At 45.5% G+C, this 72089-nt stretch overlaps 3 long non-coding RNA genes across 3 annotated transcripts; 1 reads left to right on the top strand and 2 right to left on the bottom strand.

Annotated features, from left to right (window-relative positions):
- The first annotated feature begins 31884 nt into the window (after positions 1-31884).
- Positions 31885-46479, top strand: LOC131924288 (uncharacterized). The gene is made up of 2 exons (XR_009382839.1): positions 31885-31983; positions 46195-46479. It is a non-coding gene; the product is annotated as an uncharacterized LOC131924288 (long non-coding RNA).
- On the bottom strand, positions 45840-50084 carry LOC131924289 (uncharacterized). Its single transcript, XR_009382840.1, has 2 exons — positions 49743-50084; positions 45840-46339 (listed from the first exon to the last, which is right to left on the bottom strand). It is a non-coding gene; the product is annotated as an uncharacterized LOC131924289 (long non-coding RNA).
- Positions 50085-51665: 1581 nt separating this feature from the next.
- LOC131924287 (uncharacterized) lies at positions 51666-52462 on the bottom strand. The gene is made up of 2 exons (XR_009382838.1): positions 52260-52462; positions 51666-51816 (listed from the first exon to the last, which is right to left on the bottom strand). It is a non-coding gene; the product is annotated as an uncharacterized LOC131924287 (long non-coding RNA).
- Between the last annotated feature and the right edge of the window lie 19627 nt (positions 52463-72089).

The raw sequence follows: 72089 nt of genomic DNA on the forward strand, positions 1-72089 counted from the left end.
ATATCTTGACATACCTCACATCACAGACTTCCAGAAGTTTCATGGAATGAACGACATTTGTAACGAATCTACTTCAGTAATGAAACTGCATCTGGTATGGAAGCTGCAATTAGAGTCACCACCTGGGTAAGCTTATAATAACCCACTATCATTCTCCAAGATCCACCTGTCTTCTGTAGAAGCCATATAGGGGTGTGGGATGGGAGTGTGGTGGGGATTACTACCTCTGCATCCTTTCCTTCCTCCCCCCTCACGTCCTTCCCCCATTCTCTCACTTTCATTTAAATATTTAAATTTATTATTATTGTTCATGTATATATGATGTATGTGTGTGGGTGCACATACCGCCATGCATATGTAAAGATCAGAGGGCAACTTTGTGGTGGAGTCGGTTCTCTCCACCCACTTTACCTGCATCCTGGGGATCAAACTCAGGTTACCAGACTTGCACTTTTATCTGCTAAGCTATCTAGCAAGCTCTCTCTCTCTCTCTCTCTCTCTCTCTCTCTCTCTCTCTCTCTCTCTCTCTCTCTCCCCTCTTCTCTTTCTTGCTAAAAGTTGAACTCACGACGACCTCACACATTCTACTCAAGTACTCTACCACGGAGGCGTACCTTGACTTTCTTCCTCAAAGGAAGCGGTTGTGGGCCATTTCCTTTAAGTCTTGATGTCGACAGGAATCTCTGTAATCCTTCTAGAAACTCACTGTTGCCTTTGCCTTACTATTGAGGCAGTAGCAGTGGCTTCTGCCTCACCATCTTCAGCCCAATAGCCACCTATTCCTCTCGGTCTTTCTGTTGTTGTAATGAAGTCCCCGAGGCTACGGTGCTTTATGAAGAAAAGAGCTTATGTGGCTCACAGCTCTGAAGACTCAAAGGCATGCCACTGTCATCATCTTGAATCTGCTGAAGACCTCCTGGTGGATGGTACCACAATGACTGGCATGCAAGTGACAGTGTGGGACTGAATCACTAGACAGGAAGCCAGAGAAGCTGCAGTGTGATCAACTTCATTTGGTTTGGTTTCTATGATCATTCTCTTGTGAGAATTACTTCAGGGTCCCATAAGAACTACCTTAACCTCTTTTAAGAGCAACGCTCCTGGCAAGCACTAGCCTACTTTTTATTAGAACTCACCCCTTAAAGGTTTCTCTGTCTCCCTTTCCTCACACTGAGGACCAAGGCCCATTTTGAGATACCATGATAATGAAAGATTAACTAGAATGTGGAATTGGAAGGTGGGGGGGGGGGCACGGGCATATGATCAAGGCTGTGGTAGTTTGAGTGAGAATAGTCCTCACAGGTTCATAGGTTTGAATGCAGTTGGTGGAACTGTTTGGGAAGGATTAGGAAATGTGGCCTTGTTAGAGGAAGCGTGTCACTGGGTGTGGGCTTTGAGGTTTCAAAAGACTCATGTCATTACCAGCTTGCTTTTTTAGACTTTAACTTGTAGATCAAGATGTGAACTCTCAGATGTTCCTGCTATTGTGCCTTCGTTCCATAAGGCCGATTAAATACCTTCTTGTTTAAGTTGCCGTGGTCAGGGTGTTTGGTCACAGTACTAGAAAAGTAACTAAGACAACATCTTTAACCCAAGGGGACTGTTGCTTTAAAAGAAGAGAGAGTTCAACAGTGCGGCACTTACCTACCATGTCTATGGCTTTGCTCTCTGCAATACCCATACCTGCACTGAAACACAGTGGGGTAGGAGAGAGAGAGAGAGAGAGAGAGAGAGAGAGAGAGAGAGAGAGAGAGAGAGAGAGAGTTCATTGAGTGAACCAGTGAACTAGTTCACCTTGAGGCTTTACTCAGCAGCAGAGCTCATCAGACACAGATACTCCATCTTGAACTTCCCAGCCGTTGAACCATAAGCCAAACAAACCAGTTTTCTTGTAAGTGATATTTGTATCACTCTACAGACTGGGGAACTGATGTAGGGATTCTACCAGCTGCTGAGTACACTTCTAATACCTATGCATTCCAGAACTAAGGAAATGGCCAGCTAATGGGGCTTGGGGAGGCAGTCCCCTGGATGCATTGTAGGGTAGGTCTGGGGACAAAATTTTGCATTACATTTGCAGTAAATCATAGACTGGTAGGAGAGCCTAAAAAATGGGTGTGAGTGTCCACAAGATAGAATTCAACATATAAGAAGAAGAGAATCAAACTGAGCCGTGGGGGAAGATGGATTTATTTACAGCTTGGTCAAACTCTCAGCCCCCAATCTGTCAGCTACTCTCTGAATAGATGGAATGTCTGTCTGGGTCTTGGTGACAATTTATAGTTTTTTTTTTCTCAAGTGGATAATCTTTCCTGGTATTTAATGAGATTCCTAAGGAGAGAGATTTAACGAAACTTTATTTCATTTTTAAGTCAGAGAAGGGAAACTTCAGGGAAAGCGGATCAAAGACCTGGGAAGGAAGGTCAGGGAGACCTTGGCTTGGATTGCTTTTTCAGATCGGCGCTGCCAAAGCAAGGCTCTTCACAACACTGTTTTCTAAGCATCTCCAGTCATTGGTTTCACACCCGGACCTACCACTTCTGGACTTCCTACTTAGGAGATAACACATGCCTGACTGTGTTTGAGCCTGAACTTCTGGATACGTATGACTAAAGCATCCTAATCAACAGAGTTGGAGACTGGATTTCCAGAGCCAGCTGGTAGGAGCTTAGTGCTAATATGATTTGAGAATTAAGGAGATATACCTGGCGTCTTTATAAGCTGCTGTGGCCAAGACAATGGGGTTATTCATTTTTCTACACACGTCAGGGGTGACTCACACCCAGAAATCCCTAGAAACCAGTGAATTTAAAAAATTGTTTTATTGTTATAATTTTTTTTGAGACAGGGTCACATGCTGTAGCCCAGGCTGGACTGGCACTCACTATGAAACCCAGGCTGACCTAGAGATAAGGGTGATTAGTCCGGCTCAGGCTTCTCAGTGCTAGAATTATAAGCATGGGCTAACGTGACCAGCTTTGAGTCACCAATACTGAATTTCTGTATTTTTATTTGAACCTTTTTGTTCTTATTTCTTTTAAAAATCAAAGTAAAACTCTGAGCCTTAATCTTGTTGGCGTGTTTATACTTTATTTACTTGTGTTGGGGGGGGGGGGGGCTGGGGCAGGGTCTCATGTTTCCCAGGGTGAGCTCAAAGCTGCTATAGAGCCAAGAACGATATTGAACTTCTGATCCTCCTGCCTCTACCTCCTAAGTGATGGGGTTGTAAGCATCCACTAGGATACTTGGTTCTATGCTGGAGATCAAATCTAAGGCTTTGTGCATGCTAAACAAGACCTTTACCAGCTGAGCTGCACCCCCAGTTCACACCAGCAGCCCTGTTTAGTGGACAGATTATTTAATCTACCACCCCACAGGCTCAGTCTCCCTGGAAAGACTGGGCCCAACTAGTGAAAAGCCTGGGGGTATCCCACGAAGTCATCAGTCAAGGGCCACGATAAATCTGCCTCTGCTGACTCAGATCCTTTCCAGTTTGGTGATCTCGCTCTTTCTGAGCCCAAGGTCTTCAGTGAGGGGGGAAAAGCCCAATGGCAAACACTTCATGCCTTCTGGGGCCTGATTCTTACCAGAGCTGGTGTCTCTTTCTAATGTTCTGGCCCCTGAGAGTTCTTCTCTGCCGCCTTTCCTTCATCCCTCTCTCCATCGCCTGCCCCCTTCTTCCTCCGTGTCTGTTGCTACCAAAGACAGGAAGCCCCATTATCTTTAAGCAGCTTCTGCTTCCTGTCTTGAAAGAATTCCTAGGGGTAGGGGGAACCCGACGAGAAGCACTTCTTGGAGAGAGGAGGCAGTGGAAAAATACAGAAAAAAAAAAAATGTAATATGTTGTCTTGTCGCAGGCTCCTCAGAGATGATTGATGAGAACCCAGTCCCATAAGAGGGCTGGCTCGGTGCTGGGCAGCAGCCAGTGAACCAATAACCACGTGACAAAGAGAGAGAAGATGTCATTCCATAGAACTTTCCAGGAAGCCTATGTGGCTGCTCAAAGCTTTGGGATATGGCTGGCTCTTTTCCTGACTTCAGCCCTGGGTGTTGTTAAAAAATGTCTTTCTTTTTTCTTAAGCATTGTCTTGGTTGTCTCTCGGGGTCATGTCTTGGTTGTCTCTCGGGGTCATGTCTTGGTTGTCTCTCGGGGTCATGTCTTGGTTGTCTCTCGGGGTCATGTCTTGGTTGTCTTTGGGGCCATGTCTTGGTTGTCTCTTGGGGTCATGTCTTGGTTGTCTCTTGAGGTCACGTCTTGGTTGTCTCTTGGGGTCATGTCTTGGTTGTCTCTTGGGGCCATGTCTTGGTTGTCTCTTGGCGTCATGTCTTGGTTGTCTCTTGAGGTCACGTCTTGGTTGTCTCTTGAGGTCACGTCTTGGTTGTCTCTTGGGGTCACGTCTTGGTTGTCTCTTGGGGCCATGTCTTGGTTGTCTCTTGGGGTCATGTCTTGGTTGTCTCTCGGGGTCATGTGGTCTCTGTACATACTTCACAAGTGGTGGGAATGATGAAATGAAATCACTTCTGTGAAAGGTTTTTGTTCTGACGGAGGAAGACCCTGGCTGCCACCCAGGGCTGGAGCAGCCCTTGCCCTCTCATTCTCCTTCTCTGTGGGTCGCCCTTGTTACAGCTGCAGCCTGAATCTGTCACCATCTCCACATGACACTGGATTTTCTGGCCTTTCCTCTCAGTGAAATCAGCGCAGCAGATGTCCATACAGTTTGGATTTCTATGGTTTCCCACCTGGAACTGAAAGGACCTTTGAGATAGTTACAGCTGACTTCCGACCTATAGATACAGCCAGGCTCCGAGGAGCCAAGGAAACTGGCTAAGGTCACGTGTGTGGACCGGGTTCGGTACACTTCTTACTCTCAGCCTTACATTAACACCCTGATGCTCTGGTCTTTCCCTTAATTCTTATTGTTCCCTGGATCCTTGGGGATGATTTACCTGCATTATCTTGCTGCTGCAGCCTCTGAGGCCAGCATTCGGGACCCATCCTGCTGACTCCTGCTCTTTCCAGCCTGTTGGGCTGTGAGATTATTAACCCAAGGACAATGAACGCTTGTAGAGCTCATGGGACTCAGATATTGGCCTGGGCTTTGCTCACATCCATCATCCATCATCTGTAGAGCATTTTTTGAAGGGGATTGGCACCATGAGTCGCTCAGAAGACACCCTCCATTATTTCTCACACATGCACTCTCAGATGGTCGGGGTGGGGGAGGATCTCCTACATTAACCTCCTTTGTAGCTGGAATTAAAAACTTGCACCACTATACCTATTACAGGTATGTTTTGGACATGTTCACATGTGACTTTCTGGTTTGAATCATTTCAGCTTAGGGATGACTTTAAGTCAAATCACATAGCAAGCAATTCTGAGGCCTTTTGTTTCCCATGGTTTTGAACAGCTTAATTAATGACTAAAATGGCTATATTATAAAGTTGTCCTTAAATCTTCAACTATGCTGAGTGGTGGTACATACCTGAGACCCCAGTTCCCAGGATGCCGTGTCAGAAGAATCTCCAGTTCGAGGCCAACCTGGGCTATATCGTGAGCCCCCCGTCTGTCTCACACAACAAAACCCCTCAACTGTGTTCCAGGCCACTCTCCACATACAGCATTCTGTAATTCAAATTACAAGGTCTAAGTGCCTCCTTGAACACTATTTTCCCCCTTTCTCAGACCTGGAAACTGAGTGGGCCGGTTAGATGACCTGCCGTAGTCAGCCACTTTTAGAAGTGGGGGTCACAACCAAAATACTCTCTGGATTGTAACACAGTGATTTTTGTCTCTTCCTATCTATGGAACACAGACTGGTCACATGATCTGCAGAGTAGCTATGGTGTCGAGATGGGGCGGAGCCTGTCCAGGGAGCTGCCTATCTTGGTAAAAATCTGATGAAGTATTTGTAGCTTTAAAGGAGGCAGACCAGGAAGTGTTCTGGTAGAATGGAACCAAGGTTTCCAGGGCAGACTCTGTTTACCCTGGGCTCCTTCCTCACCTCTGACTTCTCACGTTCACCTCCATCCTGGTTATGCTTTTGATTATGTTAGCCACAGCACAGCAGGAGACCTGTTATGGACTTCAACTCAGGTAAAGCCAGATCCTTGGCTTCACCAGAGAAAAGAATTTTCAGGATTGAAACAGTATCAGGATGAGCCCATATCAAGCAGAGTTGTTCTTTAGTTAATTAATTTTGTGTGTGTGCATGTCTAGAGTAGGTGTGCAGATGTGGGTGTCTATGTGCATTCTGAGGCCAGAGGAGGAGGTTGGTGGTCCTCCCCTATTCCTCCCTCCTCTTCCTCCACTGAACCCAGAACTCCAGGTCTTTTGGCTAGGCTGGCAGCCCGCAAGCTCCGGGGGTCCTCCAATGTTCATTCTCCTTGGTGAAGAGGTACAGGACCATGCCTAGCTTTTTTTGTGGGTGCTGGGATCCCATCTCTGGTCCTTATACATGTGCAGCAAACACTCTTAACCATGGAGTGTGGGGCGTTTACCCATCAACCCCACAGCTCCCCAGAGTTTTCTTGAGTGCGGGCAGCAGGAAATATTAGATAGAAGGATTTAGATTGTGGAGATAAACAGATAGAAAATACAGGATAGCCTCGAGAGGGCCTGGAACCTATTCCAATGAGCCCTGACTGTCTCTGCCGCAGGGTATTTATAGAGACGCCAAGGTGTGGAGCAAAAGACCTCCTCCCCCAGCACAGCCAAGTGCAGACCATCTCAGACACCTGCACTCAGGCCCGTGGTCCAGTCATTCTCTCTATGCGGACCTGCTGGGTAAAGCCACAAGGAACCTGAAAATGGGCTCCCACAATGGAGCCATGTCTCCAGTGCCAGTAGGAGTTTAGTAAAAGACATTTTAAACGTAGATCTTAAGCAAGGGAGCAGTAGAAGGGGGGATTGATGAAGAAAATAAGTGTGGGTATGGACTTTTCAAGGGACAGTCACACTGAAGTGTCCTAGCAATGGCCGTATGTGGGATTTTGGAAGCTTCTGGAATTTCACTGTTCAGCAGGTTTCTAAAGGACCCTCCCTTCCTCTCTCTCAATTCGATTTTTTTTTTTTTTTTTGATAATTGAGATTATAGGGTAACTCTGGAGGTGCCAAATGGGATTAGAGTCAGATGGAAGATAAAAGCTGGAGTTACTGGGTTTGCAAAAGGGGGCTGAGACATGTCCTTTGACTGCACACGGGCTGCTGGTGAGAGTCCAAGAAAACTGCAGGCTTATAGCTGGGAGAGGGAAAGGCCTTACGCAAACATTACTACACTGAAATCCTTGATTCTCGGCTGACAAGAGGCTTTAGCAAGACTCCAGGGTGAGGGCTTCCTTACTCCCCAAGTCCCCCAGTTTCCTTTTCTTTCTGTCCTGCTGGATTCCATGACTCGAGCTCTGAGCCTGAACCAGGCTTTCCTCATCAGCCAGTAGTGTTAGATCCCTGGAGCTGGAGGCAGTTGTGAGTTCAACTGGATGTCAGGCCCTAAACTCTAGGCCTCTGCAAGACCAGTATGTACTCAACTGCTCAAGACATCTCCCTAGCCCCTGGTTTTCCAAAGTCATTTAATTATAATATTTTTACCAATTTATTGAGAATTTCATACATACAATGCACATTGGTCAAAGACTGAATTTTAAAAATTCTTAATTTTTTATGCCATATATCTTGATCATATTCTTTCCTCTCCTTCCAGATCTTCGCACCTCCCTACCCACACAACTTCATGTTCTTTCTCACTTGCTCTTAAAAAAAAATTACAAAAAAACCCAACAAAATAATAAAACAACAAAACCAAAATTCAAAACAAATTATAAAAAAAGAATCAAGAAGACAAAATAACACGAAAACAAACCAAAAAGTGCACAAAAAACCATGGGGTCTATTTGGTGTTAGGCAACCACTCCTGAGCACGGAGCCTGCCTTGGAGTGCGTTTGACATACACAGTGACAGTCCATTGGAGAACACTGATTGTCCCTTTCCCAGTCGGTATCAATTGCAGATAGCTTCTTGGTTAGGGGTGGGACTTTGTGCCCACTTCCCCTTCTCAGGGCTGGGATTCTGCCTGGTTTGAACCCATGAATGTCTTGTGTGTGCTCTCATGGCCACTGTGAGTTCATATGTATATCAGTGTGTCTGTGTGTCTGCAAGACACTCATTCATTATTTGGAGTCCTCCATCACCTCTGGCTCTTACAATCTTTCCACCTCCTCTTCTGCATAGACCCCTGACCCTTGAGGGGAGGGATTTATGGGGACATCCCATTGAGGACAGAGTGCTCCGAAGTCTCCCATTCTCTGCACATTGTCCAGTTAACTTCTCTGATGAGGGCTGATCTATGCACTGATCTGAATCCCAGCCTTCAAAGGCTGAATTTTTAATGAACACTCTGTGTGTGTGTGTGTGTGTGTGTGTGTGTGTGTGTGTGTTATCTTACACAGGTAGCCTACACATCAATGTACTGGTTTGGAGTATGGGCAAAGCTCTCACCTCCGCTATACTGAGGCTCAGAGTTCTGTAGGGCGGTTGTGAAGTGTAGATGTAAAGATGGAATGTACAGTACTTAGGGTAATGTCTTACATATGGTGAGCACACAACACAGGTTCACTGCTACTGCTATTATGATGGCTTTAATGGTGTCACCAGTCAGCTAAGGTCATACTACTGCCACCTGCTGCAACTTTCTGCCCGACCTGAAAGTTCTTCTGTCAGCCTTTTTACTAAACCATCCGCTTCCCAGCCCAGTCCAGGACATTTCTAACACTTACTCCTTACCACGGAGCCCCCACTCGATCCAGGATCCAAACACACTCCTGACCTGTCCGACACCTCTGCACATCGCTCCTCCACAGGCTGGTTGGTAAGGTGTTGGGAACGCTGATGGAAGCTGTCTTTGGGTGGACGGATGGTAGGCAGGCACTTCTTCTGATTTCCTTTCTTTCCTGTCTGCATTTTCTGATTTGTTTTGCCATGAGCATGCATGTATTGCATTTGTACCAAGAAAAGAATTATTTTTGGTTTTTAGAAAATCCGCCTGTTGCCACGTCTAGGAAACTTTCCCTGAGGGGTTCCACTGAATTCTGAGCACCCCTTTGAAGCTTCCCGCCCCCTCAGCACCTGCCTTCCCTGTGCTGTGTCGTATTTACATCGGCTCGAGGGTGCTCTGTAGACATTCTTGAAGGGGTCGAGCATCCTTGAGTAGGCAGTTGGCAACTTGATGGGAGAGGTTGTATCACTTCTTCTTTAGAAATAGCTCGAGTGTTTCTTAGCCAACTTCAGTCTTCTACCTACCCCTGAACTGAGTCCAAGACTGTGAGAAATTGGTTGTTCCCTGATGAATTCTCCGTTGTCCCCAAGGTAAAATTCCTGACACGGGCTGGAGCACTTGCACTAGCATGTGCAAGGCTCTGGTTGGACTGCCAGCACCGCCGTAAGATTTCGGACACTTCGGTAGCATCAGAGGGCAGTCTTTGGGGAGTCCAGATACCCCAGGCAGTTTTCTTCAAGGACTTCCTGTGTCATGGAACCTGGGGCCCACATTTTAGCCTATGCATGAAGTTAATCCAGATATTTCAAAAGGTCTAGACAGCCTTTAAATTTATTTTATTTTATTTTATTTAGTTTAGTTTATTTACTTATTTTTAAGACAGGGTCTCACTATGTAGTTCTGACTGTCCTGGAACTCACTATGTAGACTAGGCTGTCTTTGTTTTCTTGTTTTCTTCTAATTAAATTTTTTTTCATTTATTTTATATATCTACCACAGTTTTCCCCTCTCTCCTCCCCTCCCATTCCCTCTACCCACCTTCTTTTTACCCCCTCCCCCTCCCACTCCTCCATTCATAAAGGGGCAGGCCTCCCATGGGAGTCAACAAAGCATGGCACATCAAGTTGAGGGAGGACCAAGCTCCTCCCCCTCCATCAAGGCTGGGCGAGGCAACCCAGCATGGGGAACAGGTTCCCAAAAGCCAGCTCACACATCAGGGACGGGTCTTGATCCCACTGCTAGGGGCCCCATAAGCTGTATAACCACGCTTCACAATTGTCACCCACGTGCAAAGGGCCTAGGTTGGTCCCATGCAGGCTCCTTAGCTTTCGGTCCAGAGTCTGTGAGCTCCCACTAGCTCAGCTCAGCTGTCTCTGTGGGTTTCCCCATCATGATCTTGACCCCCCCCCTTACTCATACAATCCCTCCTCCCTCTCTTCAACTGGACTCCAGGAGTTTGGTCCAGTGCTTGGCTGTGGATCTCTGCATCTGCTTCCATCAGTTACTGGATGAAGGCTCTCTGATGACAATTAGGGTAGTCACCAATCTGATTCAGGAGAAAGCCAATTCAGGCACCCTCTCCACTATTGCTAGGGGTCTTCTTAGCTCAGGCCATCCTTGTGGATTCCTGGGAGTTTCTCTGGCACCACGTTTCTCCCTAACCCCCAGATGCCCACCCTCATCAAAATCTCTCTTTCATTACTCTCCTACCAGTTCCTCATGTTCCCATCCCTCCCGACCCCACCCCCACCCCCCCACCCCCGGTTTACTAAGAAGATCTCATCTATTTCCCCTTCCCAGGGAAATCCATGCATCCCTCTTAGGGTCCTCCTTGTTACCTAGCTTCTCTGGGGCTGTGGACTGTAGCTTGGTTATCCTTTAATTTACAGCTAACATCCACTTAAGAGTGATTACAGACCATGTTTGTCTTTCTGGGTCTGGATTACTTCACTCAGGATGAGTTTTTTCTAGTTCCATCCATTTGCCTGCAAATTTCATGATGTCATTGTTTTTTTTAACCACTGACTAATTCTCCATTGTGTAAATGTACCACATTTTCTTTTTCCATTCTTCCATTGAGGGACATCTAGGTTGTTACCAGTTTCTAGCTATTATGAATAATACTGCTATAAATATACTTGAGCAAGTAAGTGTTCTTGTGGTATGATTGAGCATCTTTTGGGTATATGCCCAAGAGTAGTATAGCTAGGTCTTGAGGTAGATTGATTCCCGATTTTCTGAGAAGCCGCCATACTGATTTCCAGAGTGGCTGTACCAGTTTTGCACCAGCAGTGGAGGAATGTTCATCTTACATCCTCTCCAACATAGGCTGTCATTAGCATTTTTGATCTTAGCCACTTACACTTAGACAGGTGTAAGGTGGTGTATCTCAGAGTTGTTTTGATTTGCATTTCCCTGATAGCTAAGGATGTTGAACAATTCTCTAAATATATCTTGGCAATTTGAGATTCTTCTGTTGAGAATTCCATCAACATTAAACTAGAATGTTTAAATCTGTACTCCATTTTTAATAGGATTATTTGGTATTTTGATGTCTAGTTTCTTGAGCTCCTTATATATTTTGGAGATCAGTCCTCTGTCAGATGTGGGGTTGGTGAAGATCTTTTCCCATTCTGTAGGCTGCCGTTTTGTCTTATTGACCATGTGTCTTTTGCCTTATAGAAGCTTTTCAGTTTCAGGGGGTCCCGTTTATTAACTATTGATCTCAGTGTCTGTGCTACTGGTGTTATATTCAGGAAGTTGTCTCCTGTGGACTAGGCTGTCTTTGAACTCACAGAGATCAGCCTGCCTCTGCCTTCCAAATGCTGGGATTAAAGGCGTGCACCACCACTGCCTGGTACTCTTTCTCACTGGTTTTCTCTAAGCCCCCAACAGCTCTGAGAGGCCTGGTAAAGGATGAGTTATGACTAATTTGCTCATCTGGTGTATGTTTAAACACAAACATGATTAAAAACAGATGTGACCAAGAACCTGGGTTTTCCTGGGCGTGGTGGCACACACACACACACACACACACACACACACACACATACACACGCACACCTTATTACTTGTTACCTTATTACTCAGGCAGCTATTCCTAGAAGAAAGGAAAGAAAGAAGGAAGGAAGGAAGGAAAGGGGAAAAAGGAAGAATGGAAGGTAATAGATTTAAGTCAGGCATAGTAGTGTAAAGGGAAGGAGGGCTGTATGGGTCAGACAAAGGTTTGGACAACATGGCCCCAGTGTGGCTATCTGTAACAAATGAACCAAGATGGCAGCTACCAGGTGTCTGGGCAACCATGGCTTAGCAATAAATATAAGTATTATGTAACTCTTCACACAACCATTTCTTGCAAAGTGGCACTTTTGTGTAGTTTTACTTAAATGAGTCCTTGAGACCAAGGGCATACTGCCTCCTGTTTCTTACATCTTCTTTAATTTCCCAGCCCCTTTGGAACTCTAGGTCCTGGGCCTCAGATCGTGGACCTGTCACAGTGTGAGCACTTGTGAGGTAGAGGCAGGAGAATCAGGGGTTCAAGGCCATCCTCAGCTACACAGAAAATTCAAAGCCAGCCTAGGCTATGTGAAACCACATCTCAAAAACCAACAGACAGAAACCAAGAGTAAAAGAACAGGGGCTTAGGACTGAGAAGATGGGCAGAGCTTTGTTTCATCTAGCTCTGTCTGGAGGTTACATATTTACTTCTAGGCAGCGATGGGAACACAAGCCATCTGCTGAATAGGACTGTTATGAGAATTAAGGAAAGTACGGTATAAGAAGTGCTCTGCTCTCACTAACTGGAAGCTTTCATTACCATGGGAAACTTTCAGTGCAGCAGAGACAGGAAGAAAGGGCAGTTGTTACCACGGACTTGAAAAATCCTTCTTTCTCAGAAGGGAGAAAGGAAGAGATACTCGTGTGGAACAGAATGAAAGGTGGCATTGTCATAGGCGGGAGAAAGTGAGGGTATGGTGTTCTGGGAGCCATCTACAGAAAGTCTTCTAAGGATGGGTAGAGAGATGGAGACAGGGAGAGGGCATGTAGTGTAGAGGAGGGATGGTGGGTGGGCTATGGGCTTGGAGTGGCCAACAGGGCTGTGGGGTAGCAATAGGCTGGTAGCTGAGAGTTCTTGTACTAAGGGAATAAGCCCTGCATTTGAACCCCTGAGGCATACTATGATCTTGGGAATGTAGACTAGGCAGTTTATAAACACCAGAAACATCAACATCCAAGGTCAAGGCATCAAGTAGCTTTAGTGTTTGGTGAAGACCCATTCCCTAGTTCTTTTTTTTTTTTTTTTTTTTTTTCATTCCCTAGTTCTTAAACAGAGCTTTCTTGCTGTGTTCTCACAGAGTTGGAGCAAGGGGGCTGTGTGGGGTCTCTTATGAGGGCCCCATCCTATGAGGGCTCTGCTCTCATGACCTAGTTACCTGCCCCAAAGTCCCTCCCCCAAATACTTAGAATTTCAATGTATGAAGTTGGGACTTAGAACATGGCAGTCACTTACCCTAGGAGCCTGGGTTTTCTTGACTGCGTAATATAACTAGTGGTAGCTCCTTTCCGTTAGGACTTTTTATGAGGAGTTAATTACATAATTGTGTGGATTAGGTCACTGAATGCTAGCCAAGGTTATTGTTGTAACACTAATTACCATAAAAACTACACTTGGGCTTTTTACTTCCACAGAAGAATTCCATCTCAAATCCATTCAGGTCTTTCTCATGCATTTGGATACTCACATGCATTCATCCATCACACAACAATATTAATGATATGCTGTACATGTATGTTTGTAACAATACAACTTTTAAATAGCATGGTTTGTGTGTCGAGCATATGGAAACTCATTTAATTATCCCAATAATGCTGGGAAGTGGGAGCTATTATTCTCCCTACTTAAACTTCGTCATTGTCGTTAGTGTGTGTGTATGTGTGTGACTGAGGAGGCCAGAGGAGAGGACAACTTCTGAAGTGATTCTTTTCTTCTGCCACAAGTTCTGGGGACTGACCTCAGGTTGCACAGCTAATAAGTGACAAAGCTAGAATTTTTCATCCCAGGGAATCTGGCTCAGAATTCACGTTCTTAACTATTTGACTACTAGAGTCCTGCATGGTGTTGAAAGACTCCGGGAAGAATGGAGGAGGAAAATGGAAATTAAACATGAATTGTATCTCAAGGCAACCAGGAGGAGTGAGAGGGCCCTATAAGACCACACCCACCTGTGATCTGCTTGGGTCACACCAGAAGTCCTTGTGTCATCTGTAAAATCAGTCAGGAAGCTGAGCACATTGCAGATGCCTCTGGGCCACAAGTCTTCCTGGCCCAGTGCCAGGCCAGAAGACAGAGTGTGATGGGATAGATGTAAATATACCCAAATACTATCTGAAAGAAATATACATATCAAAACAAAAGTAAAAACAACACAAAAGCACACAGCCTGCTGAGTGTGGGTTGCTGAACCCCACAGTGGTTCACAGACTGGATTTTTCTGTTCTCCTTAGCTAGGTAGGCTAGACACCACAGCACAAACATGTTTGTTCTCTACCCTGGGTACGCTTCCCACATCCCCAGCGTTTTTCCACTTAGCCCTCTCTGGCTTCTGATGGCTGATGCTGTTGTGCAAACATTTGAACACTGGTTATTTAATAGTCCTAGTATCCTGAGTGCCAACTCGAGATAACTAATTAGCAAATTATGTTAAAAACAGCCATAATCTAAAAAGCTTAATTATATAAACACATAGTTAAACTATCTATGTCTGTTTGTTTTTTGAGACAAGGTAACATTATGTAACCCTGGCTGACTTGGACCTTCCTATATAGATTGGAGTGGTCTTGAACTCACAGCAATCTGCCTGCTTCTGCCTGATGGGATTAAAGGCATGTGCCACAATGCCTGGCTATATATATTTTAAAGGTAGGTTAGGTGTAATGTCTTATGCTTGCAATACTAAAACTCAGCAGGAGGCTGAAACAGGAAGATTTCTGAGAGTTTGAGGTCAGCCTGGGGTACATAGTGAGCCCTTTATGGAGAGAAACACCATCCAATCCCACTCCTCAGAAGATTTAAATCTTCAAAAATCACTGCTTTATAATTACTTTACTACATGGCATGCTGTTACATGTTCATTTCTACACTTAATGATGTAACTTAGCTTGACTTCAGCCACGGTGGAATCATCTACACCAACGGGACCAGCAAACACTGCCGTCAGCACCTCCCCCAAAAACCATCCCCACTTCCCAGAGGATCCACAACCCTAGTTAGATTCATAGCTGATGTTTGGAACCCTGTGTTTCAGCAGAGGGCTCCACTGAGAGTCCTTGGATTCTACCTGGGAGGAGGGGGAGGTAGTGGAGGAGGAGGAAAAGGAGAAGGAAGGGAAGGAGGAGAAAGAGGAAGTGATATTGGGCAAGGTGAGGCAAAACCAGGCAGGACCCTGCCTAATGCCCCAGTTCCCCAGCTAGGCCAGCCCTACCTGGGCTTGTATGTTTCAAACACACATAAGCTTCTTGAGTAAAGTTCTTCTAATAGTTAAAGAAATTGAAAGTGACTGATCTGATCTACTCCTCTTATTTTACTGTTCAGGAGACGAAACTTTACACAGTTCAGGTCCAGAGTGTTGTGAGTTCCCCTGAGCCTCCCAGAGCGTGGCTCACTGCCTCCCCTAAGGAAGCCAATGCTGTGGCATGCCAGAGGAGGGGCCACCTTCCTGCAGAAGCCAGCCTCAGCTTCTGCTGATACTGAAGCAGACTTCTGCTCCTCGCAGATCGTGGTACTGGCCAAAGCCACAGCCACTGTGCCTCCTTGCCCTGCACACAGCAGACTCTCCAGCTAGTCTGGAGAATGCTGTCTCCCATTAATAGAAATCTTTAGAAGGATGCCCGGCTTTCTAGACCCATGTTGTCTGACTGACTCAGGTCAAACTGAAAGTCTGACCTCTACAAGCAGGTGTTTTAAGTTGGTTCTCATTTTTTGCTTGAGGAGATCTGCTTAAAGTCTCAGAAAAACAAACACAGCTAAACACACCCACAGTGGCCATGCTATTTTGTATTAAGCAGAGCCAGAAATGGGTATCAGGGCCCGGTTAGAGGGAAAGAGGATGTGGTTTGGTAGAGGTGTGGGTGATAGGATATATACAGGGAAGAGTGTAGATCAGGGACTGTGTACAAGGGAGTGTGTCGGGGGTGAGGTGAATTATTTGGGGGTGTGTATATAGGAGGAGTGTATGTGGGGAGAGTATATACAAGGGGGAGTGTCTACAGGGTGATTTGTACAGGGGGCATGTATACAAGAGAGAGTGTGTACAGGGGAAGTATATACAGTTCCACGTGTCCAGATGTATATGACTTCCTGGGACAAAGTCTTGCTAATTGCTTCCCTCTAACAATTTGATTCTTTTGTTACCAGTTAGCTTTACTGTATCATGTAATCTCAATTATACAGTGCTTAATGCACACATGAATGCCTTGCACAAACACATTTTTATGCTAGCACTATGATGAAGAATTTCATAATAAACCTTAAATTAGTTGTTTAAAACTGTAGTAACGAAATACCACAGACCAGATGGCTTAAACAACCAAAATTTATCTGCGTATCGTTTTGTAGAAGCCAGAAGTCCAATACCCAGGTGTCGGTAGCAGGGTCTTTCTCCACAGCTTGTATGCTGCCTTCATAGTCCATACTCAACTCACATTGTCCGCTCCTGGGGTCTTCTAAGAGCCTCCTTTTCCCCCCAATTATTTATTGTGCGTGTGTGACACACACAGGTGCATGCGCTATGGCACATGTATGGCAGTCAGAGGACGACCTGAATGAGTTGATTCTTTCCTCCCACGTTGTAGGTTCCAGAGATAAAACCAAGGTCATCAGGCTTGGGGACAAACACTTTTGCCCCAGAGACATTTTGCTGGCCCTATGTCCTCTATTTATGAGAATCCCAGTCATATTGGATTAGGGCTTGCTCTTAAGACCTTATTTTAACTTAATCACTTTTTAAGAGACATCTCCGCGTTCAGCTGCTGTCTGATTTGCTGGAGGTTAGGGCTTCAATGTATTAACTTTAAAGAGATGTAATTTGGCTCATAGCAAATGTTTAAGGGCTGTTTTACCTATACTGCATGAACATGACCCCAGTCACAAACTTGGACATGAGGGGTCCTTCTTCATTGACACTGAGAGGTTTCATCATCTACACGAGTTGGCTGTTATGCCAGTGTTGAGAGCCTGTCGGGGAAGTAAGTGCCTTAAAAAAAAAAAAAAAAAAAAAAAAAAAAAAAAGCTCCGCTGACTTAAAGAATTTTGACATTTCTATTTCTCTCCTTCAAATTGCCTTTTTGTTTTTGCTTTTACAAAAAATTATTTTCATACTTGGGAAGTCCCCAAACAATGCTCAATATTAGCAGACTAATGACTAATATAGCAACTAGTGCCATGAAAGTGGCTGCAACAGCTGAGCAAGGCTGAAAGCAGGCAGCAAGTTCCCTGATGGAAGCCATGAGGGCGTTCAATGTCAAGTTGTTTCTTGTGGAAAAAGAACAATAGAGCGCTTCCTCTTGTCCTGGGTCACCCATTCCTCCATCGCTTCCCGAGTCCGTTAGCATTTGTTCGACATCTAAAGCAGGCTGGGCAGGTGAATGATATTGTTGTGTCCCCTGCCTTTATCAGTTTACAGTTGAGCTGTACTAGCTATTAAAGAAAGTGACTCACAGTCTCTGTCTTACACACGGAGAAGATTCTAAAGGGGCCCTGAGCGATGCTTCTCTTCTGGCTGGAGTAGTGGATTCACTCAATCTCCAGAAAAGACTTAGAAGATTGTGGCCTAAGACTTGTATGAGGGGCCGGAGGGAGAGATGGCTAAGCCTTTAAGAGCACTGACTGCTCTTGCAGAAAACTTGTGTTTGGCTCCCAGCACCCACATGGTGTCTAACAGCTATCCATAGCTCTAGTTCCAGGAATATGACTCCCTCTTCTGACATCTGCAGGGACCAGGCACGCATGTGGTACACATACATACATGCAGGAAAAACACTCACACACATAAATAAAGAAATTTAAAATAGCATGATTTCGAATGAAATGAGTGAAACCCCTTGACAGATGGACATTCAAAGATGAGCTTTAGGTGTTCCTGGGATGACCTGGGCAGTAAAAACTAAGTAAGAAAAACCACAGTGTACACTCTTCTTGTCTTCCGAGCTATGTCAGTGCACACCTTGAGAGGATAGGACCTATGGTGTGAATGTGGGTGTCGTGGTGCAGACTGGGAATCTAAATACTAGACCTACTGTCTGAGCTGAGAGGACCGTGAATTTGAGGTCAGCCAGCCCTACATAGTGAGACCCTGTCTCAAGAAACAAACAAAGCAAAATGAAATAGTTTAAGCCGGGTAGTGGTAGCACACACTTTTAATCCCAGCACTCCGGAGGCAGAGGCAGGCAGATCTCTGTGAGTTCGAGGCCAGCCCGGTCTACAAAGTGAGTTCCAGGGCAGCCAGAGCTACACAGAGAAACCCTGTCTTGGGGAAAAAAAACCCAAAAACCCAAAGCCCAAAAACCAAAACAAAACAAAAAACAATTTAAGATGTGTTTTTCATAGTTTCAAACATCCTTTGTTGAAGTGAGCATCTTAAAGGGAAAGACAGTTTAACCCAGACCGCTACAGTACTCAGAGTTACAGACTCTGAAGATAATAATGGCATAGAGTAAACATTCACATTCCAAAAGAGAGGAAACAGAAATCCAAAGGATTGGACCAAACTGGGACCTGAACCCAGACTCCATGTCTGGTATCTGAGGCATGGTATGATGTGGACTACAAAGGCTTGAGCAGTCTTGTTACAGCCTTGCTGTTTGTAGCTCAGGTGGCCTCTGTCTTGACCTGAGTCCTACTCACTATCTGTGGCTTTCCCTGACAGATGGTCCATATTCCTGGCATCTCAGAATTCCTGGGTCCCTATTGCAGTCTGCACTTCATACACACAGACCCACGTATTTCCCTCTCAGAGGCTGCCTCCGTGTTTCCTGGCCTTTCAGGCTTTCCTTTGCAATCTCTGGTTGCCTACACAACTCTTCCACTCTTGAATTTTGTATTCCTGCATCATGTGGACCATGCCAAGGTCTGCCACTAGCTCAAGTGGTAGCTGCCCCCCCTAAACCACAGTTACAGTGCCTTCTGAGTAGCAAGGTGGCTGAACCCAGGGAAATATTTCTTTAGGTGACCCTGTGTGAGCAGGCTATCCCTGTGGATTTATTTTCTCAAGAGAAAAATCTTTGGAATGAGTTTTTAATTTCATATCTGGGAGCCTGGGAGAGATGAGATCTGGTCAATTTTGAGATGTCTTGAAGGCGTTCTTCCCGTCGTTCTGATATAAAGCACTGCTGTGGGATGGTCTTCCTGCATGCTGTGGCCTATGGCAGGGCAGAATAGAGCCAGGCAGGAAATCCAAGCAAAGAGACAAGAAGGCAGAGTCAGAGGAGATACTGAGCACTGCCAGGGGAGCAAGATGTAATGGAAGACAGGTAACGGCACAAAGCCATATGGCAAAATATAAATTAATAGAAATGGGTTGACGTAAGTTGTAAGAGCTAGTGAATGATAAGCCTGAGCCATAGGCCAAACAGTTTATAGTTAATATTAAGCCTCTGGGTGATTACTTTTTAAGCGGCTGTGGGACTGGGGATGGGAGAGATTTATCCAGAGTGTGGGGCCGGGCGGACCAGAGAAACTTCCCTGTAAAGCACTTAACTTTTCTATAGGAATGTGTGTTGCTTGTATGCAATGTGTGTGTGTGTGTGTGTGTGTGTGTGTGTGTGTGTGTGTGTGTGTGTGTAGGCTAGATGACAACCTTGAGTATCATCTTCAGGGTTTAGACAGGGTTACTCATTGGCCTGGAGCTCACTGATTAGACTGGCTGGCCAGTGAGCTCCAGGGGTCTTCTTCCTGTCTCTACATTCCTAATACTGGGAATACAAGCACCCGTCACCATACCTGGTGTTCTCACACGGGTCCTGGGGACCAAACTCAAATCCTCATGCTTACAAACAAGTGCTGTGAGACATCCATCCAGCCCTACCTATTCAGATACTCCAGTCTTTTCAGAAACCATGCTTTCCACAACCCCAGGTTTACACAAGCTTTTCAAGTCTTTCTGATTTTGTTCTTGATTCTTTCTGTAAACCCAGTTAAAAGGAGCTAGCAATAACCTTGTCACAGCCTGAATACTGGACTGCTGTGGAATAATTCCACCAGATTAATTAGTCCATTATCTTCAGACTCAGCCTCTCTCAAAGACTCAGGCCCTGGGTAAATGGAGCCAAGTTCTTTGTCAGCATATAACACAGGTGACCTATACTCTAATCCAAAGAAGAGTCCTCGTGTTCTCTGAAACCTCATGAACACAGTCTTCACTGTCTTGATTCCAATGACCTACTTCTTCCAGCATTCGAGACTACTGAACTCCCACCAGAATGACTCATCTCTATAGTACTCTAGGCTTTCTCTATCCATATCTCCAACCATTTTCAAAGTCTTCCCACAATTACTTCCAAAGGCTTACGGACATGGCCAAAATCAGTAACAATCACTCGGCTTCTCTGATATTAATTTTCTTTTAGTTTTTGGTCACTGTTAGGAAAGATTTATTTTGCTCTTTGCTTTAGATATTTCAATCCACAGTGGCTTCATTGTTTTGGAGGCTGTGGTGAGGTAGAATATCGTGAGAGAAGAAGCTTAGGATAGAGCCTATTCTTTTTCTGGTGGGTAGGAGTCATAGAGAGACACTGGAAAGACCCAAGCATAAAATACCTCTAAGGATCCACCCACCGAGGGCCTACTTCTTCCAGTTAGACCCCACCTATTAAAGTTTCCTGTACTTCCTGAAATAGAGCACCATCTGGGGACCAGGCCTTCAATAGACCAGCCTTTTAGAGAGACTCTTCGTATCCTGACCATAACAACACTCTCAATGGAAAAAGCATTTGTTTGTATTAAATTAGGTCTTTAATGATTCATGGCTGAGAATAGGAGCTAGGGGTGTAGTTCAGTCTGTAGAGTGCTTGCCCGGCACATCCAAGACTCTGGGTTTGATCCTGAGCACCTCTTAAATGGGGCATAGTGGTACGTACACACCTGTAATCTCAGCTGTTGGAAGGCGGAGGCAGGAGGATCAGAAGTTCAAGGTGATCCTTAGCTATGTAGCAAGTTCAAGGCCAATCCCTAAAAAGAACTTCATGGATGGGTTAGAGGACAGGTCTTGAGCTATGCCTCCGGCAGAACTGGTAGAATCCTGCAGAAATGTCTGCTGGGATCCGGGCTCGGCAGGAGAGAGAGAAGCCCAGCATTCTCCTTGAGGCAAGGAAATCCTACATTTAAGGCCAGCCTGGGCTCCATAGCAAGACTCTGCCTCATAAAAAAAAAAAAAAAAAAAAAAAAAAAAAAAAAAAAAAAAAAAAAAACCAACTAAGAAAAGAAAAAAGAAGTGTCTGTTGGAGTGGCCTCTACCTGTGCCACGACTGAGAAGCCACCACCAAGACAGAAGAAGCTTACTTCAATCCAGGGCTGGGAAGCCACCCCCCAGGATGGCTGTACCTGCTTGATCTATGTGGGCAAAAGGGAATGGCCATGCTCAGCTTACTGCTTCTCTGCCTCAGGGAGCCAGATGGGCTCTGGGGCTTTTTACTAGCAATGCTGTGAAAGTCCAGTGTGCATAGGCCCATGTTTGCCAGGAAACACAAGAAACTGTACATCTCAAAGGGGGTGCTGGTGCACATTCTTCCGTGTGAAGGGTCCAACCTGCTACTCCGTTAGTGCCGAACTCCCACATCCTGCCATATGTTTCTTCCCCAGGGCAAGTGTGATACTTATGGCAGTCAAGTTTGGAAGAAGACACGTCACAAGCATAGGCCAGTCCTCTTGCCTCCTTCATCCACAGAAAACAGGCTTTTTGCATTATAGCTCCAGGTGATGGATATAGTTCTTCAAAGTTGCCTGCAACCAGCTGAGTAAATGGGGCCAATACTGGGGTCCAATATTAAAATGCTCACTCGTCTACAGAGCTCGTAACAGGCATATCAGAAAGAAAAGGGGGAATCCTTTGATCTCTACATGTCAGTTTACTTTTTCTCTCTCAATCAAGGGATCTGGTCCAGAACCTCGGCCTGGAGAAATGGTTTGAAACTGTCCTGTGCCACCGGCCAGCACCTGGCACTCATGATAACGCCTGTTCTGAAGTGCCAGAAGCTTTCAAAGCGTTTCACATTTGTCTCTCTGTGATTGTCACACTGCCGGGACAGGAATCATCAGCTCAGGATGAGGCTCCTATGACTTCCTAACATCTTTATGTTGTGACACTTGTAGGAGATCTGCAAATATCTGTGTACACACACACATACACACACACACACACACACACACACACACACACATGCATGCACGTACACACACGTGTATATAGCAATTCAAGAAAGGTATGAGGCTGCTGGGATTCTGGCTGCTCTAAGTCTTGTCTGGCTACTCTAAGCGTTGAGTTGTTTAAGTTGGCTCTCAAAGCCATCCACTACCAACCAGTTAGGAAATTCTGTCTTAGGGAAGTGGGTGAACTAGTTCAAGGTTACAAGGTTACTAAATGTGGTGATTTGGATGAGGATGGTCCCAGCAGGCTCATGTGTTTCAGTGCTTGGTCTACAGTTGGCAGAACTGTTTGGGAAGGATTAGAAGGCGTGGCCTTACAGGAGGAGGAGTGTCACTAGGGGTGGGTTTTGAGGTTTCAAAAGCCCATGCTATTCCCCAGTTAGCTCTCTCTCTGGCTTGTTGTCTCAACATGTAAGCTCTCAGCTACTGATCTCAGTAAGCCTGCCTGCTCACTGCCATGCTGCCTGCTGTTGGTCATGCACTCTAGCCTTCTGGAACCATGAACCCCCAATTAAAAGCTTCCTTTTCTAAGTTGTCTTGGCTGCGGTGTTCTGTCGGGGCCATAGAAAGGTAACTTAGGCACTAACTAGGTGTTTAAGTCCGGATCCTCCGAGTCTCAACCCAAACAGCTTCAAACACAGTCTGCAGTGGGAAAAGCCTTTATTACCAGCACAAGTCCTCATTAGAGCTTCCAAGGTCAGCGAAGGTTCAAGCCACGGTTTCTTATTTCCAGCTGTCTGTCTACTGGGTCATTATCCAGAGATACAACCTGCCTCCTGACCTGTCTTTGCCTTTCTGAACCAGAGCAGATTGCCCTGATTATGTTCTAGACAAGTGGGCTAGAGATGGGAGAATCTGCTTTAAAGTCTTGTGACCTGGGTAGGCCCCCTTTTCTTGTCTTGCACCCCACCATGGTGCTGGCAATACCTGTTAGGTAATCCAAGTGCTGTTTCGCTTCTCAGTGCAGAAGAAGCTCTCCTGTTTAGTATGACCTCAGCAGTAGACGGTCCATTGATCAATAGTGTTGCCAAGCAGAACTATGAAAAAAAAAAAAAAGATAAAAACGTACCTCAAACTTTTGTTGTTGTTGTTGTTGTTGTTGTTGTTTTGGTTCTGGGAATCGAATATAGAATCTGACACATGCTAGGTATGCTGGTTGGTTAGTCAGTTTTTGGTTTTTTTTTTTTTTTTTTTGTCAATTTGACACAAGTTAGTGTCGTCTGTGGAGAGGGAACCGCAACAGGGAAAATGCCTCCGCCTGCTTGGCCTGTAGGCAAGTCTGGGGGCATTTTCTTAATTAATGATGTGAGAGGGTCCAGCCCACTGTGGGTGGCACCGTCTGTGGGAAGTTCATCCTGTTTGAATAAGAAAGCAGGCTGAACAAGCCATAAAGAGCAAACCAGTAAGTAGCACCCCTCCATGGCTTCTGCTTGAGTTCCTGTCTCCAGGTGCCTGAGTTCTGCCCTGACTCTCTTCAGGTTGGTTTTGGTCAGTGTTTTATCACGGCAAAAGAGAGCAAACCAGGACACTAGGCATGCGCTCTACCAATGAGTATACCCCCAGCTCTTCCTTAACCTTTTAAATTCAAAGTATACAGGTGTATTTAGGCACCATTTTATTTAAGGTAGGATCATGACATTTTCCAGGTACAGACATGTAGTAGTTGAAGTTCTACCTTGTCTTTCTTGCCTTAATTGTGCCCACAATTCATTGACTCCACAGATACTTAGCGTGTCCTCACTATGTGTCAGGCATATTTAGGCGCAGTGGATATTTTGGTAACTAACAGTTGATATTCACGGAGTTACATTCAACTGGAATTGTCTTTAGGTCTCGGGATTTGTTTGTTTTTCATTTTGCAGGGCTGGGGTTGGAATTCAGGGCCTCAATGCAAGGCGAGCACTCTGCTGAGCTGTCCACCCAACGGTTTCAGCTGACGTAAAGCGGACAGGGAACATAAGGACACAAGGCGACACTCTGTGACACTCCTGCCTTTTACCCGCTCCTCTCTGCCTGTCTCTCCCACACCAGTTCAACAGCAATATTTCTCTGTGTGTGCCGTGTCCTCCCGGAACCTCTCCAGAGGGTACCGCTCTGATTTTCACAGGAACAAGAACTCCTGTTTTTTCATTCATGTTTCATTGGTTTTTCACAGTAATTAAATTGTATCATTAAAATTACAAGCATAATGGCAGACGTGGGCGGAAAACAAATAGCACTGACCTCTGGTGAGCACTCAGCTCAATTTGTGAAACAGAAGAGCCCAGGAGTAGCTCTCGTAGTTGACCACCCAGCATGCAGGGCGTGAACGCATTTTACAGAGGCAGAGGGGCGTCTGCCAGCCTGGTGATGGGTTAGGTCCAAGGCAGGTCCAAAGGCTTCTGCCTTTCCTTCTCCATCCCAGTTCAGATACATAATGGGCTTTGACGGACTTGTGTTACTCCCGTTGAAGGGCTCAAATAATTCACTCTTTCCCATCCCCTCCTGTCTCCTCCCTTCCCTTCTCTTCCCTTCTTTTTCTTCCTCTTCTTTCTTTTCTTCCCCCTTCTCCTCCTCTTTTTCAAGTGTATGTAGCTCAGGATAACCTCAAACGGTATATCTTTTGGTTAGCCTTGTATTCATAATCCTCCTTCTGAGTGCGGGGATCAAGCATGGACCACTGCCCAGCTCAAGCACTTACTTTAAAGCTTTATTAAAGTGGGGAAACAAGGGCTGTTATCCAGCCATGTTTTGTTTTGCTTTTATACAACCCCTGAAGCACGGCTCTGCGTGGCCTTCCATGTGCTGTCCTTTTCTCTGCAGTCTCCCCTGACCTCTCCTTGGTCAGGTCCCGCCCTTCCTCCCAGTGCTTCCTCAGGACAGCAGAGTCCCCACCCAGCTCCCTCCTGTGCCTCACAAAACCCATCCCTTCAGAGGCCGACTGAGAGTCACCACAGGGCAGAGAGAGGCGAATTCTGGTCTGTGGACAGGGTAAAGGAGAGTCAAGAGAACCTTGGCTTCTTCCCCTCAAAAGGCAAATAGAAGTCAGCACACACACACACATGCACACACACACACACACACACACACACACACACACACACACACGTATGTATGTGAAGGGGGAGAGGGAGAGACAGTGTGTGCGCATGCTGTGTGCTAGCATCAGCTCTAGTCTACTTTTTTAATAAAAAAATTCACATTCCCTTGTTATTATGAATTGGCTCTGTTTTCCTGTCTTCGATTTCACAACAAAGAGTCCTCTCTGCCCTTCCAGAACCATCCAGCCCAAGTGGCCCTGGGTTCAAAGAACATGTGGTCTCTAGGCTTCTCTCTGGAACAAAGTACTCCGTCGCTCCTCGGGGATTAGACAGCCGCCTGTGGCGGAGCCAGCCAGCCAGTCACCTTGTGTAACTTGTGGGGAAGAAGAGAGCAATCCGTCCCCCACGGTACCACCTCTAAAGAGCAAGTACCACCCCTAAACAAACGGGCAACTGTAATAATAGGAGTAAACGACAAAGATTGTCCTAGGTCCATGGTGCTTCTGAAGCGACAGTATGGTGACAGAGATTATTTAATCCCAACAGCTTTGTCACTGACAATGAAGTTAAGACCCCAGGCACGATGACCAGAAGACAGGCCTGTGTGCTGCGAAGCTGGGGAAGACCCCTCTCCCGTTTAGTCATCTGTTGCCACCAGGATGTCAGCTGTTTCCAAAGTGTAGCCACCAAGACCCCGGGTCCCTGCCCTACTCTGTGTCTTCCTAAAGTCAAAGCTGTTTTCATAATAATCCGGTGATGTGTGTTTCACTGTCTGACATCCTCACGGATGGAGGATGGAGCAAAAGTCGCAATGAGTAGCGTTCCTGGTGTCTTCCCACACACGGAGGTGGGACACCCCACTGTATCAGCTGCCGCAGCTAGACACTTGCACAAACTCAACGCCACCACTCTCTCCTAAGAATGTCCTTGATGAAGCAAAGTTATCAGTTGTATTAAATATTGGTACTTCTCCAAATAACCTGTATAATAAAATGTGAATTATGCATGAAATATTTTTTTATGTATTCCGAAGTATGATTGTTACTATAGAAAAGCACAGAAAAACACCAAGGCAATTATTTCAATTGTGAGTTGAATGGACCACTTTATCATAGGACATCTTTTTTTTTTTTTTCCTTGAAAGAATGAGTGACAAAGAGTGCCTTTTCAGACTGGGCATCTGGCACACACTTTCTCAAAAATGAACAAAGGGAGCCTGTCTCTTTGAGGGAAACAACAGGTAGTATTTGTTGCCAATGATGAAATGTGAGCTTCTATGTGCAAATTAGAATTTCAGAAAACTCATACCTAGTACTGTGGTGCTTGGTAGCTCGCCAGTGCTTAAGGACCTTCTTGATGAGGTCAGTGATATTAATGAATAGGATTTTCTCCCGACATGGTTTAATGAAGTGCATTTTTCGGGATACTTGCACAACTCAGGGATCCTTGAATAACTCAGGAAGCCAATACTTTGCTATGACTAGTGCATTGTGCACAGGCTACTGAATGCATGAGAGGTACATTCTAAGCACTTAAGTTGCCTCTAGCAAGCCCCTAGGCTTCATCCCTGGCTCCTCCACAAAGACAAAACAAAACAAAAGCAAAAGCAAGCACAAAAATTAAAAACGGTATTCTAAGTGTAAAGCAGATGGACGGATGGATGGAGAGATCACCAAAGTTCGCTGACACAATGATCAGATTCCACATTGGAACAACAATTTAAAAATACCTAGTAAGGGATCAGCGAGATAGCTCAGCGGGTAAAGGCACTTGCCGCCAAGCCTGATGACCTGTTTGAGCCCCAAGACCCATATAGTAGAAAGGAAAAACTGACTCCTTCAAGCTCTCTTCTGCTCTCCACACAAGCACTGCGCATCTGTGCACCATGCACACTAAGTAAAGTGTCATTAAAACAGTTAAAAAAGGGCTAGAGAGATGGCTCAGCGGTTAAGTGCACTTGTTCTTGCAAAGGACCTGGATTTAGTTCCCAGCTCCCACATGGTGGCTCATGACTGTCTGCAACCCCAATTCCAGGGGATCTGGTGTTTTCTTCTGACTTTTGACCACACTGGGCATGCACTTGGTGCACATATATACATGCAGGCAAAACAGTCATTCACTTAAAAAAAAAAAAAGCTTACTTTTTGTGCATTGTTTAATAAGAATATCCACGCTGGGTGGCGGTGGCACACACCTTTAATCCCAGCACTTGGGAGGCAGAGACAGGTGGATCTCTGTGAGTTCCAGGCCAGCTTGGTCTACAGAGCGAGTTCCAGGACAGCCAGGGCTACACAGAGAAACCCTGTTTCAAAAAAAACAAAACACAACACAAACAAACGAAAGAAAACAGAAATATTTATGCTAATATTTAATGGGCTCATTTTGGTTGTACTACAATTAGTAAACATATTAACATGTCTACCAGGAGATATAACCTCCCTACCTTTCAAGACTATAAAGGGGTACTGAGACTAAAATGTTTGACCCTCTGGAAAGTAGACCGGAGGGAAGGATGTCTGTCTCCTTTGCCAAGTAACCCAAGGCTGTCACCGTTTTTTTAGTCCTGCCCCACACCCAGTGTTGAAAAACTGGGAAGAACTTTGGCACCTTGAAAATCAAAAGCCTCAAAACAAAGAGAGTCTGAAGTAATGAAAAGGAGAGGTCTTCAGGGAGCCATGCTACAGTGGCCTCCAGCCCTGCAGGCTGCCTGTTGGTCTCATACCCAGTCACCCACTCCCACCCACAGGCCCTGGAAAGCTATTGTTCTCCAGGTTCTCAAAACACAGAGCGACTTAAGAAAACCCAGAGCTGACCCCAGCCCTCAGCCCCTGCTCTGGGCTCCAATGCATGGAGGCTGGGTCTCAGGTTCCAGTGGAGAAGGAATGGTACTGTAAATCTCTCCCAGACCACTTGCCCACAGCTGCCAGAAAGCTGCTTCCCTGTTAGTAAACAGGGCTGCCTGGGCCATCTTTCTCCTCTTTAATAACCTGTGGGGCATCTATTGATTGCACATGCTAGTCTCTCATAAATTAGAACAGGGGATGCCTTCCGGTTGCTCTGGAGCAGCGTGGACGGTGAAATTGGCTCACTAATACTTCATGTGTATGGAGCACAGTGTCCTGTGCCACATAAACATAAAGAATATGTATCATCAGGAGCTGAGAATGCACGGGGACAGCTCTGGGGGCAGCCACAGCATCTGGGCATGCTGCAGACTTTAATTAGGCAGTTTCTTCCACTCCGACCAAGATTGATATGGGAGGGAACCACAGGCCCATGTGGGTAGATGGACCTGCTCTTCTTCTCTGGTTCCGTCGGCAGGAATGGGAACCAGTAGAAGGGGATGTACCTCCTCTTAGCCTGGGTTGTGAGTGGAGCCCCAAGTTAGAAATCAAAGGATGATTTTAAAACCCTTCTTCAGGGGCTGCAGAGGAGTTCTCACCCCAGTACCAACCTTAACAAGCTGGGTCTCAGATGCACACCTGTCACCCCAGCAACAATCTGGGTGGAGACAGGAGGGCCCTAGAGGAGATATAGAATGAGAGTGATAGAGCATGGCACTGGGTATCCTCTCCTGGCCCTGAGGGTACCCACACATACTCATGTTCGAATACCACATGCTCACTCACAAACAGGTACACACACCATTCAATCAAACAGTCATAAAACAAATAAACAACAACAAAAAGCCTGTGTCAGCTGCTGGGGAATACAGATAAAACCACAGAGCTCTAGGCAGTGCCTTGATTCTTACCGGTACTCAGTATTCGGTTTCTCAGTACTCAGTACCAGACACAGCCATATGAGATGAAGAGTCCAACAATGGAGTGTCTACAGGAAAGACACATAGATACGCACAGATCCATGAGCAGCACAACATCCCCCCTCACACGCACATGAGGTGGGACACATTCTGTGGCAGATGGCTGGCTGGTGCCCGCCCTCAGGTCAACTTTTCCTTCCATTTTGGTCATAGAAAACATACTCCCAGGGATGGCCATGTGCTCCACTAATTCTGACCTCCCAGCATCTCTTGCAGCTTTGGCTAAAGAAGTATAAACAAAGAACAGTAAGAGATTTCTGCAGTAAGAGTCTGCTTATGGGAGTGTGAAGATTTGTTGTTGTTGTTTTGAGACAGGGTTTCTCTGTGTAGCTTTGGAGCCTTTCCTGGAACTCACTCTGTAGACCAGGCTGACCTCAAACTCACAGAGATCCACCTGCCTCTGCCTCCCGTGTGCTGGGATTAAAGGCATGTGCCACCACCGCCCAGCCCAGTGTTTAATTCTCTCATGGTTAACTGTCAACTTGACAAGATTTGGAATCACCTCGGAGACACGCTTCTGGGCCTGTGAGGGCATTCCCAGGAGGTTTAACTGAGAAGGGAAGACTTGCCCTGAATGTGGACATCACCGTCCCTTGGGCTGTCCCCCCAGACTGAGCAAAAATAGGAAAAAAGGAAGAAGCCAGCCAAACACCAACATGTCTCTCTCTTTGCTTCCTGACTATACATTGTGACCAGCCACTTCAAACTCCAGCTGCTGTGTCTTCCCTGCATGATGGACTACATCCCTCAAACTGTGAGCCTGAACAAGCCAGCCTTTCCTTAGGTTTTCAGTCTGGTATTTTGTCACAGTGAGAAAAGAAATGGATACATATTATACACCGATGCCCAGGGCCTTTGAATGTGGTCTTATAGATATTGGTTTCTTGAAGAGTTAAGTGGTTAGGCTGAGCTCATTAGGGTGCACCTTGAGCCCATATTAATGATATGTTCATAAACGGGACACAGACAGAGAGACAGACACTTCCATTTGCACACGCATACACACACAGAGACAATGGGAAAATGACAAAAAGGGCAAAGACTGGGGTGATGCTCCTACAAACTAAGGACCCCCAAAACTGACAGAATGCAAGAAGCAAGAAGAGGGGCCCGGAGCAGACATGTGTCATGTCCCCCTGACACCCCAACTCTGACAACCCACTCAGCTTTCTAGCCTCCAGAACTGGGCAAACTGTGGGGAATGCATTTCTGCTAAGCCACCCTGTGGTGATTGGTTGTAGCAGCTCTAACACAAGTGCACACACACACACACACACACACACACACACACACTCACACGCACACGCATGCTCTTCTTCATCACGTTTTGTCCAGTCACCTGGAATGCAGGGAAGAACGCTCATTCTCACTTCGTCATTTTGGAGCACAAAGAAGGCCACATTCACACATGGCAGAGCAGAGAGAAAGCTAGGTGTGAAAGAGGAAGAGATGCTGACCTCTAGCCTCCACACACATGCACGTGCACACACTCATGCACACATAGTCTTACACCCCCCCCCCCCCCCCAAGTAGTATAAACACCACCACCACCACACACACAAATGCATTTGTTGAACTAGCTATGGTAATTCATGCCTATAATCTCAGCATTTGGGACCTGAGGCAGGAGGATTGCCATGAGTTTGAGGCCACCTGGGCCTAGTGAGTACCAGGACATCTAAGGCTATATAATGAGAGCTGTCTCAAACAGACAGATAACAGACAGACATTTAATTAAAGAGGAAAAAAATTCAAATTTTACATAAGAAAAGGAGGATGAGGACAAAGAGACTAAAGATATGACCAACTGAAATGTATGCGTCTTGTTTTTTAACATAATATTTTGTTTTTTAACATAATATTGATTATTTGGGAATTTCTCATAATGCACCCTGATCATCCTTACTTCCTAGTCCTCCCAAGTGCTGCTCCCCAACCCTTGTGGGCCCCCCCCCCCCCCCCCCGCAAAAGCTCAATGTGTGTTGTCAATATAGTCACTGGAGCTGGTCAAACTGGTGGCCAGCCCCTTAAAGAAAAGTGAGTCGTTCCCCACCCCACCCCTGCCAATAGCCATCTATTGTGGAGAGCTACACTTCAGTATCCTTATCATAATCTGTAAGAGTTCTCTTCTATGGCTTCTTGTCTAGGTTGTTACTCTTTTGGCAAGGGGTGGTGGTGGTGTTGTCACTGAAGGCTTCTATGTCTCTTCAACTGTGAGTAGGCAGTCATCAATTCCACTGTGTAAGCCTCCTCATCCTTCAGTCAGCAGGAGCATGGATCTCGGACTTCCCCATGGTATCTGGTGACAGTACAGACCACGGAAAGCCATCTGGCCTCTGGCCTCAACATGTGCCAAAGACCTCAGCATGGTCTCCAGTGGCAATATGGGCCATGGACACCAACAAGGTCCCTGGCGCCAGCCCAACCCATGACATCAACATGGCCTCAGGCAGTAGAACAGAACATGGATTTCAGCATGGCCTTCAATGACTATACGGGCCATGGACATCAACACAGCTCCTAGCTGCAGCAGTACCATGGACCCAGACATGGCCTCCAGTGGCAGCATGGATCATGTACATCAACATGGCCTCAAGTAGCAGCCCAGGCTACTCACATCTGCATGGTCCCCAGTGGCATCAAGACCCACAGACATCAATATAGCTCCAGAGAGCAACACAGACCATGGACATCCACATGACCCTCAGTGAAAAAAGACATTAATATAGCCCTGACTTAAGCAGGACTGCTGTGGGATAGTCTGTATGTCAAATTGCTCTGATTGGTCAATAAATAAAACACTGATTGGCCAGTGGCCAGGCAGGAAGTAGGCGGGACAAGGAGAGAGGAGAATTCTGGGAAGTGGAAGGCTAAGTGAAGGAGACACTGCCAGCTGCCGCCATGACAAGCAGCATGTGAAGATGCCAGAAAGCCACGAGCCATGTGGCAAGGTATAGATTTATAGAAATGGATTAATTTAAGATGTAAGAACTAGATAGCTAGAAGCCTGAGCCATTAGGCCAAACAGTTTAAACAATATAGGTCTCTGTTTTTACTTGGTTGGGTCTGAGTGGCTGTGGGACTGGTGGGTGATAGAGATTTGTCCTGACTGTGGGCCAGGTAGGAAAACTCTAGCTACACAGGACTAAGGACCCAGACACATGACCCCCAGTGGCAGCACAGCCCATGGACTTCAACATGGCCTCTGGTGTCAGCATGTGCCATGGACCTCAGCATTGTCTCTGGTGGCAGTACAGACCACGGACATCAACATAGACACCATCATAGCCCTTGGTAGCAGCACAGGCCATGGACACTCACATGCCTCCGGGGCAATATAGGCCGTTGACACCAACATGGCTCCCAGCAGCAGCCCAGCCCACAGACATCAACATGGTTTCAGGCAGCAGCACAGACCACAGACATCCGAATGGCCTTCAGTGATAACATGGGCCATGGACATCAACATGGCCCTGGGCTGCAGAAAATCTTATTTGGATACTGATTTACCAAGAAAACTTGTTTAAATTTTCTTTAAAATATTTAATGCTATTGTTCTCTGTGTGTGCCTACATGACATACATGTGAAGATCAGAGGACAACATTATGGAGATTGGACTCAGGTCTTCAAGGCTTGCATGGCAAATGCCCTCATCCACTGAGCTGTCTAGCTGTCCCACCACTACCCTGCCTTAATTCATGAGGCAGTCAGGCATGGTGACCCATGCCTATATGTATAGTTCTTGAGCAGCTGAGACAGGAGGATTATAAGATTAAGGCCAGCCTGTGTACACAGGGAGCTGTCCTTTTTTCCCTATTTTTATTCAGTCTGAGAGGCCAGCCCATGCGATGATGCTCTCCACGTTCAGCATGGGTCTTTTCTTCTCAATTAAACTTGTCTGGTAATGATGTCATAGTCAGGCCCAGAGGTGTGTCTCCTAGGTGATTCCAAATCTTGACAATGGAGATTAACTCCTACAGGGGCACCCTCAGGGACAAAATTGCCCTACATAGAGAACAACAGCTTTCAATATCTCTTAGACACATTTACTGGAACATATACATGTGGGATGATTTTATGTTGGGGATTTGCTTTTAAATGAGTCCAAGGCTAGTCTGTATATACCAAGAATCCAACTCAAACCCAAAACAAAATAGATGAGAAAATTGGGGAAATTTCAATACTAGTTGTACATCAGATATTAAGGAGTTACTATTAGTTTTTATGCATACTAATAATGTAAGTTTGTATTCAGAGTGTTCTTCTCTTTTAGACTCTGAAATAGTGGTTCTCAACCAGTGGATTGTGACCCCTTTGAGGGTCCCATATCAGATATCCTGCTTATCAGATATTTGCATTATGATTCATAACAGTCACAAAGTTACAAAATAATTTTATGGTTCAGGTCTCCACAACATGAGGAACTGTATTAAAGGGTCACAGCATCAGGAATGTTGATAACCACTGTTCTAAAGCATGGCTTTCTGATTTTAGGCAAGTAAATTTTGTGTATGTGGGGGGGGGGATATAGTTTTGCTATGTAGCCCAGGCTGGCCTGGCACTCAAGATTCTCCTGCCTCATCATCCTAAATGTCAGGATTACAAGTGCACTTCCCCCATCTTTCATGATGCTAAGTGACACTCCTGTATTCTTTCTACTCACTAGATATAGCAGTCTCCTCCTCGTTCACACTCAAAATCATAAAAACACCCCCAAAATGTCACCAGACATTGCCAATGTCCTCAGGAGGAAAAATTGCCCTGCATAGAGAACAACTCCTTTCAATATCCCATAGATATATTTACAGGAAACATATATGGATGCAATGATTTTCTTTTGGGATTTTGTTTTGAAATGTTGGGAGTGGAGGAAGCCCTGAGTGTGTGAGGTTCTGTGTGAATATGTGTTGATAGAGGCATGGCCCTATCAACCATAGATCTGTCAAGGACCACAGAGCCTCAGACTCAAAGGGAAATGGCAAAGCCTTCTCTTTTGGTCCATGTATGTATGGATGTTGGTAGTGTGTGCAGAAAATGTCCACCATATCTTTCTCCCCCAAGAATATTTACAGCTTGAAGACTTTCCGTGTGGAGACTGCTCCTACTGAGATGAGCTAAACCTGCCTCCATGTTCAGCTGTATACCATAAACCTGCCTCCTTGTTTATCTGTCTATAATAAACCCCTCTTCTTTGTTCAGCTGTACACAATAACACCATCTTTCTGTTCGCCTCTATTCCTGGATTCTGAAGTTTCTCCAGATGCTCTCATGACTACCCAGTCCCAGCTTTTTGTACATGTATCAGTCTGTCTGTCTTTTTTCACTCCCTTGAACTTCAGTTAGGTACATTCCTGGAACCATGCTGGACATGGCATGTTATGTTCCCTAATAAAAAACTTAAAGTACATTTAAACAAATGTAAAAATTCTGTTTAGACTTGGTGTGGCAGTTTAAGTGAGAATGGCCCCCATAGGCTCATATGTTTGGTGGAACTGTTAGGGAAGGATTAAGAGGTGTGGCCTTATTGGAGGAAGTGTGTCACTGGGTGTGGGCTTTGAGGTTTCAAAAGCCCACACCAATCCCAGATGGTGCTTTTTCCTTCCTTCTCCCTCCCTCTTCCTCTCTCTCCCTTCCTCCCTTCCCTTTATTCCTGCCTGGTGGATGTCTTCTCCTCACGTAAGTTCTCAGTTACTGCTCCAGCACCATGGCTGCCTGCCTGCTGCCTGCTATGATGGTCACAGGCTCTAGCCCTCTCAAACTGTGAGCCTCCAAATTAAATGTTTTCTTTTATACGTTGACTTGGTCATTGTGTTTTGTCACACAAATAGAAAAGTAACTAAGACACTTGGCTTTCCATCAACGTGGTAGACTTAGTATTCTGAAATATTCTCTCAAATGTGAATATCCTGGGTAAAATATAGTAAATACCGACCTTCTTCAGCCCATAACTCATCTCACCTCTTTTATGTGACCACTAAAATCCAGGGTGCTGAGTTTCAGATCTGACTGTAGGGCTGGGGTTGCTCAGTGGTAGAGAGTTTGCCTATCATGTGCAAGGCCGCCAAGCCTTCTCCAGCACTAAAGCAAAAACATTTGATGGGGTAAGGCAGGATTTGCCGCGGAGGTCACTTAACTGTACCCACCCTGTGGTGTCCTTACAGGAGCTCCTCTTGGACCTACTTCGGTTACTTGGTAAGACTCCATTGGCATGTTTACTCCATTACCAGCTCTTCCTGGGGGTTCCTTCTCTCTCAGTCCCCAAGGTCTGGCCCAGTGGTAGTGGTGAGGGTTTTCACTCTTTTGAGGGGCCTGCCACCCATCTCCCAAAGAAATCACACATGGAGGCTTATTCTTACTAATGAATGCCCGGCCTCAGGGTGGCTTCTTTCTTGCCAGCCCTCCTTAACTTATTCTGTCTACATTTTGCCTCTGGGCTTTTCTCATTCTCTTACTTCTGTAAATCTTACTCTTACTCCATGGCTTGCCCCTAGGGTCCTCCTCCTTCTCTGGATCCTAGCTCTCCCCTGCCAGTTTTCTCCTTCTATATATCCTCTCTGCCTGCCAGCCCCACCTATCCTTTCTCCTGCCTTGCTATTGACCATTCAATTCTTTATTAGAATTAGACCATCAGGTGTTTTAGACAGTTACAGTAACATAGCCTCACAGAGTTAAACAAATGCAACATAAACAAAAGTAACACACCTTAAAATAATATTCTACTACACAGTGGAACTGTGCTCAGAGCTAGGTTCATCTGGCCTTGCATAGCTCTCAAAGAGTCTACTCCATCGGCTTCTGTTCACAAAAGCTTCAGGATCTGCCTGAGCATGAGGTTGACTTGTTACCTTCACAGACACACACACACACACACACCTGCAACTTTACACAGCCACCTGGGGTTTTGATTGGCTAGTCAAGAGTGCACAGGCCCTCACAGGGATTATGTCACCTAGACTGATCATCAAGCCCCTCATCTTCGCCAGGATCCTGAACATTTAGAGGTTCAGCCAGAATCACCTTATGATATAGGTCATGAATTCTTATTCAAGCCCATCAGGGGTTGAATCCAAGGAAGGGCCTTATCTAGAGACAGACTGGATTGAAAGTTTTCTGCTGAGTTGAAGAACTTGTCCTGAGGTGGGGATGGCTGGGGTTTGGGGTGTGAGGTGGGAGTTTAGGGTGTGGGCAGGGGGTGTGGGGAAGAGTCATGATCAGGTTCCATCCTTAGGTCTGAGGCTGGCTGCCCACTTCAAGGTCTAGCTAAGCCTTCCCAGCAGATCAACTGTCAGAGCCAGCCGACAAGTCGACTAGGGTATCTGAGTAGGGCGTGAGGCTGAGGGAAAAACAGAAGCAGAAGAATAGACAGAGACAGAAAATCAGTGCCGGGAGGGCTACTGGTCAATACCAAGCGAGCCCTGAGTGTACTTCACAGCCAGCTTCTGTACAAACTGAAAGGCTAAAGTGGAACAAAGCACAGCACAGGCCATCTAGCCTGTCCTTGATTCAAGGAGCAGGCAGTTTCGTTATCTCAAACATGTGCCACCTGCTGACAGCAGCAGCCTGCCTAGAATGGGACATTTGCTAAATAATTAGTTCTTTCCCAGGAGCTAATCAGGACTTTCTCACAGCCCCTGTACTTTTCCCAGGAGCCGTATCAGAGCTTTCTCACAGCTTCTGAAGACACTAGATAGAGCAAGCAAGCTTTGGACTCTTCGGGATCAGAATGGACTTCAGCTTCAAGCTGAGTCTCTGTGGGAAACTGAGTCACTGTGGACTTCCACAAGCAACACAGGTGGGAAACCCCTCAGGCCCCAGGGAGACGAGGCCTGCCGAAGTCTCCTGACAGAACAACCGCTTGTTTTTACCTAATGTTCCAACCACAGCAACTCGTTTCTAAAGGTGGGCGGTGGCGTCTGTCTGGAGGAGAGCTCTTGAGGTGAACCGAAGGCAGGAGGGGGGGCCACACCACTTCCTCTCGAGTTCTGAGTGTTCTGACTGAGTCATCCATCCTGGCTCTACACTGATTTTCTGCTACTGGCCTACTTGAGTGGAAAGTCGTCTGGCCACTGGTGAGCTTCAGGTGATTGAGAGCCATGGGTGGATTTACGTGACAAGTTTCCCCCTCTCCTTAACAGAAAGGGACTGTTGTACAGGATTGCAAGAGAGTTTAGCAGTCTCAAAGTCCTAGGTTCAAATCTAAGGCCCTCCATATATTAGTTGTGTTCAGCTGTGGGAAAGCTCATCAATGTCCCTGGGTCTTGCCTTGCTCATATGTAAAATGGGAGTATTCCCATCACTCAGATGCAGCATGAGTATTAAGTCTCAGTAAACACCTACTTGTGCTATTTGGGGCAAACAACACTGTCTGTATCCGTGACCATAGGTGCTTCTAACAGTGAACTCTCTGGAAGCCTACTCTTAGACATAGGTTCTTTCAACCTCCAGCCCTTGTCAAGCAACTGAAATAGATCTAGAGAAGGAAGACAGTTAACTGGCACAGAGGCAACAGGGAGAGAGCCATTTGAGGTGTTGGAACAAAGTGTCATTGAAATCATTGAGTGTGAGTACAACCTGACTGAAATGCGTTTAATTTAATTCTACGGAGTATTGGGAGGTGCTGTTCTCACTGAATGTCTGTCTGTGATGACAGACAGTTGGTTTTGCTCATTCAACTTCCACTTCTCATCCTGAATACCAAATTGTGCTTAGAGAAAGCTGTCATTTAGATATGGTCTGAGTGTGTCCCCAAAGGTCATACAAGTAAGAAGTCAGGAAGCCGGGTATAGTGATCTTTATCAGTGGTCCTAATACTTGGGAGATGGAGGTAGGGGAGTCTCCAGTTCCAGATCAGCCTGGACAGCCTAGTGGTATCTCATCTTTAAAAAAATAAAAAGGGGGACTGGATAAATGTTTAGTGGTTAAGAGACTTGCTGCTCTTCCAGAGGACCTGAGTTCAGTTCCCAGGACCCACAACCCAACTCAAGGAACCCAAGCCAGGAACCTAGGGAAGAAACTGTGGAGAAATCTTGCTTGCTGGTTCACTCCAACTCATGCTCAGCTAGCTCACTCCAACTCATGCTCAGCTAGCTCACTCCAACTCATGCTCAGCTAGCTTCCTTATGCAGAGGACCTGAGTTTGATCCCTAACACCCACAACCTCCTGTAACTTCAGCTCCAGGGGATTTTACAACTTCCTCTGGACACACATGCACACACACGTTTTTAAAAAATATTTTTAAAAAGTATTTTAAAAATGCTTAAAAAGAAGGTGGAAATTTAACTTGACTATGTTACTGTAGCACTTAGGGTTAGAAGTAGGGCTTTTGAGATATTAAAATTATGTGTCCATGTTGAGTCTTCATGACTGAAACCTGATGGCTTCAGAAGGGACTAGAAGACTCATATATGCATACAAACTCCTGGTCTTCTGCTATATGATGCCTGGGGCACCACCTCAGGGCTCTGACAGCAAAAATATTGTCACTAGTTGCAAGCCCTTTGACCCCCAGAACTGTGAACTAAGTAAGCCTCGATTCTTGGTAAAGTTATTGCCCTGGTTAGTTTTGTCAACTTGACATATGTAACGAATTTTTCTCTGTCCTGCCAGTCAGCTTCCAAATAATGACACATAGACTCCTTATTAACTATGAAAGCTTGGCCTATAGCTTTGACTTGTTCCTAACTAGCTCTTATAACTAATTTAAAGTAACCTATTTATATTCATTTACATCCTATTACATGGCGTTACCTCTCTTCCATCTTGTACCTCCTGTTTCCTCTCTGTGCCTCCTCACATCTCCTGTGTACCTAGCTTCCTCCTCCTCTTCCATTCTCTCCCTGGAAATCCCACCTGTACCTCCTGCCTAGCTACTGGCCATTCAACTTTTTATTACATCAACCACAGCAATACATCTTCACACGGTATGAAAATATCCCACAACAGACACAGCAGCATCATTTGAGAAAGGAGTCTCAGTTGAAGGATGGTCCTGGTCAGGCTGGTTGGTGGCCATCCGTTGGGGACTGTCTTGGGAGTTAATTGATGCAAGAGGGACCAGCTCACTGTGGGCAGCACCATTTCCCAGACAGGTGGTCCTGGGCTGTAGAAAAAAAGCTGGCTAGGCATGATTCAGTGAGCAAATCAGCAAGCAGCATTTCTCCCTGTTTTCTATTCTAGTTCCTGCTTGAGTTCCATCCTTGACTACCCTGAATGATGAACTGCGACTTGGAAGTGCAACCAAAAAAACCCTTTACTCCCCTAAGTGGTCCTTGGCCAGTGTGTTTTATCACAGCTACAGAAAGGAAACTAGAATAGTTACCGAGTCTCAGCTGTTCTGTTACAAATGCATAATGTTTTAATAGAGGAAAGTCCCCATCTTCTGGTCTTCCCATGAATTAAGGTGAAGTTGACCTCATGCCCTCCAGCTCCAGGTGCAAGTCCATCCTCGGGATGGCTGGTTGGTTACAGAATGAGCTCTTTGTTGAGAGTGGTCAGGAGACTCAGCATTGGTGCATCTGCTGGGAACAGAGTGCACTGGAGTTGCAAAGCTGAGAAAAGTTAACTCAAGTCACTTCTGGCCACGTTGCCACCTTCTGGCTGGAGTCTACCTGAGAAGCAGAGAGGTGTAGATTTGGGGTTGCCCTTGACAATGCCTGGGACCAATCGTTCCTGAAGAGATAGCATTTTCCTTTACAGGGATTTGCTACCTTCTTAAAGGCAGCTTGGGCTTGGCTTCTGCTAACGGCAATCAAAGGACTGTGACTAATGCATCTATTCATTTTTTATTTTGATGAACAATTTGCAATTTTTACATTGTGGCATAAAAAGACAGAACTGTGACATGTTTGACAACATACTTTTGACAGTTCTATTTCTGAAGAAGGCCCGCTGGGAAGCTGTGGGAACCTCTTCTGTGTCTTGGCTCTCTCTCCTCTTCTAAGCACACTTTCACTCAGAACTCCACAATGCAGGGTAACGATTTGATGATGATGATAACTGGGCTCCAGAAAGATTACAGCAAGCATGAGTAGGATTAGAATGAGTAGGGAGTGACAACTAGAAAAAAAAAATTACTCAAGAGACCAATATAATAATTCAAATGAGAAGGGACAAGCATTTTCACAAGGTGAGGGCCATGAAACTGGAAAGGGGAGACCCTGCAGAGACGGGGTGACTGTGGTTTGCCAACAGATTAGAGGGGGATGAAGTAAAAATAGAATGGTTTCATCTGGTAGGCCCTGCAGGAGCTCAGTTTCCTGCCTTGTGCCTGACTTACCTGATGTATATGATAATGTGTGTGTCCTAGTTAGCATTAACTGTCAACACAGCCTAGAAACCTGAAAACAGTTTTTTGTTGTTGTTGTTTTGTTTTGTTTTGTTTTTTGAGACAGGGTTCCTCTGTATAGCTTTGCGCCTTTCCTGGAACTCACTTGGTAGCCCAGGCCGGCCTCGAACTCACAGAGATCCACCTGGCTCTGCCTCCCGAGTGCTGGGATTAAAGGCGTGCGCCACCACCGCCCGGCCGAAAACAGTTTTAATTGAGTGATTGTCTTTATCAGGTTAGGCTGTGGGCATGTTGAAGGATTGATTTTCTTGATTGTTAATTGATATAGGAGAGCTCAGCCCACTGTGGGCAGTAACATTCCCTGGGCAGGTGGTTTGGATTGTATGAGGAAGCTAGCTGAGCATGAGCAGGAGTGAGCCAGCAAGTGCTGTTCCTTCATGGTTTCTGCTTGAGGTTCTGGTCTTGAGTTCCTACTGTGAGGTTCCTCAAGGATGGTCTGTAACCTAAAGTAAAAGTGAGTAAGTCCTTCTGTCTTCTAAGTTGCTTTTGGTCAGAGTGCTTTAACATAGCAATAGAAATAAATCTAGGGTAGTATATATTTCTTCTCTGTCTTCCTTGAGAAAAATTCAAATGCCCTCTTTGAGGGCAGTGGTTTTATTCAATGTTGAGTTCCAAGCATCTAAGCTAGAGACCGGCACAGAGTAGGTCTCCAATAAATAAGTACATGAGTAAGTAAATGTATAAATACTTTGTTGTTGTTTTTTTCTGAGACAGCCCTAACTGTCCTGAAACTCACTTTGTAGCCCAGGCTGGCCTCGAACTCACAGAGATCCGCCTGCTTCTGCCTCCCGAGTGCTGGGATTAAAGGCGTGAGCCACCACCGCCTGAGCTGAGCAAGCTCTTCTTAAACAACTAAACAACAGCCTGATGGCCTGACACAGAGGACAGCAGACAATCTGAGAGATGAGCGGGGCCGGAGGAGTAGAGGAGTTAAGATGGCCAGTCAGCTTGGAGTCCAAGGAATTCATGGTTGGCTGTGCAAATGGCACTGCAGCCTGGTGGCTCAGGGGTTGGGCGGCTGCTCAGGAGAAGTGAGGCTCTGGTGGGGATTATGCATCAAAGGCTGGTGGAGACTGGGATGCTGGAGGGGTCTGGGAACAAAGTTTTAGAGAAGGCCTATGGTGATGAACTTGTCCTGGTTTGCCCTGGACTTTCTTGGAAACCTGCTTAAGCCCAGACAAACTGAGATGTCTGGCCAATCTAAGAAGATGGAAGGAGAGAGGGCTGGTTGGAGATGAGGCTCCTCACAGAACCCGCTGAAGGGAAGGGTTCCAGTAAAAACAGGTCTCCTTGCTCTTACCAAAGACCAGTTTGTTTGCTTTTTAAATTAGTGTGTGTGTGTGTGTGTGTGTGTGTGTGTGTGTGTGTGTGTGTGAGAGAGAGAGAGAGAGAGAGAGAGAGAGAGAGAGAGAGAGAGAGAGAGAGAGAGAGAGAGAGCATGTATGTAGGAGCCAGAGCATGCATGGAGGTAAGGAAGTGAAGGAGGGAGTCAGTTCTCTCCTTCTTCCGTGTCACAGGATTGGACTCCGGCCATCTCATTGGTCCCCAAGGCCAGTCTTGTTCTGATCTTCCGAGTTCACATTACCTCTTAGTCCCCTGCCTCCACACCTTCCAGGAAGTACTGGATAGCTTCCTGTCAGCTCTGATAGCTGGTTTGTTTCTGGGGGGTGGGAGGTGGGGGTGGAGGGATGGGAGGGGGTGAGGCCCTAGCCCAGGCTAGTTAGAAAAATTCTGGATTCTTAAATTGTGGAGTCTGGTGCCTCAAATGGTGCTCCTCACAAAGGGCTCATTCTCAGGAACCATTTCCTGTGTGTGCCAAGGTGGGACTAAGAGTGTCAACTCTGTGGGCGCTGTGGCTGGGGACACAGGAAGCTGCCTGTCCCTTGTAAACAACACAGGCCAAGGGTAGTAGCACCTGCTTGCTGCAGCTCTTACACTGGACACTGAGTGGTGCTCAGGTCTAAACTGAGGGAAATTGTTACTAGGTACATCAAAAAACAAGAGAGCATGCCCCAGAGGAGAATTTTTAAGCCTCTTTTTAACTTGACAATGGAGTGAGCCCTTGATTGTTATAGCCTTTGGATCCTTGATTATATAAAGAACAAGTTAGCCAACAAATTGGGAATTAGCATGCAAATTTCAAAATATCTAAACATAGGCCTTATCACAAGGTCTTGTTTAAAGAAACTCAATGTTTGACTTGCAGAAAACGGGGTTATTGCCCTCGGGGAACTTTAAGCCTTACTTGAAGAAGCAAGACATACATCAAGGGATGATAAGAACCTGAGTATGTTTACAAGGTTATTTATAGGGAAGCAGAAACCAGTATTGTGTCAATTTCCCAGCCCCTTAACCTAAAATACTCAGAGCCACCTGAGTATTTATTCCCCCAAATATTGTGCATGCTAATAAACTTATCTGGGGTCAGAGACAGAGCAGCCACAATATTAAACATAAAGGATAGGCAGTGGTAGCACACACCTTTAATCCTAGCATTCCAGAGGCAGAAATCCATGTGTTCAAGGATACAGACAGGCATGGTGACTCATCACACCTTTAATCCCAGAAAGCAAGCCTTTAATCCCAGGGAGTAGTGGTAGAAAGCAGAAAGGTATATAAGGTGTGAGGACCAGAAACTAGAAGCATTTGGCTGGCTAAGCATTTGGCTGGTTAAGCATTTGGCTGGTTAAGCATTCAGGCTTTTGAGCAGCAATTCAGCTGAGACCCATTCGGATATGAGGACACAGAGGCTTCCAGTCTGAGGAAACAAGACCAGCTGAGAAGTTGGCCAGGTGAGGTTAGCTGTGGCTAGTTCTGGTTCTCTGATCTTCCAGTTCACTCCAATACCTGGCTCAGGTTTGATTTTATTAATAAGAACTTTTAAGATTCATGCTACAGGCAGGGAGAATGTCCAGTTCTTCCGGGGCAGAAGGCAAGGGGAAGTGCTTCTATAAGGAACCTTACACACTGACCTTCTAGGAAGAAGGAAACAGAAATGGATCAAACCTAAATTGGGTGTGGTGGTACATGCCTGTAATCCCAGCCTGAGTAGATAGGAAGAATCTAAGTTAGAGGCTAACCTGGGCTACATGGCAAGTTCCAGGCCAGTCTGGGTTATGAGACCTTATTTTAAAACAAAACAAAAAAAAACAAAACAAACAATAACAACAACAAAAATCTGAGAGAAAGAAAGGGTTTTGATATGTTGCTGAGAATTTAATTCCACAATGTTTATATAAGTATTATATTTATAGGGTAGGAGTGGCGGCTCCACCCCATATAATCTCTTAGGGCCCCAGGCTGATGGAGGTTTGATCATCTTGAATTGTTGCTGCCTCATCATTGGCTTTCAGGGTTGCTAGAGCAGGAAAAGAAAACTGTAGGATATCTATCAGCCAGGGATTTGAGTGGGTTGTATCACTTCCATGAAGACCCAACTGGCTAAACCCAACTCACAGTGAAAGGCATTTGGGATATGTTTGCATTCTTTCTGCCCTAAAAGAGGGAAATCGAAATAAAGTATGATAAACACTAGGAAATATATCAATCATGGCTTCTTATTCAGTCTTCCTGTGACAAGCTAACACATATTTTGTTGATCTTTATCTTCATTTTCTATAAGAAAAGCGAGGCAAAGGAAAATGAAATCACTCAAGTTCCCACAGCCAGTGAGAGGCACTTGTCCACTAGGGTTCGATTCTAACCACTCTGCCATATGCCCTTGGTCACACACATCATAAGCATGGGAATCCTGTCCCGATCCTGGGTCCCCTGTGCCTCCTCCACACAGCCGCACACAGCTTCTGGAAATGGTGTTGGACTTTCACCTGCCCGTTTATATCCCTAAGACGTCAGTTGTATAAATCCATTCCCAATACTTCTGACCCTCCTATCTTGGTATCCCATCTGTTCAGAGGACGTGGCTGAGAACTTGATTGTGAATACGACGCTGGCTGGTGAGATGCCATGTCTAAATGGGACGCATCTTGCACGGGCATCAGCCACCGTCAGCACCATTGTGTCCTCTATGTCTGCCCTTGGGTGAGGCATTCTGGTTCTCTGTCCTTAACTGCTCCCAACAGAAGTTCTTCTCATTCTTTAGGAACAAAAGTTAAATGAACTGCGTTTTTCTCCTAAATCAGTGTAATGGGACAGATTATGTACTGACAAGTAGTGGGGAAGGCACTGGCAGCTGGCACGGAGCGTGGCTGAGCAGTGGATGCACTTGGAATCCAAGATGTCTCAAGCCCTCAGAATTATTCAAGTTTCCTTATGTAACCTGTGTGTCCAAGGTCAGACTAGCACAGAAGCAATGTCGGGGCCACACTTCCAGTAACATCCACTCTTGAAACCTAATATGAACAGAGATCTTGTTTGTTTTGTTCTTTGCTACATAGTGAATACCCAAATCTACTAGAATATTCTGGAATCTAGTAGAGGTGCCATTACTCAACATGTTTGTCGAGTAAATTTGCTGACTAAATAAAGCGTTACAGTATAGTGATAGAATACCAACTTAAAGAGACCCAGGCTAGAACCTCACGGGCTGTGCGACCCCTTAAAAGGTATTCTCCTTCTCTGACCACCTTCTTCCTTATTGGTAAAATGAGCCCATTGTTGCCCGCCTGGGGTTATCACGAGATAAATGTAACCGAGGTCAACTATGTTTAGGATTTTTTTTTTCTCCCTGTTGGTTTAACAAGACACTTAAGCAAGATCTAGTCCCAAGGGCAGGCCCCCAGCAACCCACTTCCTCCCTCCATCTAGGCCACACCCCCTAAAATTTCCAGCCTCTTCCTAAATAGCACTACCAGTACCACCTGAGGACTTGAACTTGTGGGGACATTTCATATCAAGCCACAGGAACCACCTGGTCCAGTGCAGCAGGCTTTAGCCCCTACTGATAAATCCCTGCACAGAGTCCTTCCCAAGTTCCCCTCAGAAGCCTTTTGCCAGTCACCAAAGGCTTCCTGGCTGTAAACTTTACAAATCTCATAGATTTCCAATGATCTCTCTCTCTCTCTCTCTCTCTCTCTCTCTCTCTCTCTCTCTCTCTCTTGTTGTTGTCTGAAGATGAGATTTTGAGGGCCATTTTGCAGCACCCACCATGTAGGGTGCTAATGTCTCCAGCTGATTGATGGCCTTGCCTCCTATTCAAACCCAATGGCATCAATGCCCAGTCGACAGCATCCGGGCCACTGCTACAGCCAGTCCATGAAACATTAGGTGCTGGCCAGAGACACCCACTATGGCCCATCAAAGTCACCCAGTGTCTCTGTTCGGTCACTTCACTGAACAGAGACACAGAGAGACTTCAGCTGCTGAAGCAGGAAGGGCCCGTAGAGTACCAGCAGGTCACGTGTCCCACATGGCTCCGCAAACAGAACATCACCATCCATATAACTTGGGAGTGCTGTGTAGCTTCCTCTGCTCCAACACTGCACCACTCAAGTCCATGGGCTCCCCCAGGTGATTAGGATTTATTTGCCCCCACAGGCTGCTAGATGGGAGCCAGAGAGGTCTCTACCAGGTGTTTCTGAAAATCACTCCTTCCCTCAGGAGTCAAGGACATTTTCAGCAGCAGCAAATTGCACCTGCCGGTTTCCTTTACCTCCGTGTGTCCTTCCTGTGGCTCCAGAGTCCTTCCTATGAAGTGTCCTGACAGGCCTCCCCACTGACCCTCTATACAGCACCAGACAGGGCCAAGCAAGCCTCAGTTAAAGATGCTTTGCATCTAGACCAGAGCCTTGTCATATTTAAGAGAGAGAATTGAGATAGTAAAACCAAAAGGCATTAAACATTCTTGGGTCTTCCAGATCCGATCGACGGACGGTGATGCAGAGATGGCAAAGTCAAGGTCTCCTCTGGTGAGTGTTAGGAAATCGTGGCTGAATCGGAGGACGAAGTGAACAGCAGAGGCGGGACGTCCCAGCCTTCAGACCAGATGGGAGAAGAGTTCCGCTGAAACCATTAAGCAAGGAGTTATTTGCAGAGCTTGTGTCTAACGTGCAAAATACCGATAAAGCCTGAAAACCAGAAGACCTGGCGGGGGGGCCCTTGGTGAGGCTGTGTAATAGAACAACACGCTGCAAGTTCTATGCGCTCCGCCTCTAATGTTCAAACAACTCTGTGTTCTGGGGAAAACATGCCAAGCCACACTTTCTCCTTCCCCCACCAATGGACAAGGAGGAAAAAATGATTTTCAAAGCAAGTGTATCCTGGGGCTCTTATAAAACACATGGGGAACTTGTTTTTAAGGTGTGGGGATACAGCCATTGCCTCATGCCAGGCAAGTGCTAGGCACGTGCCCCACCACCAACCTGCACCCCTACTCCTATATATGTATATAATGCATAATTTTAAAGGGTTGGGGGGGAGGGGTTAAGACAGGGTTTCTCTGTGTAGCCCTGGCTGTCCTGGAACTCACTCTGTAGACCAGGCTGGCCTTGAACTCAGAGATCTGTGTGCCTCTGTCTCCTGAGTGCTGGGAAAGGCATGAGACACCACTGCCAGCCTAATCTTAAAGTTTTAAGAAGATATCATTTTATAGGTTAACAGGGTGCCTTACCTAATTGAAATGTGACATGGGGGACCTTTTTTTTTTTTCCAGTCCAGAGATGGAAGTAGAGGAGAAAAGAAAGATGAGGGGTCTGTAAGTGTGGAGAAAGAATGGGGTCAAAACTGGGGGGAAATGCCAAGAGATGAGAGGGAGATTATCCATCTGTAAGTATGTGTGGCTGAGTGCGGTTCGGTTCATGCTCCACACACTCACTCGGGGGAGTGAGCTTTTGTCAAAACGAAGGGCAGAGCTCTACAATTGGATTGATGTGACAGGAAGACGTGGTTGGGGTTCTGTTTTCAAACACGGCCTGCATGTTCAGTCCTTGGGGAGAAACAGCCATTTTGAATCCTGGTCTGTCTGGATTTCCTGTCTCTGTCTTGGGGTAGCTGGGGTGGGTGACTGCATCCGGTGGGGTTAGGGTGATTCACACATTTTATCACAGTGGCAGTTACAGCTGCAAAAGGATTCAGAGCAAAGGCAACTGAGGGGTGGGTGATGAGCCAATATTTCAGGGCTTGGCTAATCCTGCAGAGGCTGAAGCCCATAGCCGGGCCGAGTTTACTCAGCCCCAGAAAGTGTTCTGAAATAGGGCTGTCTGGGGACATTTTACCTAAAAACTGGCCTAGGCTCTACCTGTGTGGTAGAGTAACCCTGAGCCAAGGCTGTCTCTTTTCCAGTGTCATTCAAACCCTTTCCTTTTACGCTTTTTGCACAAAATGGGCACAATTAAATTTTCTCAATTTTATAAAATTGGGCACTCTGGCCATTCCCAACCTTGCTTTTTGTTTGTGTTTTGTGCAATTATAGCTTTTACTATGACCAACTTTTGAGGGGGAGGGTTTCTATTTTAAAAAGCAAGCAAACAAACCAAAAAACATGGTCTCATGTAGCTCAGGCTAGCCTCCAATTCACTATGTAGCCAAAGATGACCTCCTTCCTCCATTTCTCCAGTGCTGGGATTACAAGCATGGGCTCCTGTGGCTGACTTACAGTAAATATTTTCATGCACGCATACACACACATTTTACTGAGCACACACACATTTACTGGTAGTCATCCACCTCAAAATGAAGTCAGGTTGACCAGGATTAGCAAATGTTCTTTCTCCCGAGAGACTAACTGTATAGACTTCATATGAACACTAACTGTAACCACATCCTCTACCAACACTCAGCTCCCAAACTGTCAGGATTTGGTCAATAATTGCCAGCTTCCTTAAGTCATGCTTCCCGGTACCAGCCAGTTAGACCCAAATATGTTCTCCACGCCAATCCCGTCCTGGGTGCTCAGCTTCTGGTTAGTTTGCTTCCAATTTCCTGTGTAATCATCACCCAACAGAGCATAGTCAAAGCCCTTCCTTCCCCAAATCACCATAAAGCTCTCCCACTTCTCTGTCCCTTGGGGTCTTCGCCAACACAGTGATGGTAGCTGAGCCCTCAGATGTAGCATGTTCTTTGTAGGACTCATTTGTCCCGGGTCTCATCAGAGTGGGCTTTGTTGACACTCACCCTCCTGGCAGCTCTTACCTCAGGTAGATACAGAATCGGAAGGAAAGGCCAGACACTGAGCTCTTGGGGAAATACCTGGTTCATTCTAGAAGGCCATCTATGGAAGAAACCTAGCTTTCACATATCACACATACCTAGCCTCCAAGGCCTTGGACCCTGTGTCCTCCTTAGACTTTCAGCAACAGAAGCAGCAAAAAGCCACGCAAGATAATATATGTGCTGCCCAGTTCATATTGCCCCAGCCCATCACACTGCTGCATCGCCAGCCCATAGTGCTGTGCCAATTACCACCACAAACACTGAAGACACTTTTCAAAATATGGTCAAGCCAACTCCAGCAGGACCAGCCAGGCATTAAAACACTCAGACACGATTGTCTAAGCAGAGAAGTACATGCCAGTAAATAGGAGTCTGGGCTACGGTTAAGCAGTCACCTGGATGACAGCCCCAGAGTTAACCTTTTGTGGACAGACCTGACCTGTCATCCCCACAGAGTGGCCTGGCTAAAGAGGACACAAGGTCCTGAGATGGGAGAGGCCAGGCGCGGAAATCATCCAGACTGAAACCGTGGTGGTTTTCTTCACTGTTATTTCTCCGGGCAACCACAGAGTAGGTGGTGTGGGGGAGTCAGCTCAGGTCACTGCAGAGCAGGTGTGAACTGTCCCGTTTTGTAAAGCCTTATAGCTAGAACCATCATCCCACAGACCTGCTTCCTGACAACCTACTGTGTTTCTAGCCCCGAATTTCCTTGGGGGTTTGAAGATGTCTTTGAAGTATTTAACACCTTGGAATCACTTGCAGAACTCTGCCTCTGCTCTCATTGAGATTCCTTTATAAGCTAACAGGGCTTTTGTAGAGGCCTGGGTTCCGGGCTTACTGGGAAAAGTTTGAACAGTTCCTCTCTGGCCTAACAGTTTGAGAAATTAAGCTAGATTGTTTGTTTTGTTTTGTTTGTTTGTTTGAGACAGGATCTCATGTGTCCTAGATGAACCTCAAAATTGATACACAGTCAAGGATGACCTTGAACTTCTGAGTCCCTTGACCTCACTTCCCAAGTGTCCCCATGAACCCCGGTCCTCTAGAAGAGCAGCAAATGGTCTTTGATCACTAGGCCATTTCCAGCCATGCTATACCCCTTTGCCTATCCATGTTTCTCTATCAAATAGACTTTTAAATTTTACTCAGCATTATTACAGAACACACTTGGTTTAATGTCTGCAAACCTTCTAAGTTAATAACATCTTAATTACATCATTCGAATCCCCTTTTTGAGACTCAAGAGTGTTTAACCTACCCATGGTCACACAGCCAAGAGGGTCCACAGGCTCAGCTGACAAAATCCGAGGCAGTGTTGGTGGTGGGGACTGGTGGACTGGGTGATGGTGACTGTAGAATTTCTGCTCTCTTTAGAGCTGGGGGTGCTTCCCCCAACTGTCCTCCTCCTGGGGTGAGCAGTGAGTCTAAGGGCTTCCAAGGCACATGGAGAGGGACTTGTGGCTGCAAATAGCCTCCAGGTAATTAATCTTCATGCCCTTTATGCAAGGGAGTGCATACATGGGCCATCTTTTGTGGGGTCTTAATGGAAGGAAAGGCTGGAGACAGAAGAAGTTAACTGGCTTCTGGGGCAGTTCTGGACACACACTAGAACCGGGCAGGTCACTTCCTGCTCGTAAAGGAAAGGTGGAAGAAAAAAGCAACAGAATGTTCCTACTCCTTCTCCTACTCGGCCAGCTGCAGAGAGTGAAACAAACGAGCTTCTATAGTTGGAATCCTTTGTTTGAATACAGGTTAAATTTGGCTTCTCTGCTTAGACCCCAGGTCAGGCAGCTGAAGCCCTATGGCTTCCCACAAGGCAGTAAATAGTAGCTCTCGGAAAAATGACTGTGTTGTTTCAAAGGGGGAGACAATTTATTAGAAGACTCAAAAATTTGTATGAGTCCAGAATGAATCAAGGGATTCTCCCCTCCTCTCCTTGCCACCACCAGCCCCAACAAGTAATGCTCCTTAACCTCCTTCCCTGTCGCATTTAGCTAACAAAACCACCTGATAATGAATCTCATTCTTGTCCAAGTAGGAAAGGGCCAGTGCTAAGTGGCCTGAGGCAGAGTCCCGGAAGTCCACAGGCTGTTGGCCCATGAAACGGCAGATCCACTTTGCTTCCTGCCCTGGCACCAGTTCCACTATCCACCAAGACGGTAAACTGAGTGCATTCAGGACTGTCCAGGGCTGAGAAGGAATCTGCCCTGTCTAATTTCTCCCCTTCCTCGCACAAATGCTCCTGCAAAGCTTCCTGCTTCTCAGGTCCTCACACCTTCCTCAGCTTTTCCCAGAAGGAAGCTGGTGGGGATCACATATGCATAGGCAATGGATCCATTCTGTACTTTCTCACCTTCTGACTGAGGTGTCTAGGCCCTAGACACTTAAGAAAGAACAAGCCAGAAGCAGAGAAGTGTCATTGTGTTTGTCCTCTGGTTGTGTTCCTGGCCAGCTCCCCAGCCAGATCGAGCTCTTGAATTCTCAGGTCCTGCTCTGGGATTTATGAAACACCAACCCTAGGGCACTGAAGCCCCAAGGGAGGGGTGGCTGTCAACTACCTGCTGCTAGAAGAAAGTGGATCTGTCAGAGTCATCACTTGTTTCAGAATATTTGTTTCACTATGCAAAGATGTGTGGCATTTGTTTTATGTTGAAAAATATTTCTTTAACTATGTGAAGTTGTGTTGCATTTGTTTAATTATGGAAAGAAGTGTTGCTGTTTTACCTTACCTGCCCAAGGCACCTGATTGGTCTAATGAAAAGCTGACCAGCCAATAGCGAGAGAGGAGATATAGGTGGGACTTCTGGGCAGGGAGAATAAGTAGGAGGAGGAATTTAGGCTGGGGGGAGAAAGAAAAAGAGACACCAGGGAGACTAGAGAGGCTAACCAGCCAGACATGGAGGAAGCAGGAAAGTAGGACATATAGAATGAAAGAAAGGTAAAAAGCCCCGAGGAAAAAAACATAAATGAATAAGAATAGGTTAAATTAAAAGAGCTAGTGGGACAAGCCTAAGCTAAGGTCAAACATTAGTAATAATAGCAACAATAATCAGAAGAAGAAGAAAAGAAAGAAGAATAAGAAAAATGAGGAGGAGGAGGAGAAGAGGAGGAAGAGTAGGAGAAGGAGGAGGAGAAGGAGGAGGAGAAGGAGGAGGAGGAGGAGGAGAAGAAGAAGAAGAAGTTGTCGTCTCTGTGTCTTTATTTGGAAGCTGGTTGGTGACCCAAATAAAATGCCAACTACAATCACTCATTGCTGGGCTGGGCTACAAGCTTTAGACAAGGGCACACAGCAAGCTTGGGCCGGGATGGAGTTTTGACCTGAAGAAACCTTTCTGAAGAGAACCAAAAAAAAAAAAAAAAAAAAAAAAAAAAAAACAAAACTGTTAGCTATATTAACCCAGGTTAAAAAAAAAAAAAAAGTCCAGAAGTGAGTCTTGGGCTTTTTTGAGGGGCAAGTTTTAGAGCAGCCATTATTTAGTTCTGGAAAAACCCATGTAATTAACAATGCAAATTTAGGGGTTGAGTAGCTGGAAGGCAAAGGTGCTTTAGTGATGGAGTGAGCAGGTGGGTCTATGCTGGAGTCCGATGTGATCTTTGCTATTTCCTTAGGTTCAGAAAGGATTTGTTGAGGAATGAGGCCTGTGGCAGGCTGCTACTCAGAGAGTTGGCTGTGCCCTGGCACAACTCCCTGTGGATGAACAACGTGCTTTCACAGAGGTGTCATAGGAAACCTGGGTATCGGCAGCTCCCAACCAGAGCTGGGAGGATTACTCACGGAGCCTAGCCTGTTATGCTGCTGGGGTTCTCCAGGAGAGAACACCTCGGCCTCGACAGTCATGCTCATAAACAAGCACCCTGGTGTTAATGTGGAGTGATGGAGTTATGGTGGTGTCACTATGGATCTTTGTCACCTAGAGTTCTGTTGACAGTCTTTCAGATTCTGTTCATCTCTGAAGAGCACATGCCTTTTATAAGATCCCAAATAGTAATGAACAAACCATAGAGTGGATATGATTTGTTTATTGCAGAGAAACATAGATAGACATGTTTGTGTCTTTCCACTATGTCAGAATTTATCAAATAACAATCAGTTTATACTGTGTGGTGTTGTTGGGACAACTTACTAAGTTGTCCCAATTTCCCTTGATAGCTGGCCATCGGCAGTCATGGGTTCGATCCCAATCTTAATTACTAGATTATAATTACAATAATAACTCTCAGATCATGCACTATTCTTCATGAAGTATGTAATATATATTACAGAGTATCTACAAAAGAGGGCCTTAAAAAAAAAAAGCTGCAGAGTTCAAAGACATCTTATGAAAGCAGCGTCAGCTACAGATACAAGGAGTCACTGCAGGTGGGTAGATAGTAGTCAACTCATTTGAAGAGCTGCTGCAGGCTTGCAGAGCTAAAGAGCAGAATCTGTAGGGTTGAACTGCAGTCAACAACACCTCCAATCCCAGAAACCAAGAGGGCTAAAAAACAATGGTGAGTTTGAGGCCAGTTTGCTATACATTGAAACCGTGAACATGACAATAAAGTAGAAAATAAATTATATTGGAAAGTAAACAAGGAAAAGGATTTCCTGTCCATCAATGAATGAACAGATAAAGAAAACATGTGTATTCATGATAGCATCACTTAGCCACAAAGAAGATTTAAATTGCATCATTTGTAGGGATGTGGATGGAGATGGAGAAAATCACGTTAAGTGAAATAAGCCATATTTAGAAAGACATTACATGTTTTTGTTCATACATGGACTCCATAAAAAAATTAAAAGTAAATAAATAGGGCTAGAGAGATGGCTCAGCAGCTAAGAGCACTTGATGTAGGATATTTGTACACCGTGTGAAAATGTATTGCTGTGATTGGTATAATAAAAAGCTGAACGGCCAATAGCTAGAAAGAAGTTAGGCGGGACTTCCGGGAACAGAGAGGACTCTGGGAAGAAGGGCAGAGATGCCAGGAGACACGGAGAGAAAACAGGAGGTGCAAGATGGAAGAGAGGTAATGCCATGTGATAGGAAGTAGATTAATATAAATGGGTTGTTAGAAGAGCTAGTAGGAACAAGCCTAAGAAACAGGCTGAGCTTTCACAGTTCATAAGAAGTCTCTGTGTCATTATTTGGGAGCTGGTGGGACAGAGAAAGATTGCTTCTCTCCCAGAGGCCCTGGATTTGGTTCTTGGAGCCCATGTTAGATGGCTCACAACAATATGTAACTCTAGTTCCAGAGTTTGGATCCAATGCCCTCTTCTAGCCTCTGAGGGCACCTGTACATATGTGGCATACACACATGCATGCAAATGAAACAAAACGTAAAAGTAACAGATGACATTAAGTTGGGTATGGTGGTCCTCGCCTGTAATCCCTGTATGCCAGAGGCAGAAACAAAAGGATCAGGACCCAGCCCGGGCAACATGGCATGTCCAGGGCCAATGTGGGGCACATGAGATTCGGTCTCAAAAAGCAAAAAATTAAAAACACATGAAATAGCCAGGCGGTGGTGGTGCATGCCTTTAATCCCAGCACTCGGGAGGCAGAGCCAGGCGGATCTCTATGAGTTCAAGGCCAGCCTGGGCTACCAAGTGAGTTCCAGGAAAGGTGCAAAGCTACACAGAGAAACCCTGTCTCGAAAAACCAAAAAAAACAAAAAAAACAAAAAACAAAAAAAAGAAACCCCAAACAAACAACAAAAAAAACCACATGAAATTATTCAGAGTCTATTAGAGAAGAAGATAGGAATGGAGGAAGGGAGATCAACATAAAGAATTGGGGGGATGGGTGTGACCAGAGTATATACATATGTGACTGTGTCACAATAGAACCCATTATTCTGTGCAACTAATATGAACTAACACTTTTTAATTAAAAAAGAAAGAAAAGGGACTTTCTGAAAGTAAGATACTGCTGCTGCAGCCCCATGCCCTTTTCTTGGAAAGAAGCTCATTATTTCACAGAAAGTCCGCCCGGCTCTTGGCTCTATATTGCAAGAAGCCTGTTCCTGAAGGTGTAGCTCTAGCTAAATATAGCCCAGGTATTCAGTCTGAGAGCAAGGGATGCCCATCCCCATTACCCCTGGTATCATGTTCAAACCTAAAGAATTCAACGTCTTTAGCAGCTACAGACACAAGATTCTGTTTTCTCCCATATGAAACTGAACTCCCTTTTGGCCAGAAGGATGGAGACACTTTAGACCTTCACATTACTAATTCAGGAAGATAACGAATTATTTGGTCCAGCTTCCTCATTTAACAGATAAGAAACCAAGGGCAAGGGCCATAGTTGCTTAATGGCTACACAGCAGGTGTATTGACTATCTTCTTTCAACACACACACACACACACACACACACACACACACACACACACACACACACTGTCCTTGCTAAGAGAAACCAATGGAATTTGATGAAATGCTAACATAACTGGCATACTCAGAAAATGCAGCTGGGAAAAACATCTTTCTCTTGCAGCAGCAGGAGAAGGACAAAATTCTCAGGACAGTTCTTTTCATATATCTGTAACTGAATTTTGTGGGTTAAAATTTGGGTTAAAAATCTAAATTGAGGGGCTGGAGAGATGGCTTAGAGGTTAAGAGCACCGACTGCTCTTCCAGAGGTCCTGAGTTCAATTCCCAGCACCCACATGGTGGCTCACAACCATCTGTAATGAGATCTGGTGCCCTGTTCTGTATACATAATAAATAAATAAATCTTAAAAAAAAAAAAAAAGTCCAAAAAAAAAAAATCTAAATTGAGAGCCAGATGTAGTTAGTGGGCATGCCTGTAGTCCCAGCTACTAGAGAGTTGGAGGAAGGAAGATTATTTGAGCCTGAAAGTTCAAGCCCAGCCTGGGCAACATAATGAAGCCATGTCTAAAAATCAAAAGAAAGGAAGAACAAAAAGAAGGAAGGAAGGAAGAAAAATCTAAAAATTTTTCTAAAGTAATGAAAGTAATAAAAATATGATATCTCTATGATTTATGTAGGAATTAGTAACCTTTGTAAGGAAGACACATAATCCCAAATTATAAATAAAAATAACTATGGATATGTCTGAATAAAAAAAAAGCTGTAAACAGGCTGGAGAGATGGCTTAGAGATTAGTAACCTTTAAAAGGAAGACACATAATCCCAAATTATAAATAAAAAAAAACTATGGACATGTCTGAATAAAAAAAAAAGCTGTAAACAGGCTGGAGAGATGGCTTGGTGTCTAAAGAAAGCTACATGGGCCGGGCGGTGGTGGTCCACGCCTTTAATCCCAGCACTCGGGAGGCAGAGGCAGGTGGATCTCTGTGAGTTCGAGGCCAGCCTGGGCTACCAAGTGAGTTCCAGGAAAGGTGCAAAGCTACACAGAGAAACCCTGTCTCGAAAAACCAAAAAAAAAAAAAAAAAAAGAAAGCTACATGGAGGCATCTAGCATTGATCTTAGATGACCAAGAGGTCAGAGCTAAGAGCTAAAACCTTACCCTTCCTCCTGCAGTGGTCCTACCTCTCCGAACTAACTACCCCTGTGTTAAAGTCTTTATATAGTGTTCCTGTTCTGCCTTCTCATTGGTTGTAAACCCAACCACATGACCGCCTCATCACAGCCTGTCTGTATAGGCCTCCAGGTTTTCCTTGCTTGGTATTGAGATTAAAGGCATGTGTGTCCAATAATGGCTGTATCCCTGAACACACAGAGACTTACCTAGCTCTGCCTACCAAGTGCTGGGATTACAAGTGTACGCCACCACTGCCCTGCTTTCCTATGGCTTGCTAATAGCTTTTAGGGGTTAAGAGCACTGGCTGCTCTTCCAGAGGTCCTGAGTTCAATTCCCAGAAACCATATGGTGGCTCATAACCATCTGTAATGAGGTCTGGTGACCTCTTCTGGCATGCAGACAGAACACTGCATACATAATAAATAATTAAAATATTTTTTTAAAAAAAGCTGTAAACAATATGTATAACCAGTGGTTAATGTCCGCATATAAATGTTTTTCAGTAAACAAACACAAAAAGCAAAGACAGCTCAATAGAAAAATGCACCAAGTATATGAACTGGATAATCACGAAAGTGATACAAAGTTTCACTGTGTGCATGAACAGTGATTTTAGGGAAGTGGATTATCACTGTGATTTCAAGTCCCTCCCAGCTTCAGAGCCAAGCAGACAGAAGTCATTGGCAAGGGCTGTTCTCTAGGGAGGTAGGTTTCTCACAAAGCTCACACGGAACAGCAGTCATTGTTTACTGACACCTGGCCTTATTTAATTCATTCCAGGAATCTAGAAAGGCCCACCATGATGGTAATTCCTGTAATTCCCAAAGTGGGGAGACTGAGGCAGCAGCATTGGGTAACTACATACTGAGACTCAAAAAGAAAAGAAGAAGAAGAAGAAGAAGAAGAAGAAGAAGAAGAAGAAGAAGAAGAAGAAGAAGAAGAAGAAGAAAGCAAGGGCTCAATGGTAGAGCACTTGCCCAGCATGCATAAAGCCTTGGGTTTGAATACTAGGTTGGTAACATCCTCTTAGACAGAAACTCGGTGTTTGTATATAAAGATCTTACTGAAAGGCAACAAAATCACAGTGAGGTTAAGACATAAAAGTTGAACTTTCCCAGATAATAGACCTAATAGACAAGAGTATGCTCCTGCCTCTAGGCTTGGTGTCTAGAGAAAGCTACATGGAGGCATCTACCATTGATCTCTGTAATCACCCATTGCTGCTAAGATTATACTGTCAACTAATTATAGCTAGACCTTACTATGAGTTTTCTGTGTGTTCTCTTTCCCATACCCAGCTGAAGGGCAACGTTTATCATCCTGATTTATTAAAGCCATGCAAGTTAAAATGTGATACAGGTCTATAGAGCACATAGATTTTTGTCTAACTGATCAGTTAAGAGTTATCTGTAATGTCTAATGGTGACAGAAGAGGGTTAAAATACAATCCACTACATTGTTGGTAAGGGAATTTCTTTAAAAAGTCATGCATATGTGTGTGGTGTATGTGTTTGTGTACCTGTGTTTACATGTGTGGGCATGCTTGTGTACTTGTGTAAGCATGTGCACACAGAGGCCCAAAGCTAACTTTGGGAGTCTTCCTTCACCCTGTCCATATTACTCTTTGAGGCAGGACCTCTCAGTTGAACCCAGAGCTCACCAGTGTGGCTAGTCTAGCGAGGCAGTTTGCTCTGGGGACTCTTGGTCTCTACCTCCTGCGTCCCAAGTGCTGGAATTACAGGAGGGTTGCCATGCCTACCCAGCATTTTTACATGGGTTTCAGGAATCTGGACCTCACTCCTCATGCTTGTTTAAGAAGTGCTTTATCCAATAAGCCATCTCCCCAGCCACTGTGATTATCAATAAAGCTCACTGAATATCAGTTATGAATCCCTTTGACCTAGCAGTTATGACTCAGAACTATGTGCCACTACTTATTGCAGTCTCATTTCTATCTGAAACCCTTGGGCTGAAGATGTAGCTTGGTGGCAGAACCATATATGCTTAGTATATGTGAGGAGGCGCGTTGATTTGTTGGGGCCACAAAACAAAACACCTACAAAAACCCTACATGGCCCTTAGTAATAGAAACGATGAAACGAACTAGAGCATATCTTTCTCTTTTCCCAGAAGCAGACCGCATGACCAGTACAAGGTACATGTTTGAGCAGCTTTAAGTGGATAAACTGGGGAGTGGTACAGGGAAGGGCAGGCAGCCAATGGCAGGAGCAATTGCCTGTTGCTCCATAAACGAGAGCAACCGGAGTGTAAACTTTCAGGGAAACTGTGAAAGCAGTACCGAGTGCATGCCTGAAGACCGTCCCAGCTGAGAGCCAGAGAGCCAGAGTGCTTCCATTCCAACGGCTTTGAGTCACTTAAGGCTTTGTCCCCAGTGCACACCAATCCCCAAGCCCTTCCTACGGTCAAATTAGCTTTGGTGGCTGGAGAGAAGCAGCCAAGAAGAAGGAGCTACCGGCCATCAGAAGTCAGGCTGCTATGTGTAGAAATGATAAGGGTTTCCAAGGAGCTTTGGGCAGAACACTGGCCATGCCAGCCACACACCCTAATAAACACAAAGGGGCCTTTGGAGAGAATGGCCTCTTACAAGATAAGCAAGGTACACATGAATGTTTATCAGTGCCTCTACTCTGCTTTACATTTTATTTTATTGAGGAAGTCTCACTAAGTAGTTCATGCTGGCCTTGAACTCTCCATCTTCCTGTCTTAACCATTGTGACTACTGGTGTGTGCCACCATGTCTGGCTAAGGCTGTGCAGCCTTATGACAATTTCCTTTATGGTAATTTGTTTTTTTTTCTATGGTAATTTCCTCTGAAGAGAGCAGAATGGAGGAGAAAGTGGGTTCTCATTTTCTATTTTATATATTTCTGGGCTTTGTTTTGTTTTCACAACAAACCCAAAGGCCATCTTCTTTCTTTCCTTTCTGAGTACTTTTTAAATTTAAAAAGTGGGTGCTGCTGTAACTCAGTGGTAGCATATTTTCCTAGCATGTGTGAACCTGAGTTTAATCCCCAACAACAGGTTTTTCTCTTTCTTTCTTTCTTTCTTTCTTTCTTTCTTTCTTTCTTTTTTTTTTTTAAGTTAAACAAAGGAGCTCGGTGTCATTCAGAGGTAGAGCACTTGTTCTAGGTCCAGTTCCCATTAACTAGGGGGTGGAGTGTGGGTAAGAAAACAGAAAATACATTTGTTAATTGACCATTTAACAGTTTTTATCCAGTGGGCCATGTGGCAGGCTCCATCTCAGACACCTGCAGGAGTAGCTGAGAAATGTCACTCACGGATCTAACCGTCACCTTGGAGACGAGACCCCTTCCAGGACTTAAGAGACTGAGCAGTAAAAACTAACAAGTGAAGGAAGTACTTAAGTCACCTTTGCAATTTCTTTGTATTGACGGAGAGTTGGTTTATGCCCTCAAAACATCTATGCCATTCTGGAAGCTTCTGAAGTCATGCCTTTATGACTTGCAGAGTTTTGGGGACACTGGTCTAGTTAAAAGAGGAAACTACCAACCGTAGCGGTGCATGCCTATAATCCCAGCACCTGGAAAGCATCCGGGAGGCTGAGTAGGAGGTTGCCATGAGTTGGGGGCCAGCCTGGGCTACATAGTAAGTTCGAGGCCAGCCTAGGCTACCATGTGAAACTCTGGGGAGAAGAGAGAGAGACAGAGACAGACAGAGTGGGGTGGGTGGGTGCAAGAGTGGGGGCAGAGGTCCACAGCAGAGGAAGTGTCTTAGTATGTGTCTGGAGAGCCCTGGGTTTGACCCCAAGCACCACCAAATGCTAGTACGTGTCTGTAAGTCCAGCAACTCCAGGAGACAGAAAGAAAAGAAGTCTGAGTTCTAGGACAGCTGCATCACACAGTGAGAACAGAGGCCTAAGAGCACAGTACTAAGTTGTGAATGTTTTCACTTGGAGCCTGAACAGACCCTGTTCATTGACAAGTGGTAAGGGTGGTGCTTTTTCACACCAAATTACTTCACAGTGTTTGTTCACACCCAGCAGGGAGGCCGTCTTGGAGACTAGTGTTTGGTTTGGTTTGCACTCCTGGGCAGATCCTGCCTCTGAAGAGATAAGTGTTTGGCTGCTTCAGGTCCAGGGATTATAAATGTGACCCCAGCTCTTCCCTGGATCACTGCCTGGAATTCCTGACAATAGCAACATAGGAGAACGGAAGGTTTGAGGGATTTTGTTTTGTTTTTCTTTAACGGAGAAAACCATGCAAACACTCTACTATTGAACTATATCCCCAACACACACACACACACACACACACACACACACACACACACACACATATCGCCTTTTTGTTGGTGGTGGTGGGTTTTTTTTTTTTTTTCCGAGACAGGGTTTTTCTCTGTAGCTCTGGCACCTTTCCTGGAACTCGCTCTGTAGCCCAGGCTGGCCTCAAACTCATAGAGATCTGCCTGAAAGGCATGCACCACCACCGCCGGCTTCCTTTTTTTTTTTTCATTAAAAAACAAAAGGCCCACAACTCTTCATGTAGTTTAGGAACTTACCAAATGCTTGATTGACATTTTATAAGTTATCAGCCCAGTTTCTTTCAGAAAATGTTCTGGAAGAGTACCACGGACAGAGAATGGGAAACACCCGGGCCTTGGTTCTTGTACCAGCTGTGCCTGTATTAGCCGGGCGACCTCAGGGAAGTCATCCATTCACCAGTCCTGTATATGGAAGGCTTCATCCTTCTGAGTCACAAAGATAAAAGACACACTTTCTGTCTCCTGAGAGCATACAGAAGACCAGAGCAGAAGCCGATGTTAGTAAATAACCCGGGGAGAGCAGCCTCAAGGTGAGGCACCCAGCTGGGGCGTGGGGGTGGGGGGGAGGGCAGGAAGTCTCCTACGCTCTCCGAGTTTCAGTTTCTCAGCTGTGAAATGGACTTGTATGCATTGGTGCAATACACCAGACATACTTCAGTTCCAGATGCAGCCCCTGCAGTGACTCACACATGTCTATTTGTGAGTGGGAAAAAAGCTTGATAGTTCTCATCATCTCTCTACCTAGGACTCTTGTGCAGCACGGTCTTGCCTTTCTGCCCGAGTGCACAGCACCCGCATTCAACACCCACATCACTTCTTGGCTCCCCAGGATGCATGCTGGGCTCTACCTCTGAGATGCATCCTCCGCCCTCCAGATGTGCTTACTATGTAGAGGTGCCCAAGCTCACAGAACTGAGATTTGCTAGATGTGTAGAAGCGGGTCGCAGCTGAGCCCACGGAGTCCAAAATGACCTGGAGAAGACAAAGAACGAAGAGGAGAATAGAGAGTGGAAGGGAAGGGACAGGGTCAGGAAAGCTGGAGGCAAACGATCCCAGCTCCTGGGAGCCCAGCCTGGCCTGAACAGAGATGGGGGAGGTGAAGGGCCTGGACCGGCCTGGAGGCTCAGGACGAGGAAAACAAGGAGAACGGTCCTTTGTCTTTTTTTCCTTTTTCAGCAGCCGTTTTTATTTGTCAGAAGCTCTGTCTTCTAGGGGACAAAGTCAAGATGAAATTAAGAAAAGAACACAGACTTCCTAAATAATTAGGGAGCCCACACCACCGCTGCAGAAACCCGTGTTCCCTGGCAAGGGTTCATTTAAACTGCGTTTCTCACTCATTAAGGTCCACAGTCACTCATTCACTTGGTGCTAGCCTTGGGTGGGGTACGAAGTTGCAGGAGACTCAGCTCCTGATTCCCATTTGATTCTAGTAAGCATTTCCTGGGCATCCTCTCTGGGCCAGACACTGGACTCCATCCTAGAATTAAAAAGGAGAGTACAGCTTCTTACCTTATCATCTGGTTGATTTGCTAATAGAATGTCTCTATGCTTAGAACACCCTAAGCATTGCCTTGAACAGACATTATTCTCGCTTGTGATTCTGTCGGTTCTCTGGCCTTGTTGGGAGAATAAATCCAGAGGATTTATTCTGGAGTCTTGGCAGTTCAGCTTTGAGCTCACAGTGTGTGTGACTGAGAGAGAAAAATGGTCTGTTTCCCTATCTCTCCCCCACAGGCTTAACAATGCACCTGGCTGGGTCAGGAACATTCACTTTGTTCTCCAAGTGAGGTGCTCCACACACACAGTCATTTTTCTGGCTCTCTAAAATGCTTGCCTCTACCCTCCAATTTCCTACCTTTCTCTTCCACCTGTCTTGTTTAATAATTAGGCTGCTTTAATAACTGCTGTTGATGGGGGGAGGGAGTGAGATTGCTAGGGCTTACAAGACCTTGGGGAATACAACAGCTTCTGTTGCCAGAGTCCTCCCGCTCTGAACAACTCCCAGGGCGTACTGCAAGCGAAAAGGCTGCTCTTTCCTGCACAGGACTTGACTGACCTTGGTTCATTCTGTCCCCAAGGGTCTCGCTAAGGCTTAGGTTCCTGTCCCCAACTTGTGTTGTTCCTACTCCTGGGGCTTTTTACTAATGGCATTTGGTCACTGCTTTACTCCTGGGGTTTTTTTACTAACGGCATTTGGTCACTGCTTTTCAGGTACTCACTAGGTCTGGAAACCAGAGCAGACTGGACTGAGCATACAGAAAAAAGGAAGCAGTCGAGGCGGCTGGGAAACTGCAGGGAATTCAGGAGGCCTTCTTGGTAGAGCACCTGTCGGCTCAAGTACACTCATGCACCGGCTTCAGGACAAGCGATGAGTACCTCTCTACCTAGGAGAGTGTAACCAGAGAGAGACGAAGATGGAGATGAAGATGGGACACCCATTACACACAAAGGGAGAGCCAGAGAGACCTTCATGTACACTAAGAAGCTACGCAGTGTGGGGCAGGAGTACTGGTTTCGGAGTGACGTGGATGTGGGTTCAGATGCCAGCTCCGCAACTGACTGGCAGATGATCTTAGGCTTGTCATTTAGTATCTCTAGCTTTGGTTTTCCCATTATAAAATGCAGTTAGTAATTCTTTTCAAAAAGTATTTGTTTATTTAGGGCTGGAGAGGTGGCTCAGCCTTCGAGAGCACTGGCTGTTCTTCGAGAGGACCTGGGTTCAATTCCAAGCACCCACATCGCAGCTCACACCCATCTGTGACTCCAGTTCCAGGCTTTCTGACACCCCCACACAGACATACATGCAAGCAAAACACCAATGAACATAAATAAAATAAATTATGTATTTAAAATATCGGTTTATTCTGTGTGTGTGTTATGTGTGTATGTGCATCACATGTGTGCAGGAGTCCATGGAAACCAGAAGAGGGTATTAGACCCCTTGAAACTGGACTTGCAGGCAGTTGTGAGTCATTTGGGTGCTAGGAACCAAACCCAGATCCTCTACAGTAGCAGTAAATGCTCTTATAACCACTGAGCCATCTCCTTAGCCCCAGTTAATAATTCTTCACAGACATTTGGGAACAGATGATATACTGTGCTAAGATACCAGCATGCACTAGGCATTCAATGAGCAGCATTAAGGCATGCATGGTGGAGTGGTACACCGTGGTTCCAGCTACTCAGAGGGCTGAGGGTGGAGGTTCACTTTAGTAGTGCAAGAGACGCCTGGGCCAACTCATCTTAAACACGGGAGTGGGGAACAGGAAATAAGTGACACCTGGCACTGTTTTTTGGACTGCCTTTTCTGTACTAGTTCCTGAGCTAGGCTGGGGAGGATATGTATAGAAAATGTGTTGTGACAAATAGGAGTGTCTGTTGAATGTTCCTGAGAGCTGTTTCGAGGGTTCCCTGGTAAAAGATTAGCTTCCTCTTTCTCAAACCTGAACTTCCTGTTGGACAAGGGGCACTGAAGGCGCCAAGGGGCACGAGGGGAGTATTCACGGCACTTTGGCCACCAGTGGACTCCTAATCTCCGAACTTTGAGAAAAGTTCCTCTCATTTCGAACTACACACACACACACACACACACACACACACACACACACACACACAGGCTGCCGAGGGCCACTCCTCGGATGAACGGCCCTATGATACATTCCATTGCACCCAAACGATCTCACTTTCCCACGGGATCCAAAGAGTATGGTTCTGTAAAACCGCTGCTTTCCCAAGTTTCACCTGTACCTGTGATGCCATGAGTACCAAGGGTTCTGCCAGAGCAGAAAGGCCGCCTCCCTTCAGTAAACAGTGATTACGATACTTGATGAGAAGAAGCACTGTGGTTAAGTTATCCCACAGGGTCGGTCCTCTTGGAGGAGGTGCTGTTTGAGATAAACTTTGAAGGGAGCATTGGTGAGGAGGTGTGGGCCTGCTTCTGTGTGAGTCTCATCAAAGGGAGGAGCATATGGAAAGACATACGGAAAGGCATTCTAGGTCCTGATTGCCCTAAGTGTTGAAGTTGTGGTGATGCAGCAGGAGATGATGCTGGGGGGGTGTACACTAGACTTTGAGGATTGTCATTAAAAAATAAAAAAAGCCGGGTGGTGGTGGTGGTGGCGGCGGCGGCGGCGGCGGCGGCGGCGGCGCACGCCTTTAATCCCAGCACTCAGGAGGCAGAGGCAGGCGGATCTCTGTGAGTTCGAGGCCAGCCTGGTCTACAAAGTGAGTTCCAGGAAAGGCACAAAACTACACAGAGAAACCCTGTCTCGAAAAACCAAAAAAAAAAAAACCAAAAAAAAAAAACAACCAAAAACCAATTTACTTTGGAATTAAAAATACTCGAGGCAGATATGCACATTGGGAAGATTCTCCACCAGCTATAGGAATTCAGAGGAGCAAGACTGGAAGCTGATACAAAGATCCAGGTGGAGGAGGTGCGTATATAAAGTAGGTTAACTCAACACGAAGGTTTTAGATAAAATATGACAGGACGGAGAGAAAAATTCAGCAATCTGCAGTTCTTTCTTTTGTAACTGAAGCAATTAAAGACCAAAGAGACTTCATGACTTTCAACTATTTGACTTTCTGTACTCCCAAGGCCCCCACCCCCCAAGGAAATGCCAAGAAAGTTCGCAAGACATGGTCAGTTTCAAGGCCTTTTTCTCTAGGTATATTATTCTCGGTCTTTGGAAGTCTAAGAGAAGGGCAGGGACAAGGGACTTCTAATTAGGAGTAGATTAGGAGAAGGAAGGCAGAGACTGTAGGGGTCTCTTTTCCTTCCTCTGTGGTCTCTCAAAGCATCTTTCATTTTAGAGGAATGTGGGTTTTATTTGTAGAACTGTAGCCTCTAGCATGTTGGTTTATTTGTAGAAGACTTGGCAAATGCTATTATTTCCTATCAAATATAACACACCCAATTTATTAATGTTTGAGAATGCCTGGGAGTTGAGCCTGCAATGTAAACAAAGAGGCAGACATTCAATCTGATTCAGAGTGTGTGGGTGCTTGCAGACTCTGTCTGTACCAGTGTCCCGGCTCACACTAATCACTGACAGCTTGGCATGGGTTGTATAGATCACTTGAGATGCACACTGAATAATACTGTGCTACAAGTAATGCTTAACAAAGAGGGAAACTGAGGCCTAGAGAGACTATCTATATGAACACCAAGTAAGCAAGCACTGTTCGGGTTCAGGACCCAGAAATCCCTGACCACATCTCCTTTAGTTGGCACAGGGACTTGTCCCCTTTTCTACTGTATCCCTAATCTGTGCAAGTCCATGGCTAGATAATTTCAAATAATCATCTAGACATAAGTTATATTCAACTTTTTTTTATTTGCTAGGTAAAATTTTTATTAAACATTTCATTTGATATTCATACGTACATATACTATGCTTAGATCCAGTCCCCCTCATCCCCTCTCCTCCAACCCTTCCCTGTCCCTCTATTTCCCCTCCAGCTATATATGTTCTCTGTCTTTTTCTTTTTCTTTTTTTCAGTTTAATACCCCAGGAGTCCATTTACTGTTGTCTGTCTGTGCATATGTGTAGGTCTGTCGGTGGGAACATGAGCAGCCTCTTGGGGGCCATAGCACTGAAGAGACTCCTTCCTCCAGCAGCCAGCAGCTGACAATGGCTACTTGGATATGGGTAGGACTTCTGAACCCTTTCCCCATGCGGGCTGGGGTTTTGGTTGACTTGATCTTCTGTAAGTTCTGTGCATGGAGTCCTAGCCATTGTGAGTTTATGTGTGCTCTCATATCTAGAAAATACTGTCTCACTATAGACATCTATTCCCTTTGGCTTTTTTTTAATTTTATTTTTTTGGTTTTTCAGACAGGGTTTCTCTGTGTAGCTTTGCACCTTTCCTGGATCTCACTCTGTAGCCCAGGCTGGCCTCGAACTCACAGAGATCCGCCTGGCTCTGCCTCCCGAGTGCTGGGACTAAAGGCGTGCGCCACCACCGCCCAGTTTCCCTTTGGCTTTTAAAATCTTTCTGCTTCCTCACCCATGATCAGCTGAGCTATTGCATGAATCGTAATTGGTCTTAAAATAAAAACCCAGAGCCAGATATCGGGGTAAATGCTGAGAGATAAGAGGAAACAAGCCACAGCTATTTCTCATCTTGCCAACTCCTCAGCCGAAAGGGAAAGATCCTTGTCTCCACGAATCCTCAGACTGAATAAATGCTCTTGAGTCTTCAGCCAAAGGGGGGCAGAACTCCTGTCTCCTCCCACCTCATATTCCTTTCTCTGCCCAGCCGTATCATTTCCTGTCTCAACCTTCCTAGTGCTAAGATTAAAGGTGTGTGACTCCCAAGTACTGGGATTAAAGGTGTGAGCCATCACTGCCCGGCCTTTTCTCTTTTAGGCTGGATTAATCCCATGTAGTCCAGGGTGGCCTTGCACTCACAGAGATCTGTCTGCCTCTGCCTCCGGAGTGCTAGGATTAGAGGTATGTGCCACCACTGCCTGGCCTCTGTGGTGAACTCTGTGGCTGGATCTGCCCTCTGATCTTCAGACAAGATTTATTTGTTAGAGCATATACAATATCACCACACTGAGCCTTGGTGTGTGTGTGTGTGTGTGTGTGTGTGTGTGTGTGTGTGTGTGTGTGTGTGAGAGAGAGAGAGAGAGAGAGAGAGAGAGAGAGAGAGAGAGAGAAATGTTCTATTTAGAGCTGAGAACTCTACAGTCTTATTCTCTGTGCATGAACCAGTTGTTAGCCTCTATATTAATTACTCTACTGCAAAAAGAAGGTTTTTAAATGGGGATTGAGAGACACTAATCTGTGGCTATAACAATAAGAATTTAGGGAGCAGTTTATTACTATGTCCATTTAGCAGAATAATAGTACTAGGCTCTTCCCTAGGACCTGGGACCTAGCCAGACGCCATGCAAGGAACCAGCAACTGGACCAAAAACCCATGTTTTGGTCCATGGACCATGGGTTTTTGGTCCAGTTGCTGGTTCCCTGCATGGCGTCCAGTTTTATGGTGTGGGCTTTAAATCTAATTAGAGAATAGTTGGTTATTCCAGGAACTTTTGGGCCACTATTGCCCCCATGGGCATATCTTGCCAGACAAGTTATTACTGTAGCTTTCAGGGTTCATAGCTGGGAAGGACTGATGATAACTTTTCTCTCCTGGTACTGTGCATAGAACTTTTTAGCACTATAAAAGCTGGCCAGTATAGAAAGGTAGCTTCCAGCACTCCTCCCCCCCTTTTTTAAAGCAGAGTCTTATTATCCAATAGCCCAGGCTAGCCTTGAACCTGTAATCCTCCTGTCTCTGCCTCCTAAGTGCTGGGATTTGGTCTTATTCTTTTGGTTCTCTGACTCAAACATGGATTAGACCACTTATGGTTGAGTTTGGATTATCTTTCTCAAGCAAAAGCTGTCCTTTTTGGACAGAACAGCTATTGTGCTAGACATTAGCACCATAGGGTTTATACAGGGCTTTTTTGTTTTGTTTTTGTATTTTGAGATGGGGTTTCCTCGACATAGCCATGGCTGTCCTGGAACTCACTCTGTAGACCAGGTTGGCCTCAGACTCACAGAGATCCACCTTCCTCTGCCTCCCAAGTGCGGGGATTAAAGGTGTGTGCCACCAACACCTGGCTTTTGTACAGGGCTTTTGAAGGACACAATGACCATCTCTTTTTCTTTAAGTGATGGGAAAAAGAACTACTAAGACTTAATGCTTCTTTCTTTTCTTTTTCTTTTAGATTTATTTATTGTATTTAATGTGAATGAGTGTTTGCCTGAGTGTCTATATGTGCACCATGTGTGTGCCAGGCATCAGATTTCCTGGAACTGAAGTTGTGGGTGTTTGAACTATCATGTGCATACTCGGAACAGACCCTGAGCCCTTTGCAAGTGTAGTAAGTACTTTTAACACCTGAACCATCTCGCCAGCCTCAATGTTTTTTTTTTTTTTCTTAATTGTAATCCCAGCACTCAGGAGGCTGAGAATTCCAGTTTCAAATTTGAAGATAACCTGGGTAATACAGCAAGACTCTATCTCAGAAGGAAAAGGGGGAGGGAGGGAAAGCTTGAGGGAGGGAGGAGGAAGGGAGGGGGAGAGATTATATAGTGTCTTAGTTTGGGTTTTTATTGCTATGGAGAGACATCATGACCACAGCAACTCTCATAAATGAAAACATTTAATTGGGGTGGCTCACTTATAGTTTCAGAGGTCAGTCCATTATCATGGCAGGAAACATGGCAACAGGCAGGCAGACATGGTGCTGGAGGAATAGCTGAGAGTCCTACATCTTGCAGGCAATAGGAAGCCAACTGAGCAAGAGACCTTAAAGCCCGCCCCCACAGTGACACATTTCCTCCAATGATGCCACACCTCCTAACAGTGTCATTCCCTCTGGGGGCCATTTTCTTTCTTTCAAAGTATTAATATATGTATATATTAATAGATAACAAAATGATTGGTGTCAGGCCTGTAATCCAGTATTTGGAAGACTAAAGAGAGAATTACAAATTCAAAGAAACTACGTGGGCTACAGAGTGAGTTCAGAGTCAGCCTGGGCAACTTAATGAGATTCTCTCTCAAAATAAGAAGTAAAAAGGACGCCGGGCGGTGGTGGAGCACACCTTTAATCCCAGCACTTGGGAGGCAGAGCCAGGCGGATCTCTGTGAGTTCAAGGCCAGCCTGGTCTCCAAAGCGAGTTCCAGGAAAGGCGCAAAGCTACACAGAGAAACCCTGTCTCGAAAAACCAAAAAAAAAAAAAAAAAAAAGAAGTAAAAAGGAACTGGAATATAGCTCAGTGGTAGAGCATTTACCTACATGCGCAAAGCCCTAGGTTCAGTCCGAATCACTGAAGAAAACCAAAGTCACGTTTGGTTCAGGAATATAGCTCAGTGACAGAATGCATGCATGAGAGCCTGTGTTCAATTCCCAGGATCAAAGAAGGAAAAATAATAACACTCATCCAAAAATTGTATGTGTATCAATATTTGAATGTATGTACCTGTTTACTTACCTACATATTTTCATGAATGTAGATACATAAACAGCCATTAGGGACTGGGGATGGGGGCTAGAATGCTTACTTAGTGTTGTGGTTTGAAAGAAAATGAACCCCTAAGGCAGTGGCACTATTAGAAGGTGTGGCCATGTTAGAGGAAGTGAGTCACTGTAGGGGCGGGCTTTGAGGTCTCTTTTGCTCAATGTGACAGTCAGTTGACCTCCTGTTGCCTACAAGATGTAGGACTCTCAGCTCCAGCACCACATCTGCCTGCATGCTGCCATGCTCCTGGCCGTGATGATAATGGACTGAATCTCTGAACTGTAAGCAAGCCACCACAATTAAATGTTTTCTTTATAAGAGTTGCCGAGGTCATGGTGTCTCTTCACAGCAATAAAAACCTGACTAAGACACCTAGCTGGTGTGAAGCCCTGGTTTTGATCCTTGGCAACTATAAATAATTGAATGAATAATTAAACAAAGCTATATACTTGTATATATGGTTATGTACATATTTATTTTGCACTGATTCCCATTATACAAGCGCCTGCAATTTTCTTTCTTTCTTTCTTTCTTTCTTTTTTCCTGTTTTCAAAATAAACCATTATTTCTTCATAAAACCAGGTTGATGGACAGCATTAGTGCCTCTGCTGTTTCTAGTGGCTCCTGGTAATTGCACAGCTTGATAAGGCTTGTGTGTAACTGGCCAAATTAAGATCATGCATCCAACAGTATTTTACAAGTTCTTGGTATTTTGTTAGTGTTAGTTATCAAGATATCTTACATGACAGTGAGGATTATATTGTGCAGGGATGGGTTGGATATTTCCCTTTTGGCTCTTCTCACTGGAAGGCAGGATTTACTTCTCCCACCCCAATTTTTCTTTTCTTATCTTGTTCTTTCTTTCTTTGGTTTGTTCTGGTGCTGGGATCAAGCCCAGGGGCTCACGCTCACCAAGCAAGCGCTCTACTACTGACTAGAGTCTCACTAAGTTGCGCAAGTGGGTTTTGAACTCACTTGTAGTGCAAGCAGGCCTTGAATTGGATCGCGGTCCTTCTGCCCTGGTCTCCTGAGCAGCTGGGATTTCAGGCCTGAGCCCCCAGCTCTGGACGCTTGTCATAATGCTCTGAAACCCTGGTCGCTACAAGGACTTGCTGAGGCAAGGGCTGTTGGGTGCCCGTGTAGACGGCGCTTTTCTAGGGCCGCAGTAGTCCTGGCCCTTGAGAACGTCTTCCTATGTCTAGTAATCTCTGCCCCCGAGACTTCCCTGACGATTAATCGGAGGAGCTGTCTTACTCACGTCCTTCACCAAACCACAAGACCCTAACCACAATGGGAGCAAGTTCTTCCCAGCATGCCCTGGAGTCCAGAGTCTGAGGCACTTCTCACTACCGTATAAGGAGGGTTAACTTGATGGAGAACATGGAGGCCCTTAAGAAGTGTAGCAGCTCCTTAATTCTTTAAGGCAGTTCTTGGCTGAAGACTTGGCTTTTTTCCTGCTTTCAGATGACAGCTCAAGGCAGTCCAATTGGGCGGCTTTTTTTTTTTTTTTTAAACTAACAAAGACTGACTCCGAACTGTTCAACCATTCTTCAGCTCCCCATGCTGTGTGTCTATAGATAACAGGCATATATATTATCTACTTTTGTTTACTTCTCCCCAAATGGAAGTCTATTAATTTCCCAATATATTTTACAGAATGACTTTTGCCAGCACAGGGAGGATGTATTAATCCTTACACTCAAAATGTTTAAGATAGAAAATAATGGGAATGAGAAGAAATTGAAGGGCCAAGACGACCCATTTGTCTCTGATGTTCACCCTAAATGGCTTCAGAAATGCTAGCAGTGAATTAAACCCTGAACTCTAGAAGACTGACCTAAATCACACTTTACCAAAAAGACTCTTTAGTTTCTTAGCAAAAAAAAAAAAAAAAAAAAAAAAAAAAATGCATTTTGTATCTAGAATGAAGGAGCTCAGTGATGGCATGAGTCAAGTATCGTGAACTTCAGGCCGTCTGGTCTGAGGATAAAGAGTCAATGTTATCTCTTTGTGTGCAGAAACCTCTTCAGAAGACAAAGGGAGGCCTCAGCCCAGTCTAAGATACTGGGATGTGATATATCTGTCTGGAAAAGGAGAGCTGGCTTGGAAAACGAACAAAGAAGGCTTTCTTTGCTCAGAGAGCAAACCCGAACCTCTGTTGTGTGGATGGAGGAAGGGCCAATGTTAGCCTGTAAACCCCACTTGCCCATGGGCTGATAGCTTCCTGGAGTGCTGGAGGTTATTGTTTTTGGGAGACAATGAGCCACATAGTTTCAATCCCCTAAACAAATCTGTTTGGCTTAACTACTCTGGATGTGCTTGATCACATGTACGCAGTGGTACATAGGCAGGAAATACGTCATGATGTATGCTTGCCCCTGATTGGACCTGCTGGCAAAACACCATATGGGGTTGCCTTTTTAAGCTGCTACAAAATGGGACCTGTCACCTTTTTCTGGGAACCCAGGAATGGATCTGGCCAGAGGCTGTCATCCTAGCTAGTATTTAATTAACACTTACTGCAAATTTGGCTGAAAAGCCGTGGTCTTTCTCTCGAGAATCTCAGGGTTAACAGATGGGAATCCTCTTACCTGTGTTAACCTCTGACCCTAGTAACTGATTTTTCTGTGAGGTGATCAGGGAGCTCAGGGCCGAGATTAAGACAATGGCTGGGGGACAGTAAGACTGAAGACGGGAGCAGAAACTCCCTTTGTATGAAGTTGATAAGAATTCATACTTAACTAGCTGCTTTGGGAACGGAACTCATCTCACAACGTAATAGA

This window comes from Peromyscus eremicus, chromosome 14 (assembly GCF_949786415.1).
Source record: "Peromyscus eremicus chromosome 14, PerEre_H2_v1, whole genome shotgun sequence".
In the NCBI taxonomy this organism is placed as follows: Eukaryota; Metazoa; Chordata; class Mammalia; order Rodentia; family Cricetidae; genus Peromyscus; species Peromyscus eremicus.